Source organism: Corvus kubaryi, unplaced genomic scaffold, assembly GCF_017639235.1.
Source record: "Corvus kubaryi isolate FWS band 111438036 unplaced genomic scaffold, C.kubaryi_AGA036_p1.0 66, whole genome shotgun sequence".
NCBI lineage: Eukaryota > Metazoa > Chordata > Aves > Passeriformes > Corvidae > Corvus > Corvus kubaryi.
Window position 1 is genome coordinate 31645963 of NW_024582054.1, and position 72089 is coordinate 31718051.

The 72089-nt window shown below is 45.7% G+C and overlaps 1 long non-coding RNA gene across 1 annotated transcript; it reads right to left on the reverse strand.

The window, feature by feature from the left end:
* Nucleotides 1-6256: 6256 nt before the first annotated feature.
* On the reverse strand, nt 6257-42184 carry LOC121674115. Its single transcript, XR_006019454.1, has 5 exons — nt 41978-42184; nt 20171-20289; nt 15256-15483; nt 14842-15007; nt 6257-9484 (listed from the first exon to the last, which is right to left on the reverse strand). It is a non-coding gene; the product is annotated as an uncharacterized LOC121674115 (long non-coding RNA).
* Between the last annotated feature and the right edge of the window lie 29905 nt (nt 42185-72089).

The window sequence follows — 72089 nt, forward strand, 5'->3', positions numbered from 1 at the left end:
CAACAAACTGAAAGCAGGAGAATCAGTCTCTTCCTTTTGCAAACAGTTCAGGGAACAGGGGCTCCTGTATGTCTACAACATCTCACATTTATTTTTAGCTTCATCTGTTTGGTTAGTGAGGTCACTGGAGACCGGGCTTAAACATGTTATCCTCACTTGCCAAAGCTCTGGCTTGCCTGTAGCTATGCAGACCCCAAAGAAACCCCAAAGAGCTCATGTGCAAGAGAATGTTATGTCAGTATTTTATGCTAGACCTCGAATCACTATGTATCCTCATTTATTGCAACACTTTCTCTTTGGGTATGAAAAGTGCAAAATACACTTTGAGTTTTGATGTGGCTACTTCCTGGCTGAAGTGACCCCTGTGCCTTTTCCAGTTACTCCGCATTTAGGATTTAATTTACACAGTTCAAGGATTAAATCACAATTTCTAGCCTTTGGCATAAGAACAAATAAACAAACAAACAAAAATCCAGCCTTCCTTCCCCCCAGGAAACATTGTCCAAATCACTGCTAGGAAACAAATGTCAGGGTACCTGGAGCCACCACCTTCCACCATTTCCATCCTCATCTAAGCTAGAAGATGAGTTTGTGGGGGAAAACGTTCTCATGGAGCTGCAGAGGTATTAGCAAATAACGCTTTTTGGAATGATAGCTTGTTTCTGCATACACGATAAATTCCTGATGGAGTCCCCAAGCCCAGGGCTGGAAGCATGCCAGGAGAGAGGTGCTGGGGAGCAGGCAATATTCATCACTTGGTCCACAAGTGAGGTGAAGCTGAGGGGCCTGCAGGAAGCTCAGCAGGTGATAGGGGAGGTAGCACGGCCCTGGGTCTTGCAGGGTAAACTCTTGTCCTGACAGGCTTTTTGGGTGCTCTGCTGGGAATCACGAGCACACTGGTTTAAACCTGGCCTCCACACATGCTACAGCTCCTGCTCAGAGAAAACCTGTCCCCCGAGGAGAAAAACACCTCCAGAAGTGTGCATCTATCCTTGTTTTCACTCTCTCAGTCATTCTGGGAAAAGCCCTGTTCTAAATGCTGATGTAACCCTCTTTTCCCTAGGGAAATATTCATGTAGCTGCAGGTGACTGCATTAGGGAAGCTCAGAAAAAGTTCCTGCTAACAAAGTAAGGCACAGGGGCTACCCATGTGCAGGCTTTTAGAGCTCCTGCACATGCAAAACAAAATGTCCCTGCAGGGTGACTGGAGTTAATGCGCTTTGCTTTACATTTGCATTTGGCTCAGGCTCCACAAGGCTTCTTGCTGGGGCAAAAGTGATAAAGATTTAAGCTTCTATTACTCAACTGCTTGCAAGTACTTGCTATATCTCTGGTGGGAAAATGTTGCACACCTCTTGCTCGTGTGGAACCAGAAAGTGTTAAGGATTTGGTTCAGCTCTCCTCCTGGCTGCTCAGTGTGTCTGAAGTTCACACACCAAGAAGAAATTCACACTTTTCTATTACCAGAATAACGAATATTTCTGCAAGCAATGTTATTCATCTAGAGAAGGCATGGTCACTGCCATAGCAGGTTATATGAATCAAGGTGCTTAATTCTAGAAAGCCACAGTTTGTTGACGTTCATTAAGACCTTCTGGGGTTTTTTTCATTGTTTCTGTCTCCTATCCAAATTGATAAGAAATATCACCTCCTTTCCAGAATGCCAAGAGAATGACTTATCATGGAGTCACAGAAACACAGAATGGTTTGGGTTGAAAGGGACCTTTAAGATCTTCTCATTCCAACCCCCTGCCATGGGCAGGGATACCTTTCCCTAGACCAGGTTACTCCAAGCCGCATCCAAGCTGTCTTTGAACACTTCCAGGGATGAAGCCTTATTAAGGGTTCATATATGGATATCCCCATGGATCTGCTACCTATTTGCTAATCACTGGTCAAAACTGCAAATAATTTGTGATTTATTTAGTTGTTGAAAAGTTTTGATAGTCTCATTAGCCAGTGGGTGACACTATAAATGATGGGCAGTTGTTCAGAAAAACTCACTGTAAACTGCTTGGAGACCTGTGGTGTGGAAAAGAAGTTGTTTAAGATTTCCAGCCACACAGAGCTGAGCACCCAGGCTCATTCTGAGTTGTTTGAGAATGGGCAGGAAAAAAATAGAAGAAAATCCCCTGATAATTCATCTGTGGAGGGTAATTTACTGGGTCTAATCAGAGCAAACATCTCTATGGCTGGAATGCTGAAATAAATTAAATATAAAGCCTTCAAGGTCATAGCTTCCCAAGCTAATAATGCAGCACTGCTGCGCTCAGGTGGAGATGCTCTGCGCTCCACTGTGAAAAATCTCCATCAGCTGGATGGAATGGGAATATTTCAAGCAGTGATCAGGCCTGCCTGAAAGAAAATGGAGCGAATAGAGGATAGAGAGGATTTAATCTTCAAACTTGAGCAGCATAATCAATGAAGTTAAACACTCAGATTGGAAATATAATACATATAAAAAGACATTTGTATTTGGGGTGGGGGAGAGGTAGTGAGGAGAGTTTGAAGAATGCTGCTACCAAGTGTAAGCTGTAAGATGCAAATCTTGCTGTTCTGCTTCCAAAGTCTGATGCAGAAGCAATTAGATATTTCGGGGGGGGGGGGCATATTACACATCCCAACTCCTGCAGTGACCACTCCCCCAGATCAAAGGTTTGTAACCCTCTCGCAGCCCCAGCTGCCCCATCCAGCTAACCAGAGGTTACCACCCCACCAGCTGTGCAGCACAGCCATTTGTCTGCCTTTCCAATCCCAACTCTCAAGAAATGCAGCTTCAGGAACAACAACTATCACCTTAACACTGAGGTCTTGGCTAAAGGCAGCCAGGAGGAGATGGATCAGACAGGGGCAGATGAGGCAGGAAGCAGTGGAGACCCCAGACACAGGCACAGAGCCGTGCAGGAGGGTCTCCTGGCCCAGACAGGTGGGTGGACACCCTGGAAGGATCCTGGTTTCTGGTGAAATCCTGAGCCTTTGAGGTCAGCCTTAGCAGCCCTGCTTATTGTCATCCTGAATGCCTGGGTATCTGCCCTGTGCCAGAATGTGATGCCCTGAGATTTCTTTGCTACCACAGGTTATTTTTTTACTGTTCTGTTGATTTTGATGTCAGCAGAGGATCTTTCCATAGCAGGATTAGAAAATTCTCTGGTTTTATTTTATTTTATTTTATTTTGATAAATACACATTTCACAGCCACCCTCAACTTCACATCATGCCTGTGAATCTCATCATTCAAAATGACTGCTTTACCCAAGCTGTTAATTTAAAATTAGATCCTGTGCCTATATATGCACACACACACACACAGTGCCATCCACTTTGGTTTAGTCTCCTCTGCATATGTTATAGCACAGTTTTGAAAGATGTGATCACAGACCCATTTGTCTGCCCTCCATCAGACCCTGCTTTGCTCCATCCATAATGATCCAGATCCCCAGACAGGGTTGTTGTTGGGTATTTCTCTCCCTGTTCATCACACAGCCTCTCGTCCTCGTTCCCTTTGCACATCTTTCTAACCCTGGGTTCAGCATTCCTGTGAAGTGCTCTCTCTTTGAGACTGAAAACCTCACCAGCACTAATGGGTGTATCTTCAGCAGAGCCCTGTGCCACAAAATGATACCATTATCCCCGTTTTTGGAGACGGGGAGTGGAGTTGCAGAGATAGGAAGGTCAGCACCGTTAAAAGCATCTGCTAATTTGAGAAAGCACAAAGCTGGATTTTTCAGGGTGCTTTTTTCCACAGCACTTTACTTGGTCACAATATGGGTGCCCTTTGGCTGTGTCTGAAATCATGAGAGCTTCACCCTGGTGTCTGGCAGAAGGGGGTCACGAGCTGGGGACCAAAGCCACCAGCAGCATGTAATTAGTGCCCATCTCTGAGGGGTCTGACCCGAACAAAGACACACAGCAAAATTCCCATTTGAAGCAGGCTGGGCTGGCAAAGCTCTTGAAAAACAAGTGCTGCGTTTTCTGATGGAAAATATCACATCTCTCAGCTGTGGGTGAATAGTTTCCAGCTTGTGGCTTGTTTCTCTGTGAATTAAAGCCTGCTAGGAAGGTGCTTAGATTGCTGTAAAGGCATTCATGCCCCCACCAGAAAAACCTGAGTGTGAAAATCAAAGCTGTGAGAATCACCGAGTTTTGCACAGATGCCACTATAATAAGAAATAAAGAGCAGGCAAGAGGCTTTTCAGTGAGCTGATAGACTCATCAGCCAAGTTGTCAGCTGGGAAAGAGGCATTCCCCTTTTTCCAAAACAGGAGGTTCTTTTGCCAATACCTATCTGGGTTGAGGTCCACTGTGTTGGGGACGCTGCTTCTTCCTCTTCTTTGCTCTTTTTCCCAGCACAGCCACAAAATCTGATAATTTAAGCACTGTTGTGGTTATATTCAATACTTAGACACCCTGTCAGAAAAACCCAAATTGTCCTACATGTTCAGAGAAAAAGTTAAGAACAAATGGATTGAAAATCCAGGGGTTGGGAGGGGGACCTTCTCCCTCTGCTTTCTGTGGTTACACAAATTCAAGTCTTTGAATAAAAGTATGTAATTCCCCATTTTCTGCCAAACTTCTCATTGTTTCTTTAACCTGAGGTAAGATTCCATGGGGTTTTTGTGTGCTTTCCTTTATTGCTTATACTCAGCAATAACTCTACCAGCACAGGTTTCAGCTGGTGCTTACATAAAATTCCACCTGATCACATTTATGATCCAGGTTTGGTAAAATAAAACTAGTTTCATCAGGAGCAGTACTAGATAAGGGCATGTGCTGGCCAAAAACTGAAATGCTGTTGTAGAATTTGGTTTTCAGGCTTTCCAACCTGTTTCTGACTTTGCTGGGGAAGGAATAAAAATGACGGAAAGCAAATTAGTTTTAATATTTCCTAAGATTCACATTTTCATTTGGAAAAGGTGGGGGTTTTCCCCCAATGTCAGAACAAAAATAATAAATTACAATGAAAAATTCATGGAATTTCTGGTTCTGGACCTCATGTAGAGGTTTCCCTTTGGGCAGGGGTTTGCCCTGTGTGGTGCTGAGACTTCAGGGACACGTTCCTGCCCCTCAAGCGTTTTGGCAGGGTGTCAGCCTTGCTTCTCACCTTTATTTGGCTGCTTGTCCATTCACTTTGAGCCCCCACAGCCTTTTTCAAAGCCCAGCAGGGGGGTTTCTCATTAATCCAAGCAGCCTTAGGTGTGGATGCCAGTTTATAAAGCCGTGGTGGAGGAGAGAGGCACTGAGGGAGGTGGGGGAGAGACCTGCTCTGGCGCTGCAGGGTTAAGTTTAGGTAAATTCTACTCACAAAGTAAAGTGTAGGAAATAAGAATGAGTGACGGATTGGCTCCAGAAGCACCCATTTAGATTAAAACAGACTGTTGATGCAGCTGCACCCATCAGGAGCCACCTCACCTTGGAAATGCGGCTCTGAGAGCTCCCTTTGGCAAAAAATCAAGTAGTTTCAAAGAGAAAGCTCTCCTTCAGGGAGTTGTGGTCCCCACCTGTGTTTCATCAACCCCCAAAACAAAATCTAGCAAAAGCAGCAGAATGACCAGTTTTTGCCTCATCTGCTCATTCCAGCACCAGCCTGGTCCCAGAAATGGGGATCTGGTAAGGCAGAACCGGGAAGGAAAAACCTGGTTTTAAGGAACTAATGAGAAAACCACCTTACTGATTTTGGCACACATATTGCTCAAACCACCAGAACAGAGTAAGGACTTTGTTCCACCCTCATCGTCATTTGGATCTAGTAAATTGGCAAGGATTTAGGACATTGCCAGTATTTTGACACACGCAAGCAAAACCCCCCCAAAAACTCTGTAGCCCATTACTCACATCCCCAGAGAAATCATAATAAGAGACACAGAGTTTACCACCTTCAAGCAGGAAATAGCTGCCTTTCTAATGCTTGATAATTGCTTCACTTAAAACTAGTTTGATTACTTGGCACTGAGACAGTATTTTAAAACTGAATTATTGCTTGGAACTTTCCTTTCACCTACCAAGAGCCCAGGCCATTAAAAATGTGTAGCAAAGGTCTCCCTGTGAGGTGTAGGATTGCCTGTTAACTCTTTCATGAATTATAAGAGATGTTTTGCTTCTGGGATGTCTTTTTCTCTTGTTGTATTTATTAATAAGAGGTGCTATTTATTAATATTGGGTGCTGAGGGAAGTCACACTCTGGAGTTACCAGCCATATTCCTAAAAGCTGTCACCCGGAGTGGGATCACATTTTCATGTTCTGAAACCAATAGGACAAATTAGTCACTCTAAGACTCCTGTGAAAACAAATTATTTTTTAATTTGTCTTGACTTTTCCCAATCAAGCTGTGCTACTTTTAGGGGGTGAAGGACATGAGGGCAGGAGTCACAGGAGGATGAGCTGCACATACTGACCTGGAGAAGCAGAGTGGCTTGGTTGTACCAAACATTGTCATTAAAAATCTCTTTGTCACGGCACTTCTTTAGGATCAGAAATTAGCTTGCATTTTGTACTTGACAGGAAGTCATTAAGAAATCTCCACAGCTACAATAACACTGATGTGTAAATTGCAATCTTTCAAGAAAGAATTTGAATCTCAATACGAAGCATCAATAAGGTAAGCAGCAGCTATGGAGTTGGCACATCCCTGAAGTGGCTGTTCCTGAAAGTCTCCCTTCAGGTGAGACTCAGGTCTGGAGGAAAACTGGGCTCCACAGCCAGGGATGCAAAAAGCAGCAGCCCGCAGTGATCCGCCTCCCCAAACCCTGTCCAAACCCATCGATTATGTTTCCAATCAAATTCAATATGAAGTTCCTTCATCCTCTTGGCAAATGAAGTTTTCTACAGCTACACAGGAGCTGCCCTGTAGGATAGGGAACAGTTGTGGCTTTCTCCTTGCCCGTTCCACTCAGGAGCAGCCAACTCTGACCTCTAATTTATCTCTGAGGATTTTGGCAGCTTTGGCAGCCTTGCTTCAGAAAGCCAGTGAAAAAAAAATGAATGAGAAAATGGTGGTGATGTGGGTGTAAAACAGCCTGAATCTAACACAGGATGTTTTGAGGCAATTAGTCAAAATATGTGGAAGAGGGTGGGCTTTGCTATCATGCCATCACTTTTTTAGGCAGCAGGCATCCAGAATAAAATTGACACATGAAAAAGTGTATCTTAAAAATACACATGAAAAAAAATTCATCCTAAGTGCTACTCAGCCACAGAGAAAAGGCTTCCAATGGGAGCCTGCATGTAGGTCTATACCCCAAAAACCCAGGGAATTATATATATAACCCATGCATCTGCACTGCACAGGGCTGGGGCCACACTGCCCATTTCTGCTCTCACCAGGGCAATTGTTGAGAAAATTAGAGAATCTCTTGTGGCCAGGAGAACATTCTGAAAAGGGTCACTAGCTAAAATTGGCCTATTGATCGGGAAGCAGTGAAAAGGAACAAAAATATCTGGGCTTATGTGCAGTGTGAGGAAAATAACACATTTTCTTTTCATCTTAGGAAGCCACTTGCAAAACTTTCCATGGGAAGCAGGCAGATAAAACAGGCAGATCTAAGTGAAGAAATGCTTAGTGCACCAGACATGCCCCTGACTGGGAGATGTCTCATCTAATGTCCAGAGCCAGCAATGAGTTTTAGTGAGAAAAGGCACTGGCAGGACTGAAGATGGCTCAAGTCTGCATGGAAAACACCAGTTACAGTTTTTTCAACACCAGTTTTGGCACCCAGCATGACAGTAATGGGAACAGAGTTGATTGAGAACACCATGTTATTAGAAGAGCCCCTTCACTTGCTGTGTAAAAAAAAGCCACCCCATACCTCCAGGATAAATATTTGTGTTCCTATGATCTTACCTCCTCTTCAGCTCACTTCCTGCATCCTTTACCAGTTCCCCATACACTTGATGAAAGATTTACCAAGATCATGGCAGGAACTGAAACTTAACATTTTTGTTTTCAAGCTTCAAAAATATTTCCCAAACATCTCTTATTTCTCTACAGGAAATCCCTTTAAAAACATTCTCCAGTGAGCAGTTAAGAAGTTGAACCAACACACATCTCATCTTGGGTTTCTGCTGGTAATTAATAAACCAACTGAGTATCTGGCAGGATGGCAACTTTTATCATTCCTAGATAAATGTTAATGCATCTGGTTATTTCCAGACCTTCACTGATGTGATCAGGAAAGCAAATTAGACAGTGTTGTAGCAGTCTGCCTGACATTTCTTCTTTTGTGCTATTACTGTTAATTTATTCCTTTAAGCCAATTTTTGCTCTGTCACTACTGTGAAGGCTTTCTCAGGAATTTAATTACAAATAAGAACCCTCCAACGTGAAACTGCTACAGGATAAAAATCCCTGTTTAAGGTGTCATCTTAAAAGCAGCTCATACCTTCTGTGTGTGAGAGAGGGAACATGTGCACACACCCATCAAGCTTATTTGAATGTGTAAATTTACAAACTCTCCTCTTTTTTTTGTAAGAAAAACATTTGCCTTGATGTTCTATCATCCTCAGAACAAGAATGTTTCTTGGTTAACTGAATACGCTTTTTTGCACTGCAGAAAAAAAAGAGATTTTATTATCCCTTAAAAATCCTGTATGTCTGAGGAGGTCCAAGATTTTCTGAGAACCCAGCATTTTATAAAGATTTTTGAGCATGCATAATTTTTTTGCCCATAAATGCCACCCACTCAGAAACAAAGGAACCAAAGTAGGCTGTAATTACTTCCCTACACAATGGATTCCAATTGCTTCTATCAAGAAATATTACATAATTATTATAACTTAGGGCTGTGATTATATATTTGCTCAAAGGAGAATCACACATAATAGCAAGCAGTGGGACTTATGGCTCTTTGCCTATTGTGTCAACTCATACATTTAAATTACTTGATTAGAAAACTAAATAAAGACCTTGAGTCCTAAACACTTTCTCATCAGTTGTCAGGATTGAAGGAAGTGATAAGTGATGGGACATGAATATTTGTGTAGGAAAATTGGAGAAGCAGGAGAAGAGAGGAGAAGTTGTGTTTCTGCATGGGTCCTTACATCCATCCATCTCCATCCCTCTATCCATCAGAGTCTTGGGCATCCTCTCTGTGCACACCTCACAAGGAATTTGCAAGGAGCTGATAAGGAAGACCATCTCTCCATAGAGGACAAAAGTCAGCCTGTGGAAAGCATCAAGAAAACTCCACTCCTCCTCCTCATTTTGTTCTTCATGTTCTCGCAGACTCACCCTCTCCCCTCCCTCACACCATCTGGGTTCCTGGCTATTTGTACATTTCCCAGTGGAAGCAGGGTCTGCCCATGCTGGGACGTGGGAGGATGAGGAGGAGGCAAGGCTTCACAGGGGCTTGCCCTTTTTCTCAACAGTTTAGCACGTTGTATTTAAATGGTTCATTTCTGATGCTCGCAACTCACTCCTCAGATAACCCAAGCATCTTGGATGCCACCAGCACTTTGGATGAGTCCTCCAGCTCCGTGTCCTTGGATAACCTGCAAAAGATAAAAGACAGATGGCCATCAAAACCAGGACAAACTATCAGCTAAAGAGGGCAGACACTGAGGATAAGATGCTGCTGTAGAAGACGCCTGAAGGTGACTTCCCCTTGCAGACAATGTCCCTTGGTGCTGAAGTGCAGATCTATCCATGCAGTCACCTGTTGCACTTAAGACAGCAACAGTTTGCATTTTCTGGAAATCAAGAAATAGAATTTTTTAAAAAAATAAAAGGAAGATCCCTTTTGGGCCTGCAAAATACCGTGCTGGTCATAGTAGTATGAGAGAAAGGAGGGCACTGATTCATATTTTGGCATTAAATCCTGTGTCTGTGTTAGCACACAGGGTCCAGCAACGCAGCTGCAGATGAGTCTGTGACTTCTCACTGGTGCTGAGCCACAGCAGCTTCAAAGAGAAATGCCATAAGAAGCTGATTTTTCATGTGTGTGTGTGTTCTTTTATTAGGAATTTTTGTATTTTTGCCTCGTAATAGCAGAAGGAATATCATGATTTCCCAAGTGTAACAAATTCAATGTGTCATACATGCTGGATGGAAGTAATTTAACACGAGTGCTCTTTAATTTCATCGATCTCTGGCAAATGGGTCCTGGTTAATGATCGGGGGGTTGCTGTTTTGCCTTTTTAAAGTCAAATCTTTTAAAGTCCAGATGGAGAGGGTTTGCTACAGCTGTGCAAGAGCAGTGACACTGATACATGCTGAACTCCGCGGGTGGTATTTAAAAATCTGTCATCTACTTTAAAAGGATTTTTTGAAAGTCATTTTAAAGGGACATCATCAATTCGAGGATCACTCTGGATCTCATACTATTACAAGTAATATTTCAGACTATCACATGAAGCCAGCTGGGGAGAGAAGTCGATGCTATGTGCCAAACAAGGCTCTTCGTATTGTCACGATATTTTACACTGGATTTTAAAAATCTTCCAGGGAGAAGTTGCAACCCTGTGAACTGCTACTGGACGGCCAGGTAAGCCCCAGCATTGGTCACAGGCTGTTACACCAAGCCCAGCACTTCCAGCAGCAAAAAAGGGCTGGGACTGGCCTCATCCTGTGCTGAGGGGGACATTCTTGGCAGCAGCCAGTAAAGAAATGCTGGTGTTGATTTCCAGAAAAGAACATTTGTCTTTTGTAACACTCCTCAGCATTAGGAGAACATTTGGAGATGCAAGGAAGCCTCCTGGTCCCAGCTGCTTTGGCTCCCACTGTGACCTCCTTTGGTTTTTATTAAATCGTGGTTAGAACTGTTCGTTGTTCAAGGTGAGAGCTCTGATTTACAAGGGGCTGAGGCTGCACTTTACGCACAGAGAGAAAGAATGCTTGAGAAAGGGAAAGCTCTCCCCATCTGGGAAGTTTCTGGAGTGGAAACAATGACCAAATCACTTGGAAAGGTAAATCCCAGGACAGGGAAACACTAGCCAGGTTGTGGTCTAGAAGGGGATTGAGGAAACAAAACACTTTACAGCTGAAAGTGTATTTTAGAGCAGGGAGAGGCAACATGTTTTTGTGCCTTTTCACAACCACCTCTGTTGGACTTCATTTCAAAGCTCATTCAAAGCTCAAAATGAGATGAATCCACCTCATCTCATCTTGCAGAAGAAATGAGGAACATCTGGGCATGGTGGTCTCCACAGGACTGGGATGGTATGGGACAGGGCTGGATCCATCCTCTCTTGGCACCCTCCCTTCCAACCCAAACCCTTCAGTGATTCCATGATCTAATCCAAGAGCTGAGGCCTGGAACTAAAGTTGTGTGTTGGTCTGTGCTTTTCTTCCCCTTCAGAGAGCACCTGGTACCTCCAGAGGTCATGAGGCTAAATTAATTAGGGAAGCCAACAGGTACTACTGGAATTAATATGATGGTAGAAATCCCTATTCATCATTTTCTTCTGTCCTCTGGATTGATACATATTGATCAGCTGGATCCCAGCAGCTGATAACTAGTCCTCAGTATCTGCATTTTCTGTAGAATTGTTGTGTGACATGCATTTTAAAAAATACTCTTCCATTTATTGCAGCCTTTTTGCATAAATTTAAATAACTGGAGTTCATTTATTTAGTTGAAAGCATTCTGCATGACACGTCTTGCTCAGCGTTACAGCTGCAAGTGTTAAAAGCCCCCGTCAAGAACAACTGCTTATGGAAAGCTTCCCCAGCACACCATAAACACGGAGAGGACCACGGGGACGGCTGGTCTGGGCTGTGACAGGGAAAGGGGCCCCTGCCAGGCACCAAAGCCACCCTCCAGCTGTCTCCTGGGGAGCCCCAAAAGTGCCGTGGGGAGGATCTCGTTTGCCTGACTGGAACACTGTGATGCAGAGATCTCTGCTACAGCTACCCAGAGCAGAGGGAGACGAGCTTGGATGCTGATGCACGAGCCGGTACAGAGCAGAGGGAACAGAAGATTTGCCAAGAAATCTGGGAGCAAGCAGAGAGGGCTCCCAGCTGGTGGTGTGGCCAGAGCTCCCTCTCCTGACAGGCCAGCACGGTCCCTTCGGGATGTGACCTCGGCTTTTACCCTCTCTGCAGGGATGGAAGCAAAGCCAGGACTTTTCCTGGTGTCTTTTAGCTCTCTAGGAAGCACCTGACTTTACATCCAAACTCCTCTCTGGTCAAACAGCAAGCAAGAATATAAAGCAAATACATGTATCTTTAATTAAATTCCAGGCAGCACTAGTGCTGCTTAATCTTCAGAAAAGAGCCAACGCTGCTATTTCCCTCATAAGCTGGAGTTTCCTTCCAGCCTGACAAGGTGATACACTGCAGCCCTTTATTTGAGGAATGACACATTTTATTTTTCTTTTCCTTGCCCTGGTGATCCGTGTGTAATTTCATTTAGCAACACCACTGTGCTAGGCTGCCTGGATGGGAAAATCCTCACACTTAAAGAACTGATCCAGAGAACCAGTTCCTGAGGAACAGCCAAATGTCTCTTGCAACATCTTGGCATATTGAGACTTTTCTAATTTGGCTTTACATTTCCTAGACATTTTTGAAGAAATGTGTATGTCAGTGAGGTCGCAGACCCAGAGGGAGCACCCAGCTTTTTATTTTAGCCTCTGATCTCATTTGGACTTCAATTAAACTCATCGTGGGGGCAGAGAAACAAACCAAAAAATCCCTGCTAAATAACAAAAGCCATAGATACATTATATAGCCATTGCATTTTTCAATCTAATTACTTTAACATGTAGGGATGGAGGAGGGGGTTATGGCTCATAATACCGGAAAGCTTTCATGGAATAACACAGAATTATTAAACTTTTCAGAAAGAATCCAGTTTGCAGCTCCCACTGCACATTTACCTGGGCGATTTTCCCTTTTCCTGTGGCTGAGAATCACTTTGTATTACACTTTCCTGCCTATAAAAGAAGCCCTTGTTCATAGCTGCCCTGAGGTGCTCATAATGTTATTGGTTCTGCGCTAAGAAGTTGGGGTTGCTGTGAATTCCTGCCTTGTGGCTCTCCAGCTCACAAAAGTAAACACATTTGCTGAGTTAGCTCGGCTTCATGGTGCCCAAAATCCCACAGGGAATGAAATGTCCTATCGAAGGAAGCTTTGAAACCCTAGTTGCTCTACACCACTTTTCTCGGGCAGGAGAGCACACAAAGCATGCTTCTGTGCTGTATTTACTGCTTTTTTTTTGTGGATCCAGTGCATAAGAGCTGCATTGAACCTTGGCAGAGGGGAAAGGGCTCCCCTTGGAAACGTGCAGGATGCAATGGAAAAAAAAAATAAAAATCTGGGCTTTTCAGTCCTTACTGAGTCCCTTGTGCCCAGCACACAGGTGGCTGCCTGGAGATGAAAAAATCACTCACGGGTGAAGGCAGAAGCAGCCAAAACAGTAATTTTTCTGGCTTGGATGCACTTACTAAGAAATAAATAGGTAAAGCCAAGGCCAGTCAGTGCAGGGGATGCCTGGGGCATGTGTGTTGCTGCTGCCACAGCAGCTGAGTGCTGTAGGAACCCCTCTCTGTGATGCTTAGAGAGGGGACACACTGGGGAAGTGTGCCCTGACTCCATTCAATGTACACCCGATAGCCAAAAGAACCTCTGAAAAATGCCTGTTTCAGACACAGCTTCTCAAAATCTTCATTTTCTTCCAGCTCTAATTAGATCCAGGTGGATGCTAGTCTGGGATTTGGGTAGGGAAGTGTGCAGCAGGAGGAACCAGATGAGCACCAGTTAACTTAGCTGAGAGGGTGCTGCCCAATTAAAAATCATGAGCACCAGTATGAGATTTTGTTTTGGAGGGAAGATGTCTTTTGTTGACCCAGATTTTCTCCAGCACAGTTCCTGCAAGAAATGAGAGCACCCGGGAAAAGTTCCCTGGAGAAAGTTCCTCTCTAGAATGACATACCCCTACCCTGGAGCCCTCTCCTTCCATTGAAAACACATGGGACAACCTCCCAGGATGGGGAGAACCAGAGGGGATGCTGACTGCCAGGGACATGGCCCAAGGTGACAGCATCCTAAAGTGCAAGCTGGCACCCCAAAGGATGGACTGTCCTCTCCTTCCTTGCACGGCATCCTGTGGTGTTATCTGTGGCGGGTGGTGTGGACAGCTGGCGTGGGATTATCCCGGGAAGAAGGGCATTGCCAATGATGTGTCCATGCCATCCCTGCTGTGGGGAAGCTGTAACACATCTGACAGCTCGCCCTCACCCCAGGAATGGTGAGTGTGCCCAGGACATGTCCCAGCTGCTCATCCTTTCGGATTGCGGTGGATCGCTGGTGACGCCCGTGTGCTCACACCCCCAAAGCGCACGCACACGGGCAGCATAAACTGGCACTCTATTCCCTCTCTTATGATGAAATACCCTTTCTGCCTTAGGCTCCTTAATCTGAAATTAAATTCCAGCTGAGCTGCAGCTCACTGGCGAGCAGGGCGTGGGGCGGCTGCGGAGCAAATCGCAGCTCAGCACTCCAGACGCTCGCGCTCACTCGCGACGCCCATGTCGTGTTGCCATCAGACACATTCCAGAAGTCTTCATTTTCTAGGCATGAAAACATTTTAACAATAAACAGAAATTCTTCTGATTACATGGTTATATTCGGCTGCTGAAAGCAGACTCTTATTAAGCGAGGCAGAGAGCAATTAATGTCATGTAGAGAGCAGTCTTCCACATGGCAAAAAGAGGGACTAATATATCTTTCCCACATCCAGCAGCTGCGACCATGAGTTAAGGCTTCAAGTTTGCAAAAGCTTATTAAGATTCTTGTTGTAAGGATGTGAGCAGCTCCACTTAAATTGGAGCCTGGTGAAAATCTGTCTGTAATGAGATCTGTGGATGTTTTAACATTGAATTTAGTGGGAACAGTGTTTTATACATACTCTTCAAAGGGGTTTTTAACTCAGTTTCACTCTTTCCCACCACCAGCAACCTGGGTGCATCGTTCTTCATTTACATGCTGGACATTGAAATGATGCAGAAAACATAATTGAGCTGGAAGATCTTCACCAAAGGAGTCTTGAGGCTATTCCTATGTGTCTGCAGCTCCTAAAGGAAAGGAAAAAACAACATAATGAAACTGAGCCGCAAATTGCTTCACAATTATTTTTACCACCTAATTTGGTGCACAAGGCTGGAGGCTTGCTCTTTGCATACCACACTCCTGCTGCAAACTCAGGAAGAGCCCGAAAGGCCATGGAACAGACGAGATATTCATTATCATCTCTTTCATGTTGCAGCTGCGACAGAGGCCCTGGAGAATTTGCCCAGCATGATATTTGCAAATGCCTGCTTACCTCTTTATTAGCTCAGCTTGAGAACGGCTGCTGAGATGACGTTCCTCCTCCTGCCCTATTCCCATCCATCCAGCACAGCCCTACCACCTGGGAAGGGCAATCTGGACCAACTTCCATGGGTGTGTCTGCTCAACCTCTCTCCTGATGGCACACTTGGACAGGGAGCAATGATCCCACCGCAGATCAGGCTGGGGTCACTCACGCTCAGCAAGCCAGAGGCTCTGGATGCTGCAGGAGTTACAGATTTTTGCAGTGAATTATGGCACTCCTTGATAAGACAGGGAAGTTACAGTAAAAGCACCAACTCCACAATGAAAAGGCTTTTATAAATTCTGCTGCAGTGCTGGTTATGGCTGCCAACTTCGCACAATTCACTTTCAAGCACAAGAGCAGCACAAACTGGTTTAAGATGACTTCTGAATGATGAATACTGACTTGAAAGGTTTCCAGCACGACATAATTACTCTGCATTAATGTGCAATACACAATGGTCTATATGTATCTCAATGGGAATCTCAGTGGGACTTTGTGGGCTCCGTTCCAAGTAACCTCTGCCGGGAGTCACGCTCAGAGTTCGACAGGCTGACGTACAAATAGATCCCATATTCATTCCTGAATTATTCCTGTGCAGAATCAGACTTGAGAGATCCAGGGCTGTGTGTGCTGGTGTGTGGCTGCACACAACTGTAGTGCATAGAGCCCAGGTTATTTTCTCTCCTTGGCCTGATGTGTTTTCCTTGGGCTAATGTGTGCACACCTTAATCTTTAGTTGCTCAGAGACAGAGAGCTCTAATGAGCTCCCTGCACCTTCAAAGATAAGTGAGATCAGGGGGAGGAGACTCAACCACTTGTCCTGAGCAAAGGTAAAATTGAATAAAGAATTCATTTATTTATTCCCAGTTAACCAACACACACTTTGAGATTTCACCTAACCCTCAAAATGAACTGTAATCCTCTATAATGATTGTCCTTCTACTGAAAGAGTAGATTTAGATTGGATATTAGGAAGAAATTCTTGACCATGAGGGTGGCAAGGCACTGGCACAGGTTTTCCAGAGAAGCTATGATGTCCCATCTCTGGAGGGGTTCAAGGGCAGGCTGGATGGAGCAAAAGCTGATCAGGATGGGATCCTGACTAGATTCTGAATATCTCAACATCTGGCTTGTTTTACCACTGCCAGAGGCCCAGGGATTTTGGCGATGAGCAGAGGATAAATGCATTCAGGAAAAAACCCCGCTTACTAATCAGTTCTTGGTCCTGGGCTAAAACTTCTTTGCAAAGCTCAGAGCTGTTTGAAGCAGGGATTTTCCCCTGGGCTCATTTCCAATCAGCATGACAGCTGTACTGGTTTTGTCCCACTGTGCTGCTCTTAGCCCTGGAGCCATGGCAGACTCCTGCAGTTCTCCTCGTGGGAAAGAGCCAGTGGGACACTGGGCAAAGGAAAGCATCCCTCAGCACAGCCAGCAAGTCCTCTTCCCAGAGCCAGGGTCTCCAGCCCATGGGATGGAGGGGGAATATTTAATTAACAGTATGGGTGATTCCACTTCCCTGTTTGGTTTTGCACTGCCAAATGCCTGCGGTGGAGGCAAGGGCAGCTGTGAAGGGGCTGTTAAAAGGACTCGGAGAAGTAAAAACAGCGGTGCAGGGAAGTGCACTGCAGATAGGCAGCTTCAAAGGCCCAGAGATAACAATGGCTGGACACATCCCAGGTGGAGAGAGTTACTCTTCACAGAGCTGAGCTTGGGATCAAAGTAGATCTCAAACCTCCAAGACCCTGGAAGGCAGAGCAGGTTTGGGTGGTGGCAAGAAGAGCTGGAGAATGAAGGAGGGAGGATTCCCTTTGACATAGTCAGGGCAAGCTGTGAACAGATGAGTTCGTTATTAACCGCAAGCAATTAGCTGCCTGATACACAGCAAGAGAAGGTGAAGTTTGTGCAGAAGGAGTAGGAGCCATTTTTACCTCAGGAAACAAGGTTTATATGAGGATACAGCCTGCTGGTTCCTCTCCACCCTCGAACTTTTGAACCAGCTTGCCAATTTTAACCACATTTGAAAGACCGGTAGATGCCTCCCAGATAATGCTCCCACTGATTTGTTTCTCCGTTAACAGACAAAGAGAAACTCATCACCTGCACAAAAAGGAGGGAAACCCAACCGAGCACCCCTGAAAGAGGAGGAATGTCTATCTGTTCCCATTAGCACCTGGATGGCTGGCAGATCACCTCGCCCGTAATCTCCCACCCAGCCAGGACACAGAGAGGAAAAGAATTACGACCTAAAGTGGTTTCTGAGTCATTTTTCATCAGTTGATGCCCTAGGCTTTAATGCAAAATCTTTTCACAGGCTCAAAACATACTAAATTCACAGGAGGGCTAGGGCTAAGGGGGGGTTAATACCCTAAGCTTGTGACTGGGTGAGGAATGGTGCCTGGGAGGGGAAAGTTCTGAGTCAAGCACTTAGATCTCTAGGATGATTCACCCCATACTGAAATAGCAAACCATGTGAAACAAATAAATAAAATGGAATAAGGAACGGATGAAGCTGAACTATTTGGCTCCTGCAGCAGCCCTAGTACAGAAGGAACGGGGACTTGAGACCTCTTGCAGAGCAAAAGGATGTTCTGGTGATTAGGATGTTCGTTTGGAGTTTAAGACATCCAAGAGCAGTCTCTCTGACATGGATTTCCTAAGTGGCCTTATGCATGTTGCCTGCCCTCTGCCAGCTTCCCACCTGTTGAGCCTCCCCACGCCAAAATCATGAATAAATCGCTGCAACCCTTTCTGATCTCATCATATTTGAGGTCTTCTGGTTTGTTTCTGTTAAGACAGCAACCCTGTCAGTGCAGGTAGGTATATTGATACAGTTGTACTTTTATTGAAAACATGCATTTGTAACCCCAAGACTAACTCATAATCTCTTTGTCCAGAAATATTATCCTCTTCCAGCCATCCTAAAACCCACAGGACTCTTCCCTGGTTTTTTTTTTTCCAGAGCTGTGGGGCCAATGTACTTTCATCTGCATCCCTGGCTTCCTTTCTCTATATCTGCTTTCAGGGGTTTGTTTTAATTACTCCATCCTTATCAACCTGGTCCCTAAAGGTCATATGTAGTCAGGCTGTCACCAGAAATCTGTTTAAACAAACAACACCTGGTGAAAGCCCTTCTGACAACACACATTACACATGGAGAGAGGTCAGGACCATCTCAAATACTCTGCTCCCTTGGGAAACACTTAATCTTTCCAGGCCAGGTTTATAGGAAGCAAATGATATAATTTGAAAAAGCTCATTATTTCAAAAGTACATTTCTGAAAATGTTGTTTTGGTTTTTTTAGGAACAAGCACTTCCTCAGGCTTGAAATATTATCCTTCCAAACCACAACAGCTAAGCAGTTCTTGATTTTTATACTGGCAGCGTGATGAGCCAGGAAGGAGAGAGTCTAAGAGCTTGTCTCCCTTTTCTCAGAGACAGTTTTCTTGGGGTTCAGCCCAGTTTCTAATTCCTGGGTGGTGCCGAGGCTGCAGCCCCACTGGGGATATGTGAAAATGCAGTTGGGGCTTGTTTAACCCCATTTGCAGAGGACAGGTCTCCTTTCTAGACCCCATCTGCCCCCAGATGCCTGAGGACCCCATTAATGCAGTGGGGTTGTTTGCACAGACCAGCAGGAAGCCCTCTTTGGCCAGTGAGAGGAAATATTACCAGTCTCTAAGGACCTTTGCAGTGTGGTTTCTGGCCTGCCTCTGCTCTGCTCTGCTTTTTAGTTTAAAGTGCTGTCCTTTGGCACTTGCTTTCCATCCTCTCTCCAAGCACCACATCCAGCACTTGCAGATGTGCCAACAGCCCCCTCAGCATCTCAGTGATGGTCCCCCAACCCAGTCCAATCCCACGGGATTCAAAGGACAGCAGTGGGGCGGCGTGCACATGTCATTTAAAATGACACCGCTTAGAATAATGCTAACTACTGGCAGTGCCACTTTATCAACTCCAAGGCCAGGAAAAAGAATGAATGTGTCTGTTCTCCACTTTGTTTGTGGAGATGGCTGTGTAAGTTTGAAGGTGAAGCCTGGCCAAGTCTCACAGCTCTTTCCAAAGCTCAAAGGACCATCACCTTTGGGTCTCCAAATGTCTTATCCTAGCTCCTCTATAACCTTCACCCTGCTACCAAAACTGCACCCTCCAGACTGACTCATTTTGATAGGATTATCCCTGGAAGTGTTTCAGGCCTGACTGGATGGGGCCCTGAGCAAGCTGGTCTAGTGGAAAGTGTCTCTGCCTGTGTCTGGGGATTGGAATTGGATGGGCTTTAAGGCACCTTCAACCTAAATCATTCTGTGATTCTGTGATTATCAGATAAATGTTTCTGGATGCAGGAAAATTCAAAAGCAGGACAGTGGACTTAAAGTCCTTGAGCTTGAGTGGTCACAGCCTCTTGAACTGCCTGAGTTCAAGAAGAATTTGGACAACACTCTCAGGCACATGGTGTGATTCTTGGAGCTGTCAGGTGCACATCCAGGAGTTGGACTCAGTGATCTTTGTGGGTCCCTTTCAACTCCGGATGTTCTGTTATTCTGTGAGATCCAGGTCCAGGTCCACCTGAGAAATTTGCATGAGGCAGTGTGGTGAAGGTGAGCAGGAAAACAGCAAATTTGGCCAGGGAGGGCTTGCTCAGCCAGCACGTCCCAGGTGCCTTCCTGCTGGAGCTGCTCTCAGGAGTTAAAGGCAGCAGGATCTCCACTTTATTTTAAATTCTGACAATACAACCAAACTTTCTGTCAGCTCTCCAAAGACTTGTCTTCACTAGTGAAAAAGAGTTCTATTTCTTTTTACTGGAAGATAACTAATGGCCAGCAGCTCTCTTGAGGTAAACAACACAGCCAAGACAGAGGGCTTGGGTTTTACTGTGGGTAAACTCACCAAGGTCAATGCTGTGATCTCACTTAAGTTGACCCCTGCAAATTTATCTCACAGGGTGCTTCAGTTTTACTGCCTTGTTTGTGCTTCTACCTCGGGATATTGGATGAGCACTTGTTCCCCTGGGGTTGGGAAAGAAAAAAAAAAAAGATTAAAAAAATTTAGCAGTAAAGACAAGACCAAACAATCCTCTTCAAGGGGAAAATACCTCTACAGGGGCTAAAACAGCTGTTCTTTGTATAAGTGGACTGACACAGATGTATATGCTTTCCCCACTGGCAGAAAACAGTGTAAACCAAAGAGACAAGCCTGCACCCTCTAGGAAACATGATCACCAGAAAAAAATGTCACTAGGAAAGTGTGTTCAGCTTATATAAATCTACCAGCTCCTTCACTGCAAAACTATGGAGGAGGAAACACAGTGCCAGCAAGTTAACAGCACTTTGACAGGAAATACTCTACTCCTGGTAAAAGCCCAAATACAAAAACACAGCCCTGGATTTGGGGCCAATAAAATTAATGTGAAATTGGAAAAAAACAAAGCCCTTGCTGTTTGTAAAATTACATTATGCTTTGTTATGAGTAATTACACAATAAGAGTTGGGAGTTTTTTTATAAGAAGCCTGTCTCCAACACAAGACTGCCTAAAATCATTTAAACATTGTGTCTTAAAAGCACACACAGGGTTGAAAAGTGAATTAAATCACATTTTGCCCTCTGCCATGCACATGGAAACACCAAATGACACAGCTGAAACCAGGAAGCTGCTGGTTGCTTTCCAAAGCAGTTGGGGAGACTTTGGCCCACCAATATTTTAAGATTGAATCAGAAAGGGAATGTGGATGTCTTGTCTGTGCCCTGGGTTTTTGAAACTCAAGTGGAGAGTTCTGGAAGAGGTTGTAGGGATTTTCTCGACCATCATCAATTATATTGCTCCTTCCAAAAAAAGATTAAACAAACAAAAAGTTTAGAAAATAGTGTCTTTAACCTAATGACTCTTGAATTTTCATCAAGAGATTTCCAAGTTTAAATAATGCATTCGTTTGACCCAAGCAAAAAAAAAGTAAAAGTTAAGGAGAGTGCAGAACTCTCAGCATAGTTTTCCCTTTCTTTGCCCTTTCTTGTATAATAAAACCACTCTTAATCACAGACATTTTCAAGTAACAGAGCAGTACAAACACAGCCTGTATCTCTGATGTAGGTGGGGCGGAAGTTATATTATCTTCAGCTAATATAAATGAGCATAAAATATAAAAGAGCATAAAATAACAGCAATCTTTGTGTATTTATATAGCTGCATATCTACCCTCTCACCATCCATGCCCTTGTCCTTCTGGAAAATCCCCTTGGGCTCAGAATGTTCATCATCAAGACACAGGGACGGCACAAGCCCATTATTTAGGTTGTGTGTCATGTGAGGAATGAGGATACTTTCTTTAATAGGGTGTTTGCTGGCTGTTTGCTGAAGGAATTGTCTCTTGCTGGAGGTCATTTTCAGCTGTGCTGTGAGAATGGCTTTAAGGAGACTCTTTAGTGCAACCAGAGTAATGTCAGGAAGGTCTGAAAAAATAGTTTTCCAAAGGTTTTTTTTCTTTTTTTTTTTTTTTGCCAGAGGAAGTTTCTTTAACCTATATATCTGCTCAGAAAATATATTTTCTGTTCCTAGGTTATTTGACTTTAGGAGAACAATAAATTCACAAGAGTTCTTAAAAAGATCAGCCATGCCTCTTTGTTTTAATGGCATATTTTGAAGTTTTGCCTCCAGAATATTGATAAGAATCAAAGTAACTTTTGATATATGGCGTTAGATATGCTCCAGGAATAAGATCCCTCTCAAGTTAGACTGTCTGCAGACAACTCAGACCACCCACTTTCAGCTTAAACACAGCCTGTTCAAAGTCTGCAGCGATTCAGATCAGAGCAGTAGCTGTCTGCTCAAACTGTGAGATCTTGGCATTCATCAGACATGTCCAGCACACATCTGATAACACAGCTTAAACTGCCCAGGGCCATTGGAAGGCAGGTGAGGCAAAGCTAGGAAATATCAAAGTTGGAAACAGCCTAATCTTCAACTCAGCACAGTACACATTTTGAATTTCACACGCATTCCACAAAATTCCCCAAGTCCCAGAAGCTTTAATCCAGTCACTTTGCAACATATGTGTGTTTTATTTAAAAATAAATTATTCAGTATTACTTTTCCTTTCTTGTATCCAGCTGGCAGCATTTTCAGTTAGTTCTACAGGAGCCAACATAACCTCCTATTAGCTACAATATTGTCCATTTGTCTACATCTTCAACCAATTTTCTGCAAGGCCTTTGGACAATGCACTCGGTCGACTTTCCAGACAGTTAACCCAGTGCTCCAGGGACTTCACAGTGACACTTTTCCCACAGAAACTGTGGCTGCCCCATGCCTGGAAGTGTCCAAGGACAGGTTGGATGGGGCTTGGAGCAACCTGGTCTAGTGAAAGGTGTCCCTGCCCGTGGCAGGGGCTGGAATGAGATGGTCTTAAAGGTCCCTTGCAACCCAAACCTTTCTCTGATTCTATGGTTCTGTGACACATCAGCATTGAGGTTGGTAACCCTTGACAAGAACTGTGAAATATTTGATCAGGAATAGAGAATTAGCCAGAAATCCTTGCTGAACAGATGTATAAGACTATGATTGGCCTCCACCTTGAATACTGTGTTTCTTTGCCTTTCACCCTCTCAGCAAGATGAACCAGATATGGCACAGAAGAGGGCGACCCATTTGCAGGGGTACAGAGCTGCTCAGCACCAGGAGACTGAGACACCCCAGAAAAGGAGAAAAGGGAGAAACCGAAGATGACAAATGACCCAAAAGAGGTGAATGAGGAGATTTTACTCAGTACCCCACATATTGCAAAAACTGAGGGTCAGCCTGTGAAATTATCAGTGGCAGATAAAAGCAGCAGCAACAAATGGCCACCAATTTAAAAAAAGAATAGTTGCTCCATCACACTTTGTGGGTTTAAGTGTGGTGCTCCTGACCCTGGGACACAGCAATGGCTGGAAGTTTCCTTTGCTTAAGCAATTTTAAGCCATATTTATAAGGAAAAAACCTTCAGGGTCATTTACAAAGATACCAACTTTGACCTGTGAACTCTCTGCATTGCAGCACAGCAGAGGAGTCTATCAAAGAATTATCACTTTAGGCAAGTTTTGTCCTGCTGCTTTTCCCCAGGCATCTGCTGCTGGCTATGGTTGAAGGTAAACCAAAGTGTATTTTTTTACAGCACTGTGTGCTTTTCAGACAGCACAGTGCAGCTGCTACACCTGCAGCTGGAACCTGCACCTCCCCAGGTAAGAGATCCTTTCTGCACCCAGTGTGATCCATAACTTTTATTTTTTTGGCTGATGAAGGAGTTTTTCCTGTCCTGCAGAAGATCACCATTGAGCTGGAAAGACTTTTGCCACAGAGGTTTGCCTTGTTGCCTGTGCAGGGATTTTCTGCAAGGAAGCAGCACGGGAAACTGGAGGTGGTTTTACCACTGGCACGTTTGTGATGTTTGAGAAAGGCAGGGAGAGATCTCAGATGATTTAGGCATGGCTGACAGGATGTGAGTGTTTGAATTGATGCAGATGTGTGCGGGCAAGGCTGGTGGTGTGTCACTGGGAAGAGAGGGTGTGCTGGGGGACTGAACAGAGACTGTGATGTACATGACAGCACAGCAGCGGGGACAGGTGATGGGCTTTGTACTGCCACTTCAGGAGATGCCAGACATCCTTCTGAAGTCATGAGCAGCTATGTGTGGCCTTGGGTAAGAGCGTTCCTCCTCCAGGGAAAGGCCACTGAGGTGTCCAGAGCTGGACCTTTTGTCCTAAGCCAGACAGAGCCACCAAGGCAAATCTTCCCACCTCATACTACTGTCTCTACACATCCTCCAGGAGTTTAGGACATCGCTAGAGTGTCTGTGGAAGAGTGGAGACAAATGGCTATTCCACAGTTCCCCACTCAGGTCCTGCCATGTGGGCTTCTCTGGTTTTCCAGGCAATGTCTCTTCTGCTCTGCAGCCTGCCCTGACTTCCCCTGCTCAGTAGGAACAATAACCACCATGGGCCACAATGGGGTGGACCTGGATGACATGTTCTGTCAGACAAGATTATTTTCCACTATCTAGCAGGGGACAGCATTATTCTGCAAAAACTGGTGCCTTCCCACAGCCAGAATCACGATCTATCATGACGTTTGCCTTGCAATGCTTGACACGGTCAAGTGCAGGCTGGCCAGAAGCCTGGTGCCTGTTCAGCCTCTGCTCCTTCCAGAGCCCCCTGAGCAGGGAGGACAGAGGCTGGAGGATTGTTTCCTCCAAACATCATTGTTTGAGAGTCACCATGCATGTCTGCAGCTCGCATGATGGGAAACTCTTGTGCCTGTGGGCCAAGCTGAGCTGAGATCATGGAGACGAATGTATGGAAATGCTGCAGAGTGCCAAAGGGAGGGGAGGAGGAAAGCAGGAAGGAAAAATCTGAACTTCCTAACTCCTAGTGGGGAAAGCAAGAGGTTTAAGAAGGTGATATTGTGAAGCCAGGTAGAGAAAATCACCAGGACCAAAAGAATCCCTACGTAGGATGGGACAGAGCTGCAGTGGGCATGGGACCATCTCTCCCTGCGGCCATAACTTGCTTGAACACCCTGCCCATGCCTGTAAGGCAAAGTTTGTTTGAGAAACAATTTTTCCTCCCATTTCACGCCTTTGACTTTCACCCCAGGCCGTCTGCATCTCACATCCTGCCTGCCCAGGGCTCCCTTTTCACCCCAGCCTCTCCCCGCGTGCCACGAGGAGCCGTGCTCTGTCTGTAAATGTGAGGAGACACACGGCAGCGGGTGGTGATGAAATGGCTGTTTCAAGAGGCCACAGGCAGCACTGAGAGTTATTGCAGGTCCAGCCCATCTATTTTCTGCAGCTTTACATATTTTCAATAGCTGCTCAGCCACATCCTTACCTATGTAACACAGGGCTGCTTTGAGCAGCGCTCACAGGAGGGAGGGGTTGCAAATCAAATGTTGTTTCTGAGGGAGCTCTCTTTGCTCCGGGGTAGCCTGGCTTTCACTTAATTTAACAAGTTTTCTAAGAGGGTTTCCAGCTGTGCATGGAAGGAGCTGCAGGGCTGATCAGAGCTGGAGGGCTCCAGGCTGCCACCGGTAGCTGAGGACATCACCAGGAAAAGTAGGGACTGTGGAACTATGACTGCTCCTGGAGAAGAAAGGCCTCCACAATATCCTGCCCCAAAATTTCCTTTGTCTGACTCGTAAGACCATCCAGGATGCTCCATACCTGTTTCATGTCAGTTCTTACAGTTGTTCATGAGCATGAACAGGAGTCTCAGCCACTTGAATCATAGTGAATGTCTCCTTTTTCCAGGGGAGAAATCTTTCTGGCCTTCTACACTCTGGAGGAAAGAACCACAAAACTACAAACTCACTACAATAGAAACAGGATTCAGCTGCACTCAAGAGTGTAGAGAAGGTGGCCAGAAATTAAAAAAAAAAAAAAAATAAATCATAATATATTACACTAAGCATTTGATCTTTTGGCCCCAGCAAATCAGGTTTTGGGAGTTATTCTATATATGCACCAATATTCCTAGCCTGAATATTGGCTAGAATTGAAAAGTGACCAGCAACAATGTAGGGGGACCTCAGGGTACGAGCAGGAGTCCCTCAAGCTGTGTCAGCTCCAGTGGTGACTCCTGGGCTGGGGAGGTTGCACAGAGGGATCTGCTGATGGCACATGGGGGGGAATCCCCTCCCTGGACCAGTCATTTTGCAGAAGCTTAAAGTCCACATAAGACTCAGAGCCCACTCACACCCCACCTCCATCATGCCAACATCTCCTCTGCTCTTCAACTTTTTGTTCTCCCCAGTACAGAGCAAGAGTGATCATTGCAGGAAGACATAATAGCTGGTTTTACAGAGAAAGCCACTGAAGAAAACACCCCTGCAGGGGATTTTGAGGTCAGTGCTGGAATGGCAGAAAGATCCAGCATCAAGCTGAAACAAGGGATTAAATATGAAAATGGGATTTTAAAATGGTATTATTGATTTTACATTATGGAAAGCAGTTTCCATGTTCTGGTTAGAAAGAAAGAAATCCAAATTAGACAGCCCCTTATTAAAATCCTTCCACTCTATTTCTTGGTCGAGTGAAAATCCCAAGTGTGATTTTTTATTCTGCTGTCTTAAATGATTGTCTCCTTTTAATCATCAGCGAGAAAATTAACCTGCTGAACAAAGACGCTTTCAGCGTTTTCATATTCAGTCGCATAATAAAAGACAAACTTATGCTAAAACATCAAAATTGCTGCAAAACCAAAGGAGAGACAAAGACATTCCGCCGGGAAAGAAAAAGAAGCTGTGTCCCTGAAGTGCACCAACGCACTAAACTTCTCTGAATCCCCACCTGCACAGCCCTTCACTTGTCATGCCCCATCCCCACCTCAAGCAGGAGAGTGAATTTATCACTGCATCACTTCATTACTTCGTTAGGCATAAACACAGCAAAGCCCACGCCTATAAAAAACATGTTCAAGGGGGTAATTACAGCAGGATAATTGACCAGCTTGAGGCTGCAGGAGGGAACAGAGTGCCGATCTGGTATTTTTATTAATAGGAGACATCACCCAGCGCCCCGTAACAATGACGGCGGGGCTGGAAGGGGGCTGCGGGCAGAGGGAGGGCTCGGTGCAAAGTGCCTGCGGAGCGTGAGCTGAATTCAGGTGCTCGCCGGGAGCGTCAGCTCTTTAATCTGAAGGTCCCCGGAGAGGTGCGGTGGCTGTAGTTTAATCAGAGCCATCTATTCGTCCCCGAGTGAGAGGGCTCCTTTCCCCGGCGCGGCTGAGCAAGGTCATTGTGCGGTGCCGGCGGTGCCCGATCGCGGCGGCTCCGGAGGGTGCTCATTAGTATTCCCCGCACCACGCCAGCTAAATTTGCCATTTCATTTAGAAGGCTCCTGTTTGCATTTTTCTTCCCTATCTCAGGCCTCATCAGAAGAAACAGGTGCTACTGGGTAAGATCCAATAAGCGTTTATACATATTTGCAGCAAATACTGGACACGGCTTTTTCTTTTTGCTTAATATTCTGAATATTCAGTGAGCGGCTCGTTCTTATGCATTACAAAAGGCAGAAAGGCTAATTTGGAACCAATGCTGTAAATATTTGCAGGGAATGAAGGATAAAAATCACAGCAGAAAGAAATCGTGCTATATGCCAGGATGGGAAAGAATGGCCCAGAGACATCCTGGTTCATAGAGTCACGGAATATCCTGAATTGGAAGGGACCCACGAGGATATTCCAGTCCAAGTCCTGACCAGAGCCAGCCTGGATCAAGTGCAGGGCCCATTTCAGGGCTGGGTTGCACCTCAAGATGCAAAGCACCACATCCTGCAGGGCTGCATTAGACCCCTGGTAAATCCAATACCCAATTGTTCACCAGCATTTATTCCAAATGCCTGATGAAACAAGGCACTGATGAGTTAATGCACTTATGCATTGAGTGCAGTGCTGTCCAGAGCAACTCTAAATAGGTACTTTCTCTCTGTTTCTGCAGGTTTCTTTCTGAACCATGGAACACCCCTGGCTCCTTGAGGTCCTGCTTCCATAGAACACCATTTGCCAATAATTCAGTGTCAGTGCAAAAACATGCTTGAAGGGATTGCTGAGTCCAGGCAGATCAGCCCTGGATCTGCTCTGGATTATCCCCAAACCCAACAGTTTGTCCCATTTTCCATCTTTTTTCTGCAACAGCTTCCTGGACAAATGGCCACCAGGCAGGAGGACTCCTGCCCAGGCAACATGAGCAGGGGACACTCACTGAAACCTCTCTGCTCCACAGACTCAAGGCAGAGGCAGAGCTGTCACAGTGATTGAGATTTCTGCAGTGCATTATCAAATTGCAAGCTCTTCCTTTTATTTTTTTTTTTTTTTAATGATTCCGGAGGTGCTTTTTGCCAATATCTATTTCTAGGTCTAATTCATTACAAACCCCACCCTGTGCCGGGTAGGGTGTCAGCCATTTTTGCATTTAATTGCCTATTTCAATCATTAGTGTGTGCCCATGTTCTTATGGAGGCTGCTAAAAGGTAAACTCTTAAATTTCCCAGGCTCTGGTAATAACACAGAAAATGCCGTTTTTCACACCGGCTAGACTGGTGCCACAATTACACATTGACTGGCTTGGCTCTAACATTATATCCCTTCCTGGTATTTCAAATATTCAGTAAAAAAAAAATGTAAATAAATAAAAAATCTTGTCCCACCAGGAAACAGAGAGAAAGTCCCAGAGCCTCTGGGACTCCTTACAAAGAACTCCCTTAAAATCCTTCCATGAAAAAAAAATAAAAAGAAAGAAAATAAAGGAAACTCGGCTAATAATACTTTTCCACATAAATAATGTAGATTATAACTGGTCTTTGGAGAAGACTGTGCATAACAGAGGTCTCTTTGTAAGGCTGAGCACAGATTACATGCTTCTGAGCCCTTTCATCATGATAGCTTTGCAAACTACAACATCTCAAGCACACTTAAAATTAATAAGCCAGGCTGCCTCCTCCTGGGCTCCACTATCCCAGATGTGTCTTGAGATGGATGTAACCCTGGCAGATGTCATGCACAAGGACCGTGGGCCTTTCCCAGTGCCATTTCCAGGCTGCACGGACTCAGATCCCTGCTGATGTTTGCCTCTGCCCTTGTACAATAATAAAGGGATTAACAGCATGCCTACCTGCAATGGCAGGAGACAGGATTTGGTGACCCCTGAGGTTGCCCTGGTCCTATTCCTTAATGAAGCAGTGAGATAAGCCCTAATGCATACATACCTTTGGGAGAGGAGATTGCTATTGGAGCCTCTTGCGAGGGCTTTAATCCCAGAGGTGACTCTGCCGAGGCTGTGAGCAGCCCACACAGCAAAGATCCCCCTTCCAAAAAATCAGCATACCCCTGTCCTCCCTCCCCTCTATATTACATGTGCAAGAATAACCTGGGTTTTTTTCCAGTTATTTTTCAATGGGAAGATATGTGTGCATGTAGCACCTCAGCCCTGGCGGGAGCTGCAGCTGGGAGAAAAGTTGACCTGTGTAAGCCTTTGCTGTTGCACCATCCAAGTTCACCACCCAGTTTTTGAGGTGCTGGGCACCCCACAGTCTCTTGTGTGAGATGAACAGAGCCAGATTACTTTAGGAGGACTGCACCTGGATCCTCTCCTAACAGGAGCTGTTTTCCTGGTCTTTAAACCTACGATGCTCAGCTTTAGGTACCACTTTGAGAGGTCTTGGTCCTCTTCGCTGACTCTACAACAAGGTGGCAAAGAGCCTCTTTTAAACACATAAAAAATTCCAAGAAATCCAAGTTTCCTATCATAAATGGGAAGCAGAATATCTAAATCAGAAGCTGGGGGCTGAAAGGCACCCAAGGGCCCAGGCTTGAGGGCTTGGATTGCAGCTGCGTTTGGAAGGGGAAAAATCGAAAAAATTTCTTAGCAAGAAATCCTTGGCAGAAATCATCAAAGTTTTCAGGCAGAGGCAGGTCAGACACTTAGATGTGTGTTGAATTGATAGGTTATTGCTGCGAAGAAACTCCAAACCTAAAAGCTGAAAATAGCTCCCTCCTAAATGTGAGCACGAACCTTGAAATTAAGCACAATATTGCCTTGCTGCCACAAAAGAGCTCTATTTTCTGACAGCCAACATCCCAAATTAAACAGCTTCCATGTGTGTCAATAAAAGGCATTGGCTTCATTATTTGTAGTCCCCCAGTGATAATTTCTACTCCCCTTTAGTAAATGTCATTACAGTTCCAGACAGACATCTGCACCATGGGCAAATTGACTGATAAATGCTCCTTGCTGGAGAAACAATTCGGGAGCAATGGGAGGTTCCTCATGCTGTGGGCAGCTTTGTGAGGGCAGGAAATGTAGGCAGCCTGTCCCAGAGCTGCACCCTCTGTGCCAGTGGGGAGAGGCCATCGGGTGTGCACAGGGCGCTGGGTGAAACCGAGCTGGTGGGTAAAACAACCTGCTCCAAAGACACCAGAAGGGAGAGGATCTGGGTTTTTCTGTCCCAGTCCTCCTCCTGTTCACTCTGGGTTTTCTACTGCTCTTCCCCAAGTGGTTTGCAGGTCCTTTCCTCACTGTTCACAGCTTGCTTAGCTCTAGACATAACTCGTCCTTTTCTGTTCCTCACCAAAGTGAAGGTTATCAGCAGATAACTGGAAATTGTGGGTTGTTTGTTACCAGCATGACACAGCTGTGAGCACACCTGGGGCATGCTCTGTTTCTCTTGAGGAAACCAAGAGTCTCACCTACAGCTTGTGGCTCTTCTTCTGGGTCCCAGGACAGGACTTGCAGCTCTGGTGAACACCAGAAACAAGACCCAGACTGTGCACAGAGGGACATGCTGGATTCACTATCCCTTTTCCTGCCTATGTTCTGGCTCATGACTTAATTCTTACACAGCATTGGGTAGTATCTCCTGAATAAAAGCTGCTTAACAGGAGAGAAGGAGCTTATAATTTTGGTCCAGGACAGCTGGCAAGTCTTTCACCTTATATTAAAAACTCATATTGGGTTTAGCAAGCCCTCACTTGGGCCTCCTTTCCCTTCAAAGTATCCCACACTCAGTAAATCTACCTGAACGGTGAGCAGGAAAGACAATTTAGTTCATTCCCCAAAAGAAAAATCTTGATTAAAAAACTCTACTTGCCAAGTTGATTGGAGTTGCTAATTGATCAGCAGAGCCACTGTTAGCCCAGGTACTTGGCAGTGGCAGCAGACCATTCCTGACTCCTGCTGTCACTGCCACATGGGAAAAGACACAAGGAAAGCAGTGGGGCTGACTCTGTCCCCACTCTCTGCACTGGCCCAGGACTGATTCCAAATTCCCCTTGCATAACTAACATCTAAAGCAGGCCCAACATTTTCTGTAGCAAAACTGTCTTTGTGCAGAAAAATTACCTGCTAAACTCTGCTTTCCAGTAAATGCCAGACTGCTTTTTGCTCACCCCACCGCTACAGCTTTTCTTGGTTTGTTATTTATGTCTCCTTTCACAATTTCCCACCTGCACCATCTCTATCAATATGCATGAAATAAAAATCAATAGCAGCTGGTCGAAGAGCACAGCAGCAGCTCTGGTGTTAGATCCCAGCCAGGAACCAGTGGATCATCCTGCTGAGAAAAGAGGAGCATTTTGTACATGCGTGGTGGTTAATTCCTCTGCAGACCAAGACATTCTGGGGGGTTGATGCATGGGAAGTGGGAAGCAATTGGTCTTTAGGGATATGGGGAGCTGGTCACACACCTGGGAGACTGCAAGGAGCATCATATCTCGCCGGTCCTCACTGTCCCTTATCCGTGATGCACCTCTGGTTCATCCCTTCCCAGCAGAGACCTGTTCTTCGAAACTGCCATCTACAGGGATTTCTACATGCAACATACAGGTGTCTCACTGTCCCCCTTACAAGTTCTTCCTCAGCTCTAGCACTTTGATTCAACCCATGTTGGATCCTATGGATCAGTCCCCTATGGCACGGGGAGGCTGGGTCTTGAGGGTACATGGCTGAGCCTGCATGAAGTTCCAGTTCAACTTTGCAGAAGTACTTATGCCCTCACATGGTTCAAAAAAAAAAATGTATATCCCACCTGGAATGAGCGATCCCAAGTCTTTGAAAGCAATGGCAACTGGAGGTGTACGTCTTGCAAAGAGTGAGAAAGAGCAGAGGATAAATTTGGCCGCTATTCCTAGCAGAGAAACTGGAGAAAGTATTTGGTACCTCTGGTGTCCCCAGTGCAGTATCCAACTCAGTCAGCAACATCCTGTTGCAATACAACAAGGGATAATGGTTTTAAACTAAGAGAGGGTCAATTTAGATTAGATATAAGGAAGAAGGTTTTTTACTGGAAGGATGGTGAGGCACAAGTCATCCAGAGAAGCTGTGGATGTGAGTTCCTGGAAGTATTCAAGGCCAGGTTGGAAGGGGCTCTGAACAACCTGGTTTAGTGGAAAGGGGGATGGGATCTAGATGGTCTTTAAGATCCCTTCCAGCCCAAAATGTTGTAGGATTCTATGATCAGTCCCAAGAGACCCCAAATTACTCAGGAACCACAGTCAGTGCCAAGCAGGAGGATATGTTAATCCCATTAATCACATTAATCACAGCAAAACACAAATGAGGCCATGGAACCACTAAAGAAATCTATACCACAACAGGTTCTCTTTTAAGCTACACTCTTCCCTTTCCCACCAGTTTCATCTCTCTGTGTGCTCTTTTGCCTCGTTCCCTGTGGCACCAGCCTTATTTTCATCAGGAAAGAGCACAGCTCAGACAGAGAGCAGCTTGCTGAAACCTGGCACCTCCTGTATCTGTGGCAATTATTGCTAAGCACGTCAGGTTGCTTTGGGAACACCGTGGAAGTAATGTGACTTCTGACGGCTGCCAGGTTTTCCCCATGTTCTCACCTTGAGAGCTTGCCCCCAGGAGATGGCAGCTTGCTCTCTTTGATGGTGCAAATGGACTGGAGGGCACCAAACCTGGGCAGGCACCAGTGAAAGAGACATAGAGGTGGAAGGAGGGGGAGTGTGAGTGACTGGAAGTGCCCCATCCCCAGCTGTTCTGCTCCCCACAAGCCTTTACACCAGCCTGGAGGCACCTGGGGCTCCCTGGGACAATGCACAGGCCCTGCCACAAGCCTGCCATGGAGAAATGAAGGGCAAAATGGGCAATGGAAGGAACAGAAGACCTGAGATTGAATGAAATCATACCAGAATCCAAGTAATTCCTCTACAACAGAAAGGATTATTAATATTCAAGGTAGCCCATGGCTCCTAAGGTGCATCCTTCCCTCTGAAGGATGTTGCACATGCACTGTGTTAATGATTTGAATTGATGATCTTAGAAGTCTTTTCCAGCCTTGATGATTCTATGTACCCTGCCTCCTGTGTATGGAGCTCTTTACACATCTCACTCTGAGTTTTAGGGCTGGAAAGAAGTGGGGCAGCTTCAGGATTCTCTGCCAAGTCCTATCTCCAGGCCAGGAACCAAAGTGGCAGGTGTTGGGCCCAGGAGCGTTCCTGTGCAAATTCAAGAGCCCTGCAAACAAAGGGAAAAACTTCCCCCATGTTTTGAAAAACTGCCTCAAAGAGAAGCACTGGGATACAGCTGGGCCCAAGCAAGAGACACCTGATGCTGAGGGCGCATCCTTCCCCTAGCAGGGATTTAGAGCACTGGTAATTGGTATACCAGACCTTATCCTCCTTCTACTCACACTTTCTGGCTGTGGAACACAGGAGAGCCTGGACAAAACCTCAAATGCAAACAGGATGAGTTTGCCTGAAAACTGTTCTCCAGGGTTCAAAGGCAATGGCTCCAAAGGCTGTATTCCTGCTGGGGTAGAACTTCCCTAGGGGGAGGAAAAAAACCCGACACCTCTGAAGAGGATAAGGAAAGTATCCAGAAAGAGCTATGCATGAGGTTTTCAGGAGATACATCCCTCTGTGGGAGATTTCACCCACATGTGCTCCTGGCACTGAAGCGGGGGTGCACAGGACTCCTGGGATGACTGTAAAAGCAGCATCCCCTCTCTGCCTCTAACTCAGACCTAATCTAGCAACAGCAGGCTCCTGATTTTATAACTTGTAAGGCAAAAGCAGACTCACAAGAATTTTTCAAAATAGTGTAAAAAGCCTCATGTCTTTTTACAAATGAATAGTACAGTTGGGATCTGTTTCTCATTTTTTTGTACAACACACTCTTGCACTTTGCTGTTCCAACCTTTAAAATAAACCTGTGCTATATTTGCAAGAATCTCTCCGCAATCACAAGAGAGAGAAGAAAGGGAATTCTTAAAACAAAAATTCACAACTTCCACAGTAATCACACCTTCCTAAAACACCAGAGCTTGGTGTGAGAGGCAGTTCTGCTGTTTGCAGGAGCAGAGACGGAAGCGGAAAACTCTGAAAAGATGGTGTGGCTTCTGCTGTGCCATCTCCCAGCAAAGCCCAGCCCAAGACTAACGCAGTTCTTGCTCGAGGCATGAGCTCTGCCGTGCCCCAGGTCAGAGAGAGTCCAGCTGGGTTCTTCTGTGTGTCGCTGGAGCGACTTGGGCATCAGGAAAAGAGCTGCTGGCTGAGCTGGCTAGCTGGCTGGCTGCTTTGCAGAGGAAACACGGCAGGAGCCAATGGGATCGGCTCTCGTTAGAGGAGACAGAGAGAGGCTGTTCTGGTCCAACTCCTAACAGGTTTTATTGTTAGAAGTTTCGCAACCTGAACAAGCTCGGAAGGGATGGAATGCGATGGGATTGTGATGGGAAGTGATGGGATGATCCCCCGAGGCTTGTCCTCAGTTATATAGGGAGTTTGAAAACCCCGGTGAAAGGGGGAAACAACCAATGAGTTACAGTCCAGAGGGAGGATACAATTTAACAAGAACCACTGGGGTAAACCGAGAGGCGGGAGTTATAACAGACAGCCGCATAACCGGGAATTTTCCCGAACCTTGGACCCAGGCACCGCCCAGGGGGTGCGGCTTAGGCTCCTGAGCCGCCCCTCGACCCACCCTCTGCCTCTTGGGGAAATTCGATCCGGGGCATGGGCTGGGATTGATGGGCATCTCGCTGCCCCAGCCCCGCAGTGGGATGGGTCACTGCAACGCAAAACCGGCTGCACTCAGAGCTGCCAGGCCAGCAAAGCTCAGGAATTACCCCAGGGCTTTTTAGGAGCCCTGTAAGTCCCTGCTGAGGTTTTGCTTTTGAGGGAAAAGCCATCCTTTCCAGTGGCAGCACCTGACTGAGGCCTTGATGTTCCCAAGCTCCCCAAATCACACATCTGTAGAGGGGGTCCTGCCTCCTCAGCAGTCCCCAGCAGCAAATTAAACCAACCTGGGCACCATCTCTTGTCCCTGTCCCTGTGAGCATGGACCAAAGCTCTACAACTCCCTGAAAGGAGGTGGTAGCCAGGTGGAGGTCGGTCTCTTCTCCCAAGTAACAACAGACAGGACAAGAGGAAAGAGCTTCAAGCTGTGTCAGGGGAAGTTTAGATTGGATATTGGGAAGATTTTCTTAATGGAAATGGTGGTCAGGCATTGAAACAGGTTACCCAGGAAAGTGGTGGAATCATCATCCCTGGAGGTGCTTAAAGGACATGTAGATGTGGTACCTGGGGACATGGTTTAGTGGTGTACCTGGCAGAGCTGGGTTAATGGTTGGATTCTATGATTTTAAAGGTCTTTTCCTACCTCAATGATACTATAATTCCATGAAATGTGAAAAAGGAGCTTTGGCTTCAGGGCCAACAGGACCAGGATTTCATCTCTCCAAGGACATCACTCTGTTTAACTTCTGAACTCTGAGCTAAAGCAGCCCCGGCAGAAATTTGTGGCCTGTGCTGGGATGGGGGGAGGTTTGTGTGCAGACTCCAGCCAGTCTGTAGAACAACTCTTTGGAAAAACAGCCCATTACAAGCAGGTACTTTGTCTCAAACTTCCAGTTTGCTGTGCTCTGTTGGCCTCCTCACTGCTGTAAGGCCAGGAGTTTTGACATCTTCTTTGCCCAGCAGAAACCCTGTGTTTTAACAAGGCAGAGAAAGCATCCTTCTTTTTCTCCCTTTTATCCTACAAATGGAGACTCTGCAAGCCAGTGGGAGCAGCTACCAGCACTGCTGGGACTCTTGGTCTGTCTCCATCCTATAGCAATATTCGTGATTGGTGTACCCACTGGACATCCAAAATATGGGTCCAAGCATGGGCTGTCAGTCCTGGCTGGAGCTGAACATTACCTTGGTCATTGAGTTGCTTATAGAAACACAGGAAAAACCCACTTTAAGACTAGGAATCCTCAAGAATCTGCTTCTTCAGCTCAGTTTGCTCCTGGAATTATGTCAAGGTACCCACAGCAAGTAGAGAGGAGACTGCAGCACCCCTTAACCCAGGGACGTATTTATATGAATGTTTCCTTGTCTCTGCCCACCAGTTGGCTCTTGAGGGTTTTGTAAAAATGACTTAAGCTGCAAAGGACCGTTTCCTCAACAGCTTTAACCTTTTCCTTGCCAGCTGCCCTGAGCACAAACAGCAGCCTGCACCCTGCATCCAGCAGAGAAGGTGAGGGAGGTATTAAACCAGCATGAGATGGGCACTAGTGCTATCAATAGGCTCTCAGCCCCACTGATGGTGAGAGGAGGAAGAAAACATACACTGAGGACAAAATCTGTCTTGTTAGGACAATTTTGTCAAGCCTTGAGGTGGAGATTTACTGTCTGGGTTGTACAAGCTGGATTGAAGCTTGAAACAGCTTTCCCTTGATGGCTTTGGTTTTTCTGGCTTCAGCCCCAGTTCCTGAGCTCCCAGTCTGTTTCCAGCTCCTCCAGACCTGGGGTAAGGTATACAGGGGAAGTTCTTACTCCACTACATCACCCCAAATGTTTATGCCTGGAGCAAACTCAAGAGCACCTCCCTGACTCTCAGGCAGTGGAAGCCAATGTCAAGAGCAGGTCATGCTCAGCCGTGGATCAGAAGAGCCCTGGGAAGGCAGCAGGGTGGACAACAGTTAGGTGGGGACATAGCAGGGACCTTGCACAGCTGGTAAAGAAATCATAAATCAGGGAAAAATATATAAATCACGCATGAATGCTGACCCTGCTGCCAATAATTCCCACTCTTGTCTCAATTACCACTGCTCTTCTTGCAGCTGCACACATGCAGTCATTACTGAGCATTTTGGCTAAACTTATTTTGTCTTCTTTTAATGTCTGCCAGCTGAATCAAAGGTCTCCATGCAAGTAGTGTGCACCATGACACAATCCATGACACTTTCCTGGGGAGCTCTGAATCCCATAAAGCAATAAATTGATTACAGCATGGAAAACATACAAAATCCTCATATTTCCTCTCTGGAAAAGAGACATGAGTGTGGTCCTCATGAAAAGCTACATCTCATCCTTTCAGAGGAAAAGCACCACCCCTGAGCAGGAATAAGCTGAGTTATTGCTAATGTGATGAGCTGAGGTCATAAATAAAAACTGCCTTCCCTCTAGGATAATTTTTTGGCAGTGGCCTCTGAGCACACACCTTGCTCCTACTTTCCTGATGTGAGATGTGCCATGCACAAGGCCACAGGATTGCGTGGTTCTAATCCCACACATCAGATGCAGCATGTCAGGGGGAAGGTGAGGAAGGGAGGGCACAACAAGGGCTATTTTATGCCCCCAAAGTCCAAATGTGGAAGGTTGTAGCACAACACACCAACACAGCCACAGCCTTCGGAACACAGCCTAACTCAGGAGAAGATGACTGTGGAAGAATCTAAGCTCAGGGAAGCAGTTACTGATATTTCTCCATCTTCCAGCCCCTTTCAGCACAAGGTTTTCCCAAGACAGATGTGGCTTTTGTGCATCTCTCTTGCATGAACTTCTTTAGTGTTTGCTGGAGCCCTCTTAAATTTTTTAACACCTGTACCCACAGCTGATCAAGGAACTGTGGTTGTCCCACAAGCACCAGCCTTACATGGGAAGGTGCACTCCTTTTGTGTGTTCTGAGTTTTTACTCACTTCCTCCTGGTCTTTCTGGTGCAAAAAAAAAGGGTGAAAATCCAGTTCCAGCCCTTTCTGACACCACCAATATGTTTTTGACACTTAAGGGGCAGCCTGCATGGCACACACAGCACTCATGAGGTTTATGATTCAATCTCTTCCTTTTCCCAGTAAGTTTTCCAAAGTAGGTGTCTCAAGATGCTCATCTAACAAAGCTAGAAGACATAATTGTCCTGACACTGATAAACACGTTTGTAACCCTAATCCTAATTGCTCTGTGACCTCTGTGATATTTATGTCATGGGAAGGCTTGCTGGTTTAGAGTTCCCTTGGGTAAAACCATGCCAAACTTCTGGTGAATTACTGTCAGCTCATGTTAAGGCTTTCCCAAAGGAACTTGTCCTTTGCCAGCAATAAATCTCAAATAATGGAATAATTCAGTCAAAGTCTTGGTGTATCTACCCCTGAGAAAGCATTTCAAACAGAAACCTCCAGAGTTGCCCGGGCAGGTTTGACACAAACCTTAGCCTTGACAGTAAAATTTCAGGAATAGCTGGTGACTGGCTAGAGGACATGAGGTTTTAGACACATGAAATCCCTCCAGGTTGCAAATCATTAAACCCAGAGCAAAATGAGTCCCTGCAGAGAGCTGCAGCACTCCCTGCATGATGAGTGACCCTCCATCACTTTTTCCACACAAGCTGGCGTGAGCAGCAGGACACCCCAGAAGTGAGACTCTGACCTCACATGTGCTTGGCTCTGTAATGCTGTATCTGCAGAAAACAAGGAGTGATGAAGGAAAAAGTCAGTCCAGGAAGCTTTCTATACACATCAGGAACCATATATATATAATTAGCTCTTTTTTTTTCCCAAGGGTCAGCTGCTGGAAACTGTAAGAGCATACCAGAGAAATGTCTGACATGGAAGTGTTCCAGGCCAGGCTGGATGGAGCTTGGAGCAACCTGATCTAGTGGAAGTTGTCCCTGCCCAGGGTAGGAGGGTTGGAAAGAGATAGTCCTGAAAATCCCTTCCAAACCAAACCATTCCATGATTCTGTGATCCTATGGTCTGTCTTTCTAATTCAGACCTGGTCCTAAGTAGAAGTTTGAGGCTCTCTAAGTGGTCACGGGGTGCACTGTTCTCATGCTGCCATCACAAATCCTGCTGAGCAGAATTATCTTTATTCCCAGAGAGGAATGCACACTTGGTCTGTTCTTTTCTGACAAAATTCAGCTGTAGAAGCAAGGTGTTCTTGGAACCCTGACTGTAAAAGTGTTCTGGAAAGTGAGCTAACTAGGGGAACAAAGGATGACCCTACAAAAGCACTGAGATTTAAATATTACAGGATAATTAATCCTGTAAGCTCCCAGTGAATTAAAGTGTCACTTCTTAGGAGAGATCTGAGCCCACAGTTTTACACTGGAACTGTCCCAGACACAACAGCAAAGATTTAAAATGTAAATTAATGCATCTATCAAGCTTATCCAGCATTATCCTGATTAATGATCAGCATGTTCAAGAAGACTTTCACACCTGAAAGTTTTAACCAACTCTTATAAGAGAGCAGGAGGGAATCGAGCACCAGGAGAATACATCTGCAGGTGGACACTGAGATGGTCCTGCAAGGCTGTCCATGCTAACAGTTCACAGGTGTGATTCTCTTCAGTGTCTCTGTTGCATTCATTTTGTCTTGCATCAGTTTGTTGGGAGGGGATTTGCTTCTTCTTAGCTTTTTGCCTCCTTCTAAAACGGCACATTTCATCTCTGTGCCTCTCAGGAAATATCATGCGGCTCACAGGGACTCTCACTGGCCAGTAGCCAAGTTACCTGGTGTCCTCCCTTCATCCCCTGCCTTCTCCTCCATTTCCCAAGACTACAGACAGCCTGTTGCAAGGAAATCCTGTTCTTCCTGATTGCTTGGAGAGCAGCTAGCCTCAAGGTCACTTTTGTATATAAATTGCAGATATTGTATTAGCACCACTCTTCAGGCATTCAGAACCAAGTCTAAACAGGAGAGCTCATCAATTCAGCTGTCTCACGGCTAGATCTTCACCATTATGCATGGCTTCCTTTCCTTACTGATTACAGTACAGCAGATTCATTATTATTATTTTAAATTTGGTTATATACAACTGCATGGTGTCTTTTAATTGCCTTTTCTTTTTCCAACTGAACCGCTAAGGGATGTAAGCAAATTATATGGCTTAACAATTCTGCCTGCTGCAGACAGACTTGTGTGGCCAACACACCAAAGACACAGTGAAAACATTACCTTTTACTCGAAGTGTAAACTCAATAAACCCCCAGGAGAGCAATAAAAATGCAGTAGCCAGCAGATTTAACAAGGACATGCTCAGTGCACAGTGTAATCTTATTATGTGCTTAATGCCCAGTGGAATTACAGGAATTTGATTTAGCAACATCAGATTTCAGTTTCTCAAATTATACTGACTGCTTATAAATTAAGACTGCGATTTGGGATAATTGCTTTTCATTTGCATTGGCAAAGCCCATATATTATATTTATTCTCACTACACTGTTTATATGTTTGAAGTGTCACAGAGTATCACATTTGGGACTTAAACTGGAGTGATGGAGAGCTTTCCTTTGCATCAATGACGCTCATGTTACTTCCCCATTAAATCTGGGTAAATGTTCTACCCTGGTGATCTTTATAGGCTTGAAAGGTCTATTTTATGGTTTCCCAAACCTGACTGAGCAGAGTGAAAGATGAGTGAGTTCTGGTAAAGGACTCAGTCTTCCTCTCCATCAGTCTGAGCTGTGACATATTCATTGGAAAGCCACTGACCTGCATATGTGCAGTGAAGGAATAAACACAACAGTGTCCTCCAACCATACCAGCATCATGCTCGGGAGTGTTTTCACATGACCATTTTTTGGGCTCTGCCACTGCAGGGTGTGAATGAAGTGGGGAGAATGAGGCAGTGAGTGATTAGTTACCTCTGGGGAGGGGGGTGGTGATGTCAGCAGGGCCACCAGTGGACTGGCAGGTAATGCTTGCAGGGTCATGAAGTGTATCAGTGAATGGCTATTGAACTGCATGAGCACATTATGAGCACTTCAACTCTGGGACAAATAATTTCATCTCAAGAGAAATGAATGAAATAATTAAACATGATGGAATGAGCAAAGGGCACAGGAACAACTCTGGAAGAAGACAGGAAATACCTTTGCTGCTGATTTTGGCTTCCATGTCTAAGACATCTGTAAAATCTGTAAAACAACCATCCCTGTGCAAACTACAGTGTACAGTAGAATGACTTGATTTACTGAAGATCGTTCAAACTGGCTCCCAAGCCCCAGGTTATCAGCATATCCTGGTCTGGAAAACCTCTACTGCTCCAAAGTCATTAAAAGATTATAATGAGTTGATTAAAAAATTAACAAGGCAACAATTCAATTAAGCCTTGTACCACTGGGCAACAAATGTAGCTGCAATTGGTGAACACATCAACAAATTGCTGAGCAAAATGCACATCTCTTTGTTTCCTGCACAACACGTGAATCCAATGTCTCTCACCCAAGGATGAGGGGAATAAAGTGTCATTTAAGCATTTTGGGATGCCCATGGATATTTGGTGTGAAACACAAGTACCATCCTTTTTTTGATGAAGTAGAGCTGATCCATCAAGCCCTTTAGCCTGAGATTAGGTTTAGGTGGCAGATCAGCTGTAGATAACTCAGAGAGAGCTGCAGAATTTTCCTGACTCCAGACTTATTTGGAAATTTAACTTATTCCTTAATAATACCGTGTAAAATGACAACAAAGCCCTCTAGCATTTTCCTAGGCTTCAACTCATGTTTGCTAAAGGAACAAAAAAATTTGAACACTATCCCAGCAGCTGCTGGTGCAAGGCTGCAGCCCAAGGCTTTCCTGGATTTTAGGGAGCCTTTTCCCAGGGTGAATAAGATACTAGGACATAATTTCTGTAGCTCTGAGATCTTCCATGGGCCATGCAGGATACCTGTGCTGGTGGTTAGCACTAGCCCAGTACCATGACATGGTCCATGCTGGGGTCAGCCCATGCCACCTCTCCACCTCGGAGGCTCCACAGTGGAAATTTCTCCATCTGCATGGTCACTAAAAGGGTTCCCCACGGCAAAGCAGAGCCCCAGCATCCCCCTAAAGCCCTGGAGAACCCTAACCAGGCATGTTCAGAGAAATACTGCACCGGAACTTGTCTTTAAAAGCTCAGAAGGGTTCACCCAAGATCAGCAAGAGAGAGAGAAAGCCAAAATGTCACATTTACCTCTCAGCACTCCTGGCAGCTGAAGGCAGGGAGACCCATTATAGCTCTTTTTTTCATGTCCCCAGCTCTGGTTCCCAGAAGGACTGTGTTCAGAGCTGTTTGTGGCAGTGCTCTGCATGCACTTTTAATCTGCCCCATCTGCACTTGGGGAGATGCCGTTCAGCTGCCTTTTCCAACACCGCGCCTGGCAGATTTATGCGCGTCGGCTCTGCGCTGCCATGCTGCACTGTGCTGTTAACCTTCATTAAGATGTTTTAATAATTGAATAAACGATGTGCCAGACGTGCAGTTTAACCTCAGAGTGTAACGAAACAGAGGACACGATATTAACTGCAGCCCTGGAACAAATATCACCATAAATACCACTAAGTAGGTATCACACAAAAACACCTGCCCTTGACATTAAAAAACACGCTCAGCCACACTGAGAGGAGAATACAATACATGATACATTACATCTTATCTGCATCTCAATGCCATTAAATGAGCATGGTTAATGCTTTAATAATCTGCCAGGGAGCACTGTGGGCTCTACATCTGAGCTAACCCATAAAAGAGGAAACTCTCTCATCTGTTGCCTCGAGCGAGATGAAATACCATGGGCCTCCCTTGGCAAAGAGGGGGCTTTTTTGTGCAATGACATAGAGAGGGTTCAGGAGGAGTTCTGTCACTGGCGATGCTTCAAAGAGTGACATCGAATTAGGGCAGGAGGACAAACTCACAGAGATGCTTATTTGTCCCCGTGGCGGGAGGATAAGGGATCCCACGGGAAGTGAGAACGTGTTGGGGAAGCGTGTAAGAAATGAGGGATGGACAAAGGCCCTTTCCCAGGGTCTAGCACTGTAGATCAGTCTGCTGCTGAGCAGGTGGCCATCTCCCAAATCCCTGTTTGTACCTGATGGCCACAGGTGGTTCTGTCACCCACAGATGTGTCTATCTACTTCCCATAAATGTGTCTATCTGCTTCAAACCCTTTAAAAGCCTTTGGCCTGTACAGTTACAGGATGCAGCAAGATTCCTTTTTGATCCTTTTGAAATATTTCCTTGAGGTTTTGCACCCTCCTAACATCCTCCTGGACACTGATGGGCTTTAAGGAGGTTGTTGCAGAGCTGTACTCCACACCCTGCTTCAGATCTCCATCACACCCCATTCCCAAGATTTCCCAGTTTCAGTGCCAATTTCTGACAGATCTTACCCTTTTAATCAGCCAGACTGGATCCACCAAAAGCATTCAGAGCCTCCTTGCTTGCCCAGCTCCAAACCTAGGGAAGTTTGGGTAAAAAAGACATTTTGGGACAGGGTGGGTTTGTCTGGATGCACACAGTGACCAGCAGGATGAGGACATTCAGCTTGCCAGAACTCACAGGCCAAGTTGGAGATTAATTTTCCAGCTTTTAATTTATCTGTCTCACCCAGGAGTTCACTGTTTTCCTGTCTTTAAATAAATATTTTTTTCTTGTGCTTATAATTTTTTGGGTAGTAATAAAACAGCTTCAAAGATCAAAAGCTCTTGGGGGGTCTTTCGGCACCTTCAAGGAATTAAAAAAATGAGCTGGGTTAGAGGGGGCAGCCCTGCTTCCAAGCAGACTTGCAGGCACACATGTTTCCAAGTGATGCTTTCATTTTGAAAGGAAGCAAGGAAACCAACTTGAAAGTCAGTAATTTTCTAGTTTTCTTCTATGGGATAAAAAATTCTAATGAAGAGTTTTTGTTGGAAGATTTGGGAAGGAAAATCCAGAGCCAAAGTGCAGGTATGATGCTTTCCTCATTTGCATTTGCACCTGCTAGCAATCAAACTGGAATTTGTGGGATCTAACACTTCCTGATCCGAATCATTTTACTGTAAAAGGAATTCCAGATGTGGGAATTTCTAAGTAAATTTTTAGCTAAATTTCTAATTTCTAAGTGAAATGACCCTTTGTCTGGGTCCATTTCTGGGAACCATTTCTGTTTATTTGCCCATTGCTAGGGCTACTGGTCCTGTGAAGGAAAACAGCAAAACCCATCAGAAACCAGTTGCAGGACTGAGTCATAGAGGGGAAAAAAAAAAAAAAAAAAGAAAGAAAGAAAAAAAAAATCAATGTCCCTTTGGGAGAAAGTGCTGGTGCCATTGAAATCCACATCAAAACTTCCAGTGAGTTTAATAAGGGCATGATTAGGCCCCATGCCTAGTTCTGCTGGCAAAGGAGAGTTATCAGTAAAATGCTAAGGAGCCTCAATGGAAACTGATTTCAGCAAGAAATGAATATGCAAGGCTCCCCATTCCGGCTCTAATTTTGGGTACTGCAACATGTGATCCCAATCCAAACTGGGAAGGAGAAGTCTACAAGTACAAAAGACATTACACTCCATGTTTAGACAGTAGCTGGCATGTCTGAAGCAGAGATTTTGATCAAGCTGTGCTTACCCAAAGGAGTTTTCTTCATGTTACAAGACCCAGCAGATTTTCTGCTGGGACAGAACCACTTTCTGCATAGTTTTTGGGCTATGTGGAAAGTCACACCCCACACTGGTTTTTCTGTCACCAGCCCACAGAACAGCCAGTCCCAGTTCAGCTTTGGCTCCTATAGGATTCATTTTAGTGTGCTTAGGCTGTATTTTATCCCCTCCCATATCATCCCTTGACCTCTTTATTTATTGTTTGGAAACCTGGCCCCACAACTTCTAGGCTTTCCTCTGTGTTCAGGGAAGGGACAGCCAAGCTGGGCACAGGTGGCATCCCTAGTGGCCCCTAAGGGATGCTGCAGGAGGTGAAATATGTACTGCCGGATGTTAGAAGATGGAAGAGAGCTGCTGTTCCCAGCCACATCTCCTGGGCCCCTCTGCTGGAAAGAGTCATAGACCCACTCGGGGAGGAAAGCAGCACCTGTTATCTCTGAGAGGGTCTCCAGCACCGTGGTGGGGTGTAATAGGGAAAACAAACCTCTCATTCAACCTGTCTCCAGGGGGGTTGAATGTGAAATTTAGATTAAACAAACCATGTAATGAAACATCCTAAATTCCCATTAACAGAAGTCATAGCTGCAATCAGGAAGGATGGAGCACAGGGTCACATTTCTCCTTCTGGCACTGTCCCTCTCTCACACCCACCCTCAGACACCACACACGCTCTCATATCCACAAACACACAATCTTTCTTCTCCTGCCATGCTCCCCTGTGCATTTATAGGGAGGATGTGTTTTCCAAATGGTGACCCACCACACCACAGCAGTGCCAGGGCCAATGACACATAACAGTCCACGTGCCTTGGGACTTCCTGGGCTTTTAAAAATGATGCAGGACTGAGCATTTTATGATAGATTTAAAAGTTAAAATTCAGGTGGGAGCACATCCTTCACATTGGCAGTCATTTCTGCAAGCCACTGACCCCCCTGGGCATCCCCACTGCCCCAGCTGCACCCCCTTCATCCCATTCCTCTATCGGACCTGACTTCACCTTCCAAAAAGCCTCTCCAAAAGGCTTTGCATGTCTGAGCCTAATTGTTTCATCAGAGCAAAGCTTGAATTACACTTTTAAAGTAAAGAAGACTGAGCAGAAGAGAGGTTAAAGCATAGGGGGCTGCAGACCTCCCTCCCCACCAGCGTGCCGGTGGTGCTGGAAGCGTCCCATGGTGGCAGCCTTGCAGGATGTCCCAGATCCCGCTGTGCCTGGCTCCACCTGGACAGCAAAGAGCCACCCACACCATCCTGGGAACAAGCTGAATTAAACAAACACCATCTGCCACTGCTGCTGTCAACCAGAAAACACTCACCACACTGCAAACACTGATGGAGCCGTGAAACGTCAGGAGGGTCAGCGAGATGACGCCGTGTTCATGAGCTCTAATCTTGTTACGTCTATGCCAGGTGGCTCAAAAGATTTTATTGGGGTTCTCCATAAATGAGTCTTTCCAGAGGGGCAAATCTTCTATATTTTAACTTCCAGCCCTGCATTTCCAGGTGAAGGTCATTGGCTTTATGCCATGGTGGTTTTAGGGAGAAAATCCAAGTGAAGCTGATTTAGTCAAGTCTGTGAATGAGCTGGGGACCAAAACAGCTTATTTAGCCATGGCAAAAATTAGTAAAGTTGCACACTTCCACAATGGCATGGAAAGGTTAAAATAACAACCTCATCTGTCATTCTTAGCTTCCAAGCATTTGGAGAAACTGCAACCCCTGTCTTGATCAAATATAGCAGGTACAGGACTTCGACAGATGAGGTGAGACTGCAAGAGCAGCTCAGACATCAAGTAACCAACCAGCCTTTTTCTTCCCCAAGAAGGCAGGAACACATTCTCCAAAGGCAAAGGATTCCAGGCAATTCATCAAAGAGCTGCAGCCTTTACTGATGATTGTTTATGTGGAGCCCAAATTCCCAACCAGATTCCTAAGCCAGACTCAGATAACTCACACCCGAGAAACAACAAAAAAACCCCCACCTTTAAAATTTTAGAATCATTAAGATCGGAAAAGATCAGATCATTGAGTCCAACCATTAACCAACACTGCCAGATTCATCACTAAAGCACCACCAAACCAGCCTAAGCACCACCTCTACAGCTTTTATGAGCACATCCAGAGACAGTGATTCCCCCACTTCCTCAGGCAGCCTGAGGAAGCCAATGCTTGGCCATCCTTCCAGTGAAGAAATTTAAAAATCCCAGAGAATCTCTTCGTTTTACAGGACAGCAAACCCATAAAGACATATTGCCAGTGTCAAAGTGCAAACATGACTGAAATTAGAAGGACCAAGTGTGTCCTGGTCACATGGATCCATGGCAGTGGGATCTTTGTAACTGCTCCTTGAGGTATTTCTGCTCACAGCCTCCTGCATGGCCACAGGTCTCCTTGCAAGAGCTGGGAAGCACAAAATGTTCATTCCTTTCCCACTGAGGACACGTATGGGGCATCCAGTGACCAACACCATCCCCTTTGCCCCTCTGGCTGCTGCTTCCATGGGTGTGAAGCACATTGAGTGGAGCACTTGGTTCAGCTTTCAGCCATTTTGATGGTTCTGTTACTCACTTTAATGGACACTTTGCCCAGATGAGACATGGTATTTGCCCTGCCATGAATTCACCTCTGCTGGTTTGGAATCAAAGCACTTAGCAGGACTGTCCTCCAGCTCAACTGGACTCTGCAGTGAAAACACCACAAACACAAACACACGCAAGTGCATAAATGTCATTCCCCCTGCCTGCCTCTTCCTAGGATGCCAAAGTCAGAGGGGGAGGCAAGACCTGGTGTGGAAAACAACTCCTTTTAATCATCCAATACTGCATTTCCGAAGGTTTCAGTGGTGCTGTTCCCCGTCAATGACAGATCTGCTCAGCTGGGGTTTCAGGAAGGTGGTTGTTTTCAGGATACAAGGGCCCTTCTGCTTTCCAGCCAAATAGTTGCATCTAACGAAAACATTGCTGGTAAATCGTGTGTTAGCAACTTATTCCTGATATAATCCAACCAGGTTTGTTGTTGGCAGAATGAAGATTTTAGCAAGGCACAATGTGATTTTATCAAAAGACCACACCTAATTAACTGCATGTAAAGTAACATTCATTATTCCTTTTTCCACAACAGAAACTAAATAAACAGGAACGCTGAGCAAGAAGAGCTGAGGATTTTTTTCCCTGATTGCCTTCTGTGTCCCAGAGGCTGAGTTTTGCCTTTTGTTATGAATGAGTTGACTTTTCTCAGACTGTCAACTCACAATCCTTTTTGATTTCACATCTTCCCTGAAAGCTCCCCATGCAAATGCTCTCTGCCATTTCCTCAGGGAGCTCTTCCCAATATCAATATGCAAACGCTGAGATCACAAACCCCTTATTCAATCCACGTGCTCCAGTAAAGACAAGACAGAATACAAGCATCCCCTGCATCCTACATCTACGGTACCTGTTCTGCTGCATCGGGGTTAGCCCCCTGTAGGAAAGGACTATTTTGTTAATTGACCTGTTTATCATCTACTGAGATAATCCTTTTCTTGCTAGGGAGATGTATCTGACCTCTCTCCAGCAAATCCTGCATTGCAGCTTGGTAGGAAAGGCCACATCTGGGTGCTTTTGTCACTTCACAAGAAGCATCCTGTTACAGAGATGATTTATTTAGTCCCAGATAACAAACAGACACCCCATTGCTAATACCTCTAACATGTTCACCCTCCTGTAAGTTACCAAGAAAACAGTTGTAGATCATTGCTTCTGCATAAATCTCCTCATTTGGTAGTTCCATATAGCTTTCTCCTAAAAAGCCCCTGTGGCTCTTCAAAATGCTAATTAATCTGTAAATGGCTTTTTCTTTTTACATCAAACCACCACTTACACTTTCTTCTTATTCTCCTATAAATAGTAGAAGCTCCCAACAGGTAAATGGAAAAGTCTTCCTAGGTTTGTCACCTAACAGGCACATATGTCTCTCCCATCTCTTCTCCAGGCTGTATCTTATACCCAGAGGCTGGACATGAGCTGGACACTGCTCCATGGCCAGGCAAGCCTCAGAAGGCTGAGGGAGCAGCCAGAGCCCTCAGGGTGCCTATTTCCATGTGGGTCAGGAGGAGTGTGAGCACAGCAAGGTGACTGCTGCCATCCTGGTGCAGTGCAGATGTCTGTTTGGGATGCTGATTGCTGTGACTCAGTGCGAGGTCTTCAGCCAGCTGATAGCATCATAGCACAAGGAGGGTAATCATTTCTGATTGCTACAAGGTACTGCAGCAAAAGTGTCTCAGAGCTCCTGTTCCATTTTGGCATCTGTTCCATGCAGCATTACTCATCATCTACAGAGACCTCTTGGTCTATTAAGTGAGGAAGTGGAAGACTTAGTCTTTTCCAATCCCTGTATCACGAGTGCAGCTTGAGGAATGAACACTCAGCCCAGCTCCCCTGTCCCCACCCAGCCTGTCCTCCCCTCCTCATGCTGAACACATTAACTCCGACAGAAAATATTTACCTGCATTATATTTGGTGGGAACTGGAGTCCAAGCCCCTAAAAGAGAAAAAGCCAAATCTACATTAAGCTATAATAGAGACAACTGTGTGTTCTGCAGCTTGGAGGCATGTAGCATTCCCTCATTAATACCTAAACATCAAATAAATTAATTGTAAATGGCAACAATAGGAACTAAACCTGGTCTGTGTTTTTAAGGCATCCTAATTGAAACCAGACCCGGGTTTGCACTTCCTTTGTGGTCCAGGTGGGCACTCGTCCTATGATCATAATGAAGGTGCTACAAAGGCTTTTCCCCAGCCCTGCAGCCCCTGTTCAAGATCACAGCAGCTTGCTGGGTTTGAGAGCTTTCTTCCTTTGGTTATACAATGCGGGGAGAGGAAGCAGGGGTTGTTATTGCTGCAGCGAGCTCAGGCTTTTGATAATATTAAACTGTTTAGGTTGGATGTGAAACCTGACTTTGTCGAGAACCATATGGTGCTTAAACGATGTTGTTGCCTTGCAAGTGTGCAGGGTGGAAAACAGGGCCAGATTCCACAATATCTGCAAATTACCAAAGCTGTGAGTTTAATGAAGAAGGAGGAAAGATTAAGGAAGTTCTGTCTTTGGTGGCAAAGGAGAGAAGAGGCTGCTGCAGTAAATTACAGAGCATACTCAGGTGTGGATTTAATTATGAGCAGTAAGAAAGAAGGATACTTCAAGGAGCTCAGAGCCCATAAGCCTTAAGCTGAGACCTCACCTCTCACAGGCTAAAGGGAACATCATCACCATATATCTTCTTTAATAACTACAATAATCATCATACTTTTCAAAACTATTTGGTCATGATAATGCTCAGTAGTGATCACCTGCAAAGTTTTAAAATTTCCATTTTATTATAACACAGTATTTGCTGCATCAGACTTCAGTCCTTAATAGGAGACACTCCACCCAGAGAGTGCATTGCACCAGAGGCATCTCAGTCAGGATCTGTGGGACCAGAAGGTGTTCTCTGAAATGTGCCTGTTATTTTCTGTCTCTTCAGCAGTGCTGTATGTAGGTGGTGAAGTGCCCCAGCATCCTTCAAGATGAAAAGTGTAATGTATGTGTAAAATAATACTATTAAATCAAGGAGGAAAATATGCACACAGAGCCTGAAAGCATGCCACACTGCCAGGAATCACCAATCCAGACTTCCTGACAAGCAACGAGAGCCATGGGATTAGTTTTCCCCAGTGTGCCCAGATCATATATTACTTTTCTACTACATCAAGGACTTTCACTTAAAAAGGAAAAAATTAAAAAACAATAAAACAAAACAAAACAAAACAAAAAAACCCACAAAGGGTTTTTTTTAAAGGCTCTTTAAAAATTCTCCTTTAATTTATTCTATTCATCTCGGGAAAGGCAGAACTACTGGAAGAAACACCTTTGATGCAAGAAAGCCTCTATAACAGAACTGGAGCTGGCAGATGAATCCATTGCCTTCCTTGCCTGGATCATGGGAAAAACCCTCAGGGGGCTGTTACTAGAGGACAGAGATGAATTTCTATGGCCCAAGTCTTCCAAGAGGTGCACAAAAACTGGAACTGTTCAGATAGTGTTACTGGCATCTACATCCAACTCTGGCACTACAGCTGCTGAAGGCGACGGCTCAAACAGGATGCACCCACTCCTTCCAAGCCACTGCCTTCATGGGCCACTGCTGAGGCAAGTTCTGTGACAAAACCCCATGGAAAAATCCCTCCTAAACCCAGCCCAGGGGCTCTGTTCTGTCAGACAACAGTTCCAGTTCTCCAAAGGTGAACACCTGGCATGGTGCAAACAGGACCCAAGAAGTTCAAGTGATGGACACCCCACAGCCTCCACGCTGTTCTACCACACCAGTTTACAATCCTTACCTTAAAAGCTGTGAGTAACGCTTAGTCTTGCTACAGATCAGGTTTAGTTTGTTTCCTTCCTTTTTGCAGCTACTTTTGGTACCTGAAGACCATCTGGACATCTCAGTCTTCTCTGGGCTGAAGGATCCCCAGTTGAGTGGCTGCATTGCCCCAGGGGTGATTCTCCCCTCTGAGCTAGCAAGAGACAAGTCCCTGTGGATCAGGTGGACACTTCTCCTTTATTAACACCATCATCCTTTCTGTCCCTGGTTTTGTTTCACACCATGGAGTCAGTCTGAACTCAGCTCCATGCCAAGCAAACCAGCTCATCTCGTTGTTCTCTGCCATTATGAGCTCCAGCCACCTCTTTTTCACATCAGGCTTCCTAATATTTCAGGACAGTATTAACTATTAATACCCACAGATACCTCTTTTCTCCCTTTTCTATCCAAACAAGGGAACTGGTCCCTCTTAGTGGGAGCTCCCATGATTCTGCAGCCATGCTATCCCATCCCAGTACCCTTCTTTCCCTCTCCAAAGCCACCCACTTCTCCCCAGAAGATACTCCAGGACTTTGTGTCAGGGAGACCTTGTGCTGTCCCAGTTGTCACAAGTTCACTGACGACAAATTAGACCTCATTTCAAGGCCAGTTCTTGAGGGACTTCTCTAGCAATTTTTTCCCACCCCCAAAAATTCACCTTTTAGAAAATCCACTGGTTCTTTCTTTTAGACACGTTTGTATCCCCTCACCTCCAGTTCTTGTTTTAATCTTCCCCTGTCAGCTCACCTTGTCATTTTTCACAAGGCACTATATTCACCTCACTGAATCCAGCTAGGAAATGCCATAGATCTAATCTATGTCTAGAAAAATCCATTATTTTACCAAAGATATCAGGTTTATACATCACAACCTGTCTTTGCTAGGCTCAGGCTGCATTCTCTCCAATTTTCTATTTAACTTCATGCTTTATTTTTCATTTATATCCATACAATTGGGGTCACAGCAATGGACTTCACTCTCTCATTATATACAGACCTGTCTTTCCTGTACCTTCAGTCATCATCTATTTCCCCAGTTTGATGTACTGAAGAGCCACCATTGCTCCTGACTGTGCATTTTCCATGCTCTGGGCTGGAGATTTTCTGCCTTGTTTCTGTCCCCTTGCCACCAGCCCAAGTGCACTCAAGTCTGAAATTGGCTCCTCTCATGAATGTGGTAATTTTGGCACCCACAGCCTCATTATCACTCCCCTACCTGGTTTTGCCTTAAATATTCACTTCACTGCCTTACTCACAACTGAGGCAAGGAATTTGATTTGCTTTCAGGCCACATTTAAGGTTATCTTTAATATCAGCCTCAATCTCATTACAAGAAAGAAAACTTTTCCCCCTTATTTTAAAATATGGCTATTGAACAGAACAGTATTTCTTTAAATTTTCTCAATAAAAATACTCTCTCACCTTGCTAGCAATGCCTGCTTATTTTTCCAGACATCAGCACATATGCTGCTTCCCTGATGAGCCTTACCTCCAGGAAAAGGGCCAGGTAGTCTTTTTCTTGTAGACATCCAAAGGGACATCAATAGAAAATGGTTTTAATTTCCAGCTCTGTATCCAGAGCCTGAGTCAAACCACATCCACCTGGCCTTTGGGACACATTCCCTCCTTGTTGTAATCGCAGAACCACTGATTTCTACTTCCAAATCAAATTTATAACAAGAAAGCCCCAAGGAGGTGAACAGCAGGTAATGAGTGAAAAAGACAAATAAAAGAGACAAGATTCAAAATTACAGTGTAGGGAAAGACCTGAGAGATGCCTCAAGCATCCAGAGGAGAGGTGGGCAGAGCCCATCTGTCTGCACCCCAGGCACCACCCTCGTAAAAGGCTGAGCTCCAAAAATACATGAGATCATTACAACCAGCAGCTAAACCCTTCTGCGGTGCCTGTGCTTGCTGTAAGGGGGAAAAAGTGCTTGTGCTAGCACTGGAGAGGTTTGCCAAGGAAAGAAACAACTGCTGGCAGCCTCAGCTCCTGAGCATGTCAAAGTGAGTGTTCAAGTCTTGTCAGAAAGACAAATTAGTGTCCAGATGGGCTAAATGTGGTCCATCCGAATGAATGGAGCTGTTTCTGATGGATACCAGTCAGGAAGATGGCCTGCTGCCTAGCACTTGAGAAAGCACGGGCATTCAGTTTTCAGGAACAAAACCACTACAGGATGAATAATCTGGAAAAGTCTCCTGCAGTTTCAAAGTTGTTGTATTTTTATTTCTAAATGTTTGGTGAGGACACAATTGGCACGTTCTCCCCACCTTCATTTCGGGCATGGGAGCAGCAGGTTTTGTCACATGTAGAGCTAACACTTTGCTTTGGCATCTGTAATGCTGAAGGACAGCTATTTCCTCCTGGGTATTTCCAGTCTGTTTTCCAGGTCCTTTTAAGTCAGATGGTCAGAGCTGTGTCTGACAGCGTATGGGGATGGAGCTAACACTCACTCCCCCTCAAAATGCCAGCTCCCATGGCAGGAGGCTGGAACTAGGTCATCTTTAAGGTTCTTTCCAATTCAAACCATTCTAGAATACTGTGATTCTGGCTTTGGTCAACCACACTGGGAAAAAAACCCCAAAACATTAATTTCACGCCAAAACCCACAAAAGCCAAACCTCCATGCTTCATGCAGGAGAAGAACTCCCAGCAGAGCCTCCTACCCAGTTTCTTCAGACCACCCGGCTTCCCTGCCAGCTGAAACGTCCCCGATAGCCTTTGCAGCAGTCAGGAGAGTTTTTACCGGCCTTTTTCCTGCTTTCCCATTGTTCCTAAAGACTTGCAAATGCTGCAGAAATTCCCGGCATTGCAGTCTGACCACAAACCTTCTCTAAAGAGACTCTCACACAGTTTATTACAAATCTGTTTTATTAAATGAATGTGATGGTAGGCTACTAATTAATATCTGGCAGGAATTAAGTGAGAGCAACTTCTAATGCTGCTGCCTCCCTGACTGGTCAGTTCTATTCCTCTGTGCATCAGTCACAGAATATCCTGAGTTGGGAGGGATCCACAAGGTCCATCGAAGTCCAGTTTCCTGCCCTACACAGGAATAAATGCTGACTTACAGAAACTGCAGGTAGAGTTTGGTCAAAAGACTCAGCAAGTTCAGACCTCGATTTGGATGGCAGGGGAAAGGCTGGTTCTCCAGGAAGAGACCTTCCAAAAATCTCTACTGAGGGTTTTACTCAGCTGAACATCTGGCAAACGTGAAACTTTTACTGGCTAATTTCACACAATACAGCTTTTAAGCCTGCAGAACAGAAAGTAGAGGGGAGTGAGAAGAATTAAATAGCAACTATTAAAAGAAACATAATGTTGCCTTTCATACCTCTTTTCCATTTTTCCTACCTCTTTATTTTCCCCCATCATTGCTTTGGCAGGTGTATTTGATGTGCTAAATCCATCCCTGGTGGTACTATACCAAACCAGCATTTATATGTCAGGAGAGGAGCAAATTTTGGCAGTAAATAGTCCACAATGACATTCATCTGTGTTCCTTAAATGCATCAGGTGAAGACCTGCTTAGAAAAGTAGATATAATCACTGAAATCAGAGAGCCTAAAAAATACTTACCCTATGAAAAGCAGAATGACTTCTCCAAATAACACTTCTTTTATGCAGTGAAAAAGCACCTTTTGTCTCCATGATAAAGCAACATCAAAACATTATCTCTGGAACCATTTTTAAGCAAAACACCCATTGCAGCTGGTTAGATGGGTAATCTACTGTGATTTAACCTCAGCTCAAAATTTACTCTAAGGCCCTGGCCTTTTTAATACATTATAATATTCATATAAACATAGCTCTGCTTCTAATGGGTACCTGTGAGACTGATTTACCAAAAATAAGTGTGTATTAGGACTCGACTAAGATCAATTCAGATGGAAATAGCTTACCACATGTTAGAGGATTTGGCCAGGGAGTATAAACAACAGCATGTGCATGAGTAAGAAGTCAAAGCATTAGGAATAAATTATGAATATGGCACAAGCTGCACAGTTGTAATGGCTATTCCACACCTCAGAAGATGCTCCTCACAGAATTTCCAATAATAAATGCCTTTATAAAATGTCTGACTGGATTAGAGATGGTTAAAGGAATACTGTACTTCCTGGAAAGTCTAAGGTGAAACCTACACCAGGAAAAAAGGGATTTGTTTTAGGAAACATTGCAGGTTTTACTGTGAAGGAGCTGAGGGCCTGGCACAGGTTGCCCACAGGAGCTCTGGATGCCCCATCCCTGGAAGTGTTCAAGGCCAGGTTGAACAGGGCTTGGAACAACCTGGTCTATTGGAAAGTCCCCTGGCCATGGCAGGGGAGCTGGATCTGGATGGTCTTGAACTTCCCTTCCAGCCCAAACCATTCTGTGATTTTATGAAGTGACATTAAAATATCACACAGTATTTCAGCTCGAACACTTCTCCTTCACTAGTCTGGTTTAAAATGTTAGTGGATCTATTTTTGTAGTGCAAAGAGTATTTCACCAGTAGAGGGCCCGTTTCCAAACCTCGGCATGCACTGGGACTCTGATAGTTTCAAACTAACAAAAATCCCAGTGAAGGACTGGATCCTGCACAGCACTTCCCTTCCTCCCGCTGCACTGTTGGGTGGTTTGTTTTCCTTACACTCCCTCAGTGCTCCCTCTCTTTGGGCCTCCACCACCATACGGGCAATCTCACGTCTCTTGGCTTGCAGGATGCTATTTCTGGAAACACCATCTTGCAGAGAGCCGCGGCATGGAAGTTATGATTCATACATTTCATAGGAGCAGAAGTGTTAGTGAATCTGGGCAGGTGGTGGGGTGGCACCGCAAGTGTGAGGTGGCATGAGAGATGTCAGCAGCCAGGAGAGTATTCTCCAGAGGTGCAAGACATGAAGAGTTACAGGTTCCTGGGGAGTTACATCCACTTACATCAGACTTGGGAAACTGGGCATCATAAGCACGCTGATATTCAATGTTTTGCCTGCCATTTTTGCAGCTTATGTCACAGGAAAGTGCTGTGTCCCCGCTGTCTTCTGTGTCTGAAATGTTTCTTCTTGGTTTCTGTCTGCCTCCCAGTTTCACCTTCACCACCTCTCTCCCTCCTTCCCATGCTACTGCTCAGGCAGGACCAAGACATTACACCATTTCCCCTGCCCCTTTCCCCTCTCCAGCCTCAGCCACCCCTCCTGCTGCCCCTCTAGACTGGAACTTTCCCTCTTGCCTACACAATCACCTTCTTGAATGCAGCTCCTTCCCAAGCTCTGTTGCTTTCTCACCCTCCAGATCCAGTCATTTTTAACCAATTTATTGTAAAGATGCTTAATTAGGCAGTCACAGTCCAAACAGCAGCAAGAAATGCTTCACAACACTGCATGGTCCAAGGCATTTCAATTCTGAAATACTGTCTTACATGATAAACTCTTCAGCAGCCCTTGCCCAAAACTTGTATTGCAAATTGTTGAGGTTTGTAATAGATCACAGTTTCCACTAAAGCCAAGCCTCAGAAAGGTGTTGGCCCAACTCTGCAGCTGCTTTCCAAACCATCCATCTTCACCTCCTGCTTTGTGCTGCAAACAGAGATTTGAAACTTCTGTTCCAAGCCACTCTCAAAGGACTCTCTTATTCTGAGGAAATAAATAGGGAGTCTAAAGCGTCTTCTTATATGGTGCAAAGAATGGATGCTCCTCTGTGGGCCAGGGGAGAGAAAACAGCTCCTCTGAGAGCAGCAACACCCCATCCATGGCTCATGAGTGCATAAGGAGAGGCTGGAATAGGAAGGGGAGCCTGGGAGGAATTCAGTGGCATGAAGAGTGATAATAAACCTACAAGAAAAACCTGGCACAGGAGGGAGAGCAGCACCAGCCCCAGAACTTGTGAACTCCTCTCTTAAAAAGTGGGGCGGCTGTTATGGACTGCATACAGGCCTCATATGGACCATTATGTCCCATACAAATGGGTCAGTGGTGAAGGATGCTGAGAGCTGCTTGGTGCCTCCCTGCTGTGCCAGCAGCTTCCCAGCCTGTTTTAGGCACAGTGAAACGGAGAGCCCCAGGGTCTCTAGGGCCAGGACAAGCCAGCTGAGCCCCATTTTCTGGTGACAACCCATGAATCCTTCCCCTGCACACATACAGCCCATTTATCCCCCGGATAAACACTGTGTAGTGTGTGTGGCACACTGCAATACTTCAAGGACATTGGAATGCACTTTATCAGCACTTTTAAACACTGCAGCTTTATGAGGGGAGTCTGAGAATGTATTTACCATTCCAGACTGTGCACAGATGTGCTTTTAATATAACATTCTGATGGGGTTTTCTCTCTTCTCATGACCCCTTGCTGTCCAGGCAAGGGTGCTTGCCTTTCCCCGTGCCACCAGGTGCACCAGGAATTCTTTCTGGAGCACCAACCACCAGAGATTTCCATGACTTGAGGCAGGTCCTTCACACCTTCTGATGATGTTCTTCTATGGCTGCTGTGAGATTTGTTTCATGAGGCACCTCTGTAACCATCCTTAGTTTCCACACAGATGTTTCCTAACCCATGTCACCAGTGTTTACATCTCTCCAAGGAGCTTCCTCCTGTGTACCAACTGCATGTGCAGAGCTGTTGATTGCTCAGTGTGTGGCATAGCAGGGTATGCAGATTGCTGAGAATAGACAGATGATCTGAGGCTCTTGTGGGCTCCTCCCAGAAATAAAAAGTTGTGGAAAGGGCTCCTGTGTTGCTGAAGTCACCATGTGCTCCAAGGCAGAGCCCTCAGGATGGCTCTCCTGATCTCAGGAGCATGTTTAGCCCCCAGCATCAGCCCTGAAAATGAAAGATGAACAATGAAAGATTCACCTTGGCTCTACTGGTTGTAGTGGGTCAAGAGAAAGGAAGACTTCCAAACTGAAGAAGCAAAAGTGAAGGTTATAAAGGGCAAGAAAATAGAGGGAAGCAGGAAGGAAGAAAAAACTGCAGAAAGGTCCTCCCTCAGGAAAAGCAAGAAGCACTTAAAGCTTTTTTCTCTGATCAGATCTGCTGCTTTTACAGTTCCATTCACATAGACATTTCCCAGCTATATTCTTCTATATCTGTGTCATCTCCCTTCAATATTTACTATTTATGTAGAGCCTCCCAGGTGCTACATCAGGTGAGTTGCCAGGCCCAGCTAAGACAGATCCCTCGCTGGTGCCAGCTCTCTGTCTCAGAGAAAGCTGCTCACAGAGAAGTGGTTGTTACCAGCCAGGACCTTCTGTAACACCCAGAAAGGCATCACCTCGTTCAGAAGTTGGCATCTGATGCTAAGGCTGAGCTGTGGGGTTACCCCCTCCATTTCTGGAGCAAGGCTTACACATGTCCCCAAGGGTGTTGCAGCTGATGCCCCGAGAGCTCAGCACTAACTTGGGGTAGACAAGGCCCACTGTGACCGCTGTAGCTGGCCACAGCCAAACAGCACAAGGCAGCACGTGAAACACGTGAGGCCAGCAAATGGCAAGAATGTAAAATAAACTCATCAGGGACTGGCTCAGCAGGATCAGGATTTGTTCCCCTGTGAAGATCCACCTGTACACTATTTAATGCCTGGAGCCAGGGCCAGCTACCGTTTGTGTCACGGGAAGATTTTCCATTTACTTTGACGGACCTGGAACAGGCCCAAGCAGAATCGTATAATCAGCAATGGTTTTACTAAACAAGAGAAATAGCCTTCTCCTTGATTCCCTCCTACTCCTCTGCACCAGCTGTGGGTCAGAATCTGCCACTTCTGCTTTGGAGACTGAGTCTTCTCCTCAGGAGTTGGGTGTTTGTTTCAAAGAACCAATCAAAGTGGCGTTTTCAATGGGGACCGACATTTATCCATTGCCAGCGACAGCAGCTTCAGATGATGAGCTGGACTATGCCTGACTCAAACCTTCCAACTCATTTTCTGAAGAACACAGTGTTGATTCTATACCCCTCTTAGCTTCTAAACTAGGAACTTCATACCTCTTGTTTATATTTTCCTTTAAAAACATCTCTTATCTTGGAGCAGTAGCAGGAGCCCAGACAAATATACAAGTTGAAAAGACAACAGAAACGTTTTGTGCCAAGGAAGGATGGATGTAAGGGAACCTGGTTCTAATAACCATGGAAACAAAACTCGTGTTGTATGAAAATGATTCACACTGTTTTGAAGACTTTTCTGGAAGGCAGTAACTTACTGCCTTGAAGGCAGCACAGCTAAACAGCACAACCAGAGAGTCAGGAGAGATGTGTCAGAGCAGGAGTACAACTTAGAATCATAGAACTGTTTGGATTGGAAAGGACCTTCAAGACCATCTTGTTCCAACCCCCTGCCATGGGCAGGGACACCTTCCACTAGACCAGGTGACTCCAAGCCCCATTCAACCTGGCCTGGAACACTTTCAGATGTGAGGCATCCGTGTGTCAGAGATCAAAGCCTGTGAGCTTTGGACAAAAGAGAATCTACAAAATAGATGTTAGAACATGCCCAGCTCACATTCTACAGGTTTGTCCCACAGCATCAATCAGCCCCTGTCCTCCAGATCCTGTTCCCCATTACATGTGCATGTGTGGGATCTCTCTGGCTCTGACACTTCTCACACTGAATCCTCACCAAAGAAACAAACAAACAAGAACCGCACACACCCCTCCCAGCACACTGTAAAATACCTGAAACACAGTGATAGCATTTAATCCCCCTGGCAGCACATTACAGGGGCTTTCAAACACCAAACAAGCTCTGCACCACCACAGCCTTACTCGTGAAATTATTTATCAGGGGTTGATTTATAGAGTCTTTTATAAGCTTCATATTGGCTAATAATGGCCTGGAGGTCTCACATCCTCCAGGCTTGACGGATTCCATGTTTACAAGGCTGGGACCTTGGCTCCTGGAGGAGATTTGCAGCCTGGAGCTGTGCTGTCTGCCTGGCCCTGTGCAATGAGCACCACTGGGGCAGCAAGAACTGTGCTGGGCAAGGGCTGGGCTGGGTGATGGGTGCTCCTGTCCCACTGGAAATGGGGTCCCACATGGCTCGTCCCCTCACATTGCACCAGAAGTCAGGTGTTTTTCACCAGAACAAAAATTAGAGAGGTGCTTGCATCCAACAGAGCCCCCAAATTAAGCAGATGCTGGCAAGGCTTTTTGGCGAAGTGTTTTCAAGCTGTGGTAGTCAGCTCTGGACAACAGCCACCCCTTTGGAAATTATTGGAAACTTTAGGAGCTTTATAGTTGTTAGCCACCACAGGGATCCCAGCCCAGGAGGAACCTCTTCTCTCCATCACCCATCAGTGCCTCTGTTTGATCTTTCCTTCAAATCTCCTGGGAGGTGCAGATAAAGCCAGGCCCAAGAAAAAGCACAGTTTGTTTATCATAGCAGTCAGTTCACAGCAGAGATTAACAGATGGGAAACACCACAGAATAAAAATGTTGTCATTGGGTAACAAGGTGATAGCTTTTCACTTGATGACCTAAAATATAAGTATGTTTATGACACCAGAGTGAATACACTGGGATTTGGGGCTTATAAAATAACACTCAGCTACAAGTTGCATGGTAGCTGTAAGATTACCAGAGATGCAGGCAAGAGCTTCATTAGGGGGGTTCAGAGTGCATGTATTTGCATAAGCCTATATGGAAATGTAAAACAAGCACAGTGTGGAAGGTGAGAAAGCTTTTCTATAGTTGCATTTTTTATTGACCATAACAGGGAAAAGCTATAAGGGAAAAGGTAAATGTTTTGGAAAATGACTGCCAGCTTAGGAGAGATGTAACTGGCAGGTACCACTTAAGAGCTAAATGTATTAAAAGAACCTCCCGTCTCTACATCTTAAAAAAACAACAAAAAGGAAGCACAAAAAGGAAGCAAAGAGGCACTCTTGTGAGTGGCATTATATTCTTTAACTCTTTTTTTTTTTTCTTTTTTTTTAGGGTGAGCTTTTTCTAGGCAACAATGAGAAGAGACCAAGTTCTTCCTCTCCTTTCAGGATCAAGAAAATTCTGCAGTGGGGAATGGTCAGCCAACAATATCCAGGGCAGTTACTACCTGAACACAGGGAAGGAGGAAGTGTCCACAGCTGCTGGACTTGATCCAAGGAGCAGCAAGCACCACTGCATGAAACAGCATGAGACAAGCAGATGCAAACACAGGTGTGTTTTGGCACAGGTGTGGGCACACGAGCTCAGCCATGGCTCAAGGACCAGTAAAGTTTTCTGGTCTGTGCAAGGTCTGTGGTGTCAGCCCTGGCAGCCCAGCACATCTACTTCAGCCTCAGAAGGGGAAGCTGTTGCTGGTGTCTGCTCTGCACAAGCTCCACAGCACCAAGAAAAACTAGCCCACAACATGGTTATGTCCCATGGTCACATCCATGAGTTTTATGGCTCTTTCACACTGCCAGGGTATGCAAAGGTTAGTGTGCAAGTGCACCCTCCCCAGCTGGCTGGGCTGGTGCCAGCACAGGGTGAAAGAAGTTTGTTTGGGTTACCTGCCTACATGAGACACAATCCTCACTTTTGCCACCTGCCCAACGCTGGTTGCCAAACAAATCACTGACACCAGGCACTCCTGAGGCTTTGCAGTCCCACCCCCCACACACTCTCTGCTTTTGTTACCAGCAACAGCATTTCGTATTAATCGCAGGAACCAGATGGCCCCAACATGAAGCCAGAGCATGGCAACCTCTGTTCTTTCCATTTCTAAACTTTCCCTTGAATTCATTATTCAGACAGGTCATTCTCTTGCAAGGTTAAATGAAAACCACAGCATGTTTCGTACCTGCCAGAAAAAATTAGAGCTTTCGTTGCACAGCATTCAGACACCCTTCCCTTTCTCCACGGGAAGTCACAAAATTATCACCAAGCTGCTTAAGCGTGACAGCAGAGAGGATTTGGAAGTGACATTTAGGAGCAGGAGAGTTAAATATGCTTACTGTAAGCTCATTCAAATGAGAAAAAGTAAGATGGTTTAAGTTGCTGAGTAAAAAGTGCTGATTTTACAGTGTAGTCAGCATGTGAGGTGACATTTTCTAGGAGACTGGAAAGTGCTTTGAGCCAGCATCATATGGCACATGAGAGAAGACTGAGTCCAGGAGATTTAGGGACTTTGGAAAGACTGGTTGACTCAAATACCTTCCGTCTTATTTGACAGCCAGAGGGCATTGAAGACCAAAATTTTATAAAGCTGGGAGATCTTGTGGATGCAAAAACCACTCCAACAGTTGAAAGAGCTTTTCATTTAATATACTTTCTGAGTACACAGAAGCTTCTTCAGTTTCACAGCTCCGCCACTGATCTCCTTCAAACCCAGTTTCTAATAGTGTCTTCCTTCTAGTACCAGGTAGTGCTCAGTACACTTTCTACTACCACAGGGAGCTTCCCTTCAAATCACGAGCTCGAGAAATGCGAGTCCCATGCTCTCATTTTGGAGCTGCTAGCCAAGTTCTTAAAGCCATGCCCCAGCACTCACCATCATGATTCATGAACAGAAGAAGTGTCTAGGACCCAAGCTTCCTTGTCATCCATATTTACATGAAAATCAGTCCTGAAATAAAAATCTCTGTAATATCCTGGTCCTATCTTCTGCTTTCTGGGCAACACTCTCCCTTGCCTGCAAAATCTAAGAGAGATGCTCTTGGCTCCCATCCCTTTGCCCACCTCTTCTCTGTGAGCTCTAAGTACTGAGGTTATTTTCTTTCAGAGCTCACAATTTCACAGAGGCCTAAGAAGCTGAAATAGGTACTTTGCTATTTATCATCAAAAATGAGAAAGGGAACTGGAGAAATGCTCCCAGAATTCCCTGAAGCTGGAGTTTGCTGGAGGCACTGTCAGCTCTGAGGTCCTCTGGCAACACGGCACAAACAGCTATTTGCACATGGGGTATATAATCAGGAGTTTCATGAAGAATTTAATTAGAGTCCTTAAACTAATGGCTGGGAATAGCTACATGTGAGATGATCAAGAGAAAGTGATAGGTTATTTGTTTTCCTGCAGAGACTGCTCTGTTCTTTCTCTTGGTAATTGGAATTTGTGGACTGGAATTAGGGCACCATGCAAGCCCACCAAAGCAGGATATCACTGTTACTTCCAAACAGGCTGAATTTTAAAAGGTGAACCCAAGACATTGACTCAGGCCAATGTAGACATAAGAGTCCTGTTGCAATATTCAGGGAATGACAACAATATGTTGGGGGTTTTGTCTCATATTGTCTATCTTGACCCTGGAAATATAGCTGAAAGAATTAAACTTTAAGAGTTCATTTTTGTTTTGCCAGCTTTCCAGGAAACGTTTATTTTTGATTTCATAGTTCTAAACTCAAACTGTCCTCAGTGTATAGTTCACTATAAAATGAGGATAAGAGGTTCCTATGCTATTAAAAATTATTTGGGAGAACAAGAGAAATGGAAGACAGATTTTTTAGTGGATACAAACAATTCAAAAGCTGAATAGTCTTCTTAGAGGACCAGACTGCACTCTGGTGTCCTGTTTTCCCACCTGTGATGGGAGTACAATTTGATCTTTGAGCTCTGCTGCATCAGTCCAAGGACTTCTCAGCGGGGAGGGAAAGGCAGCACTGGGGTCAGTGGCTGCAGCCTGGTCCTTCCCCCTGTTACACCAGCACCATGAATGCTGGGATGAACATTTCTTGTACCAAGGAGGGTACAGGACAGGAAATGCCACTGTGAGAGCAAGTTCCAGCTGTGCCATGACATGTGCAAAACACTCAATATGTCAGTGAACATCAGAGGCTCTGTGTTTCCTTTTATCTCAGAAAGGAGGGGGATTGCATCCACTGCAAACCTCACCTTCTTCAGTCCGTACTTGCATCCTCAGTTATCTCCAGGGACACACTGGAAGTGAAATCTGTCCTCTGAGGTCACACATTGCTGAATGGCAGGGACACCTCCCCTGACACCAGTGATTTCCACCAGGGTAAGGAACACTGGGACAACTATGAACTAACAGCTGTGGTTTTATACCCTAACAACCAGGACTTCCATCCCAGGCCATATGGTGTGGAAAGAAGAGCAAAAATCCACCTTGGTCACACTGACTAAACTTACGAAAAGCTGAGCTTGTGTTTGACCAGCTCTAAAGTGGACATAGTGATGTCTCTGAGTGCATTTTAGGCAGAGCAGAAGTACCAGGCACTTCCTACAGTCTTGTCCTGAAACTGGTTCACAGACTGGCTTGCAACCCTACAGTCAAGCTGTTCTTTGACTACTAGCTCCCAACAGGACTTCTGGGATCCGCATTTGTGGGACAGGAAGTCAGCTCATTTTTTGCTGCACTCCCTGCTGTAAGCTGGGATTTATCCAGAGTGCATTTACACCACCACCACAGCCCTGGGTGTGCTGAGCCTTGACTCTGAAGTGAGACAAGCAGTAAACCCTGCCATGGCCAGGCTGCTGGTCCCCGAGCTGGCTAGGGAAGAGCCAGGTGAGACAAACCCTGCCCAGGACACAAGTGGCAGAACCTGACCCTGGGACACACCACCATGGAAGGTACCACAAGTCTGTTTCACTCCCTGGAGCAATGATCTTTGAGCCCCTCTTTCTTTGCCATCTCAGCCCTTCACATGCTGGTGCCTGGAGCAGAGGCACAGGCAGAAGTTCTGCCATCATGGTCTTGGAATGCCTCAGCACAGAGAAGGAAGCAAACACCAGCTAAACAGAGAAATGGATTACAGGCACAATTTCCACTGTGGAGATTAAGAGCTAAGAGCAAAGCAAAGGGCTGCTGTGAGAGACATTACCACACAACAGCAGTTTGCCTGCTCTTGGTCCCCCACTGATAGAAGTGAAGAATTACTCTTCTGCCACAAGCTAAAGATATCACACTGAGACTTACTGGAGTTCACCTTCTTGAGGAGAGGAGGGTTTTCAGTAGCCTCTCCTAGACTATATTGTCAGGTAAAGCAACGAACCTGAAATGGCAGCTAGAAGTCAAACACAATTCTGATTGAAAGAAAAGGAGATGTGTTTCAGAGAATGAAAGCAATTAACCATTTGACTCAGCCACCAAGAAAAGATGTGAATCTCTTGAGAGTCTTCAAGTGGAGATTTTTTCTGGTGGTGGGAAATGGCCAAGCACTGGTTCCCAGTGTGACCCCGGTGACCAGTGGGTAACTTTCACAGGCCCCACCAAGCCAATGTTTAATCAAGAGAGTCCCTTGCACAAAATGAAGAGGTGACACCTGTTGAGGAAGGCCAGTTTGTGCCCTGGCCAGCTGGTGGAAGCACAGAATAACAGAATAGTTGAGGTCATAGGGGACTTCTGGAGGTCAGTCCTTGCTCAGGACAAAGCCAGCTTAGATCAGGCTGCTCAGGGCATTTTTCTAGCAGAATTTTTGACTTTAATTTCCAAGGACTGAAATTCATGCCTGTGTCGATGTTTGATCACTCTCAGAGTGCAAAAAATTCCCCTAAGACCACACCAGACTTATCTTTGTTGGACCTTCTGTCCAGAGGCAGCAACTTGGAAGCCTGAGTTCTGTGTCACTGTTGCTGGAGATCAGCTCAGCTCCGAGGAGCATCAGCACGGTCGGGTTTGAGCTCCGGCATGGGGTGAGAGAAGGGTCTTGCAGGACCACGCCAGCTTCCCTCCCGTGCCTCCCCCGAGGCTCCCCAGCCCTTTCTGCTGATCCCAGCAAGCTGTTGTGTGGTCTGTGCAGGGAGGTTGCAGTCTGCCAACACTTTGCTCTTTTCGGCTGGTTTAATTATTCTCTCATAATAACTCTTCCCCTTTCTCTATGAAGAACAGATGATCAACACGGACTGCATGGCGTTTCAAAGGCTGCTGTGTACATCGAGGGAGCGCTTTCCAGCCACCTAACCCCACCTCCCCCCAGATCTGTGGGGGCTGAGCCCGCTCCACTGACTCCAGAGCCCTGACTCCAACAATGACAGTGCTGCCAATACCGACACTGACCTAAATGCTTTCCATGTTGGGGCACAAGTAACAAGAGTCAATATTTTGGTGAGGCTGAATTACAGGCAGCAGTTGCAACAGCTGCCTTCAGTTTTGGCTCCAACACCCCGCTCCCCAGTGAGGTACAACACACCATTTGATGAATTCCACACTCTGTTCTTCAGTTACAGTTTATTAAAAGATGGATTAAAACATTGGCACAACAGTGGCCGCAGGAATATTTTTCCAGCAACATCATCCCAGAGGGCTTTGGAGACGCAGAATTGTGTCTAAATTGGGAGACCATTCATACATGGTTTGAACTGGTGTTCAGGAAGACAATGCTCAGTGTTGAAGGAGTATTTTGTTACAAAAGAAAATAAATCTCTGTCCTCTGTAGGCTCAATATTGACATACGTCATTACAGATATGGTAAAGTCTGAGAAGCACCTTTTGAGCTTTGAAATCAAAGAATAGAGGCCAGTAAGACTGAGGAAACAACAGCTGTTAGACATCATGTGCGAGCAGCAAGATCTGCATGGAGTTCAACAAGTTACTCTTTCCATTGTGCTGCCTGCACGCAGAATTTCAGGCAAGTTGTGCAGGCATTGATTGGCCCTTCCAGGAGACACACATTACCTGTCCCACATGGATGAATCCTGTATCCCATTTTATAAGTCTCCAGCTCATGGCTTTTGCAGAAGAAGTGAGACTCGGTGAATATGATCCTGCCTTTAACATCATGGAAAAATCATCATGAGCAACTGAGTTAGTTCCATGCAGTGTCATGACAAGTTATAATTGAGGAGGAGACAGGGAAATGGTGGGAGCTGAAGTCAACAGAAGCCAAGAGGCAGCAACAAACTCTCATTTTGAGCTGAAATTCTCCTTGTTCACCCCCTCACTTTTCCTGCTGAGCATGCAAAATTGTTCAGGAGATCTTAGCCAAACCACTTGGTGCGAGTGAAGACACAGGGCAGAGGCTGAGCTTTCAGAGCTGTGGGTTTGATCTCTGATGCACTGGAGAAGCCCAAGTTCAGCTGTTTACTTGTGTGCCAAGCCAGCAATCTGAACACTGTCAAAGAAGTGAGAGCACTTACTCCTCTTCAGCCCAACATTCCCCAGCAGCTGAGATGCTCCATCCTTTGGACCACTCCAACAGAGGGATGGGAGGAGCACTCCTGCACACAGCACTAGCTCTCGTGGGCATCAACTTTTACTTCTTATAAGGCAGCTGCATATCTCCAGGGCCATTCAGCCAGGGACAAAGACTGAAGGGTTAAACATTAATCCAAATATATGCCAGAATTCAAGTTAACTAGCCAGTGTGAAAAGGAACTTGAGCTTCCACATGGATTTAAAGCACTCCCTGTGCAGCTTATCCACCGACGTGGCCGCAGGACTCCATGGAGCCGCTGAAACGCGCTGGCCATTGTCCTGTGGCCAGACCTCCTGGAGGATGTTTGCTGTTTCTCTTTTTTCCTTGGTACACTCCCAGCTTCACCCTAGGAAGGAGAAAAAGTGTCTAAAAAAGAACATTTCATGGAATTGTGCTGCAGTGTTCCAAAGCTGTGGGGCAGCTGCTTGCTGGCAGGCAGCAGGCGTGTGCTGTGGTTGGCCACAGAGGCTGTGGGCACCAATGAGGTGACAGTGGCAGTGAGAGGGTTTGCAAGGCACTGGACGTGCTCCAGGGTTGGGCAGAGAAAGGGCATCTCTGGCAGACTTCTTTTAGATGGTTTTTTTTGAGGACTTACAACTTTATCCACAATCCCCTGAGGGAGAGCCTTCACCAGCCCGCCCCCTCCACCATGAAATGAGGAGTTAAGGCATCAGCCTGGCTCCTCCTGCCCTCCCCGCTTGTACTTTCCATTTTCATCAGTAACATACACAGACATGTGCTAACACCCTGTTCTTTGGGGAGCTGGCCTGGATTTTCCAAAGTCTGTCCTCACACCAGAGCATGTCAGAAACCACTGGCAGATGTGTGGAGCAGTGGGAGGGAAGGAAAATTATTTTGAGTTTCATCTGCCTTTGTGCTTTTGTATTTGTTATGAGGGTGTACAAGCTGGGTTCAGTCCCATTGACATACTACTTTAAGTGAGATTAAAAATATTTTATATATTTTTAACTGCACTTGGTTCCACAAAGGCTCCCAACCCAGTCTAATAGCCCTGTTCCTGCATTGCTTTGGAAATCAGCTGGGACACGAGGGATCTTTATTCTGATGCTGTGTTGTGTCCCAAAGCTGGATTGACAAAACATGCTATCTTCAAAGTGAGTAAATATTTTCTTGGAATGGGTACCACGGGAGTCCTTTCAGCATTCCCTCCCCAAACCAGACAGCTGTTTCAGTAGCTCAGTACCAACCTTCAGAAAAGGCAGATTTCTGAGAGCTGCTGATGCTGAAGACAAGTTAGCTTGAATGCAGCCAAGAGAAAAGTGAAGGGAACAGCACTAATGTCCAAGAGACTGATCCCATCCTAAACAAGCCAGCCACACATCAGAACCCAGCTCTGCTAACCCAGCTCCTGCCAACAGGTCAGGCTCTATTGCCGAAACCAAAGTCTGCTGGAGCCCAGGCCCTTCCCTGGGAGCAGCACGAGGCCACAGACATCCTTCCCACCTGGAACAGCTCCTCTTTCCTACAGATGCACCCAGCCCAGACTTCCAGATGTGTCAAGCAGAGCTTGATCATATGCACTTCCTGTGATGGGAACAAGGGCTTTTCATTACTGTATGAGGAGAGAAGTAATTTGCTTTGCATGCAGCTTCAGCTACATCAGGCCACACGTGCGGAAGCTTGGGGTTTACATTAGCATAACTCCACTGGCTTTTGCCAGACCATAACAGATGTCCCCCATGTCTGTGGCAGGTTGAGAGCAAGTCAAGCCCCCAAAATAGCACAGATCTTTAGCAGTCAGAAGGGCAAACGTTAATTCTTCCAATCCATTTACCATATGTTCTATTTTGGTGTGTAGCATCCTTCAGTAGAGAGGAAAAAAATGTTATACTCTGACATAGGCATTCATTATAAATATTTCATGTCTGTCAGTCAATTCCCTTTCATTTCACCAGTTAAGGGAGCCTTCATCTGGACAGGGGACCTCACTCAGAGCCTGATGTGAGTGTGGGACTGGCAGTGAGAAAACACCTGCAAGTGTCCACACCTTAATGAGATCTCTTCTTGGAAACTGGAGCATTTGTTGTGTAAAGGTGCAATTGTTGAGAAGTAACACAGGTTTTCCAAAGAGGAGGGAGCTCCAATAAAAAACAACCCAGAATATGCAAGGTGGTGTTTTGTCCTGGGTGCAGCCTACAGTTGCTATTTCACTGTTTGAATGTTCCTGATGTCGCAGCTGTAAATAGTTGCCCAGAGATGCTGTGGATGGAACTGTTCGAGGCCAGGATGGGTCTTTAAGAAACCTGGTCTTGTGGAAGGTGTCCCTGCCCATGGCAATGGGGTTGGAACCAGATGATCTTTGAGGTCCTTTGCACCCCAAGCCATTCTATCATTCTGTGATAGCACAGGAGACCAGAGACTTGTCCCACCACAATGTTCTACTGCTGCTATACAGCACGGTGACATTTCTCTAGTTTGAAGGTTTTAGAGGGGTGTTTCTCCATTTCAGTTCCCCCTAAATTATCCACACGGGAGACCTGACCTCTGCAGGAATTTGCTTTCATATCAGAAAGCCCACTAAGGCATTCCAGCCTTTCAAAAGCCAGCTCTGCCCTTGTATCTGCAGCTCACAGCACTGACTGCACTGCCAAGCAATGCAGCAGGAAAATGAAACCCTGACACTCACATCAAGGAAAGGTGAAGTCCCCAGAAACACAGACATCCCAAATCAATAGCAGCAGACCCATTTCATGTGCAGAAGATTTCCTCCAGGCAGGCAACAAGTGAAAGATGAACATTTTCATTTTGCAGATCTATTCATCCCCAGCCTTAAGCTTCAGCTTCACAAATCGCTGCACAGCAGTGGAGCAGAGCCCAGAAACATCCCTTGAGCTGGAAGCAATAACAGGAATGATGCATCCCTTTACATTGACCTAAATCTCAGATCCTCACAGCTCGTGCTGGCTGCACACCGGGGGAATGTGCATGGGCAGCTGCCACAGCTCGGCTGTGGCTCAGGAAACTACATTTTCTCCTCATGGGCCGTTCACAGGCACAGTTTTCAAATGCACTTGCTTTGCTGTACAAAGTCAAAGGAAGCAGCCATGATCCAGCAGGTGCTGTCACCAGTGTCCTGCCTCCTACTAAAACAGCTGGTGCAGACAACAGCTTAGAAATTTAAGATTAGCTGGATAAAGAATGATTAATAAATAGCTCACCTAATAAAGAAGATTATTCTTCACTTCAGAAGCAGCTGTTATCTGACCTCCAAAAAGCTTGGTGATTTATAACTTGTGTACCACTAAGTCAAATAAGTCCTTCCACTCACATTTTACTGGTTTTATTTTAACCCCTCTCAGCACTGGCCTCCATGATAGTGCCTGGCACTATGGGCAAATATTCCCTTGCACCTGCAGTAGTGCCAAGCTCACTGAGGCAAGAACAGATCTCTGTGTGAGGCCAGGAGAGGTGCACTGCACACAGCAGAAATGTCACTGTGAACAATCTACAGCCCTTCCTCCCACTGAGTTTCTCTCTCCCACCATTCTCCTGGGCAGCACAGCTCTCTCCCACTTTCTAGGAAACCTCATTCTCCAGCAAGACAGCAGGCACTTCCCTGGCACTGCCAGCTGTGACTTTCTCCATCAGCATTTCTGACCACTCACAGTCCCAGATCTGTAACACTTCCTCCACTAAAACCATCATTCCAAGTCCAAGTGACACTGTGGGCTCTTTGCTGCAGACTGCAGCCCTCAAGTGCAGTCCTGTGCAGGCAGCCCTGTGCACTGCCGAGGACTGGGACCAGCACAATCTGCTGATCACATCCCAAACACACCACAAGAGGCCAGAGACTCCATTGCTTCTCTGAGCCATCTGCCTGTCACGGGAGCAGCAACCATCAATCTGGGACAAGAGCTTCTCCTCATTCAGGGGTGTTGTGCCTTCCCTCAGCAGGGTTTTCTCACCAAATAGGAGGTGGCACACAAAACTGGGTGATGGTGAACCTTCCTGTCTCTGGCAATAGGATTACAAGTGAGCAGGAGCCCTCCACTGAGCCTTCCCCAGCACACATGCCCACACTGATTGCAGTCAGGGCAATGAGGGGCCCAGGCTGTAATGAGCATCTTCCAGTGAGATAAGGTAAATTCATACCACAGTCCTCCAGCTGAATAGCTGTAAATACAATCAGGGCTGGATTTCAGCCAAGGCTGTATTCAGCTGACAACAATTTACAATTAGGCATGAGGCATGGTTTTCTTTTAAATGGTGAGACTGCCTCCCCAGGGCTGCAGGGGATTTTCTGTCAGTGGCATTATTTAAACCAGCATGGGATGTCATACAAGATGAGAGAAATCATGTTGGATTAGACAACCCCTTTTTTGGCTGTATAAACTACTACCTCACATACTAAAGGCTCATGCAAAGGGGCTCTCATGGGATAAGAGCAGAACCTTGTTTTCTAAGAGTACCTTTCTAGTCCACATAACTAAATAGCAGAAGAGCCTGGAGAGCAAATGGTGTAATTGATTCATCAACCCCCTGGCTTGCCAAGAGTTTTTGACTGCGGCACAGCCACATCTCACTGCAGTCCTAACACTGCCACAGTGGCTTTGGGCTCACCTGGGCTTTTGACACCAGCCTGGTGGGATTCTGCAAGTGGCAGTGCAGAAAGAAGAGAGCTTTGCACACCCAGAGCAATAGACCCAGGCTGCTCCAGTGGCCTTTCCTCAAGGAATCTTGTGCTTCTGGCAGGAGGAGAAAGGAGCCCCCCACTGCTATGGGTAAGGGATGGGGCAGCACTACTAACAGGTCACAGGGATGGACCAGACACTGTGTCCCAGAGCTCCAGATTAGAGTTTACATCAAGGGGAGAAGAGGGAGGAGCAGGGTAATCCACCTAGTCCTGCTAGATCCAAAGCTTTTGTGTTTGCTTCCACTGAGTTATTCATTTTGGCTTGCAATCACAAGCGAGTCTAATAAAAAAAAAGTAAACAAATAATCGCTTGTTTGCTTCTGCAAACCCTATGACCCCTCTGGAAACAAACACACAAGTGGTTACCCCAGCCACCAACATCTGCTTTAACTACAATCCCCTCAACCTTGCAAATCTCCCAGCACTGCTTCTCTCCAGAGCCGTGTCCCAGCAGCAGCCCCTCCATCACCACCACTGGCATTTCAAGCTGGGACCAAGACACACCAGGGAAGGTGCTGAAGGTGTCTGGAGGCAGAGCACATTCTCATCTCTCCTTCCTGAGGGGTCAGCAAGGACCAAAGCCAGCAGTGCTGGAGGAGGCAG